Genomic DNA, 72,089 nt, shown 5'->3' on the forward strand with positions numbered 1-72,089 from the left:
CCGGCCCTGGCTCTAAGCTCTCTGAAATGGAGCCATCATTGGCATATATGATGAGAAAATGTCAGAATACTAAAGATAAGTTCTATTCTTTTGGAATGCAGCTGGCGTTTCTAGGTTTTTGTATTATACACCGCATTCCAAATTATTATGCAAATGTTTGATTTTCCTAAATAGTCGATGCAAATGACAGTCAGTATAATCTTCAAGCCATCAGCCGTTGGAGTATAATGCAAATTTTATTGAACAAATCTCCTAATGATAACAGATTTTTTTTAGAAGTAAAAAACTCAAAATGCACTGTTTTATATTATTATGCACAACAGAGATCAAAACATTTTAAAGGTTGTAAAGAGAACTAAAATGGTCATTTGTTGAATTTGCAGCATCAGGAGGTCATATTTACAGAAATCAAAAGCTCTTTCAATCAAAAAAAAAACGTAACAGGCCAAGTACTTGTTAACATTGGACCCCTTCTTTGATATCACCTTCACAATTCTTGCATCCATTGAATTTGTGAGTATTTGGACAGTTTCTGCTTGAATATCTTTGCAGGATGTCAGAATAGCCTCCCAGAGCTTCTGTTTTGATGTGAACTGCCTCCCACCCTCATAGATATTTTGCTTGAGGATGCTCCAATGGTTCTCAATAGGGTTGAGGTCAGGGGACCATGGGGGCCACACCATGAGTTTCTCTCCTTTTATCCCCTTAGCAGCCAATGACACAGAGGTATTCTTTGCAGCATGAGATGGTGCATTGTCATGCAAGAAGATAATTTTACTACGGAAGGCACGGTTCTTCTTTTTGTACCACGGAAGAAAGTGGTCAGTCATAAACTCTACGTACTTTGCAGAGGTCATTTTCACACCGTCAGGGACCCTAAAGGGGCCTACCAGCTCTCTCCCAATGATTCCAGCCCAAAACATGACTCTGCCACCTCCTTGCTGACGTCGCAGCCTTGTTGGGACATGGTGGCCATTCACCAACCATCCACTACTCCATCCATCTAGACCATCCAGGGTTGCACGGCACTCATCAGTAAACAACACGGTTTGAAAATTAGTCCTCATGTATTTCTGAGCCCACTGCAACCGTTTCTGCTTGTGATAATTGTTTAAGGGTGGCCGAATAATAGCTTTATGCACACTTGCAAACCTCTGGAGGATCCTACACCTTGAGGTTCGCGGGACTCCAGAGGCACCAGCGGCTTCAAATACCTGTTTGCTGCTTTTCAATAGCATTTTAGCAGCTGCTCTCCTAATCCTATTAATTTGTCTGGCAGAAACCTTCCTCATTATGCCTTTATCTGAACTAACCCGTCTGTGCTCTGAATCAGCCACAAATCTTTTCACAGTACGATGATCACGCTTAAGTTTTCTTGAAATATCCAATGTTTTCATACCTTGTCCAAGGTATTGCACTATTTCACGCTTTTCGGCAGCAGAGAGATCCTTTTTCTTTCCCATATTGCTTGAAACCTGTGGCCTGCTTAATAATGTGGAACGTCCTTCTTAAAGAGGCTCTGTCGCCAGATTTTGCAACCCTTATCTGCTATTGCAGCAGATCGGCGCTACAATGTAGATTACAGTAACGTTTTTATTTTTAAAAAACGAGAATTTTTTGCCAAGTTATGACCATTTTTGTAGTTATGCAAATGAGGCTTGCAAAAGTCCAAGTGGGTGTGTTTAAAAGTAAAAGTCCAAGTGGGCGTGTATTATGTGCGTACATCGGGGCGTTTTTACTACTTTTACTAGCTGGGCGTTCTGATGAGAAGTATCATCCACTTCTCTTCAGAACGCCCAGCTTCTGGCAGTGCAGATCTGTGACGTCACTCACAGGTCCTGCATCGTGTCAGACGAGCGAGGACACCGGCACCAGAGGCTACTGTTGATTCTGCAGCAGCATCAGCATTTGCAGGTAAGTAGCTACATCGACTTACCTGCTAACGCCGATGCTGCTGCAGAATCAACTGAAGCCTCTGGTGCCGGTGTCCACGCTCGTCTGACACGATGCAGGACCTGTGAGTGACGACACAGCGTGATCTCCCGAGAACACGCTGTGTCTGCACTGCCAGAAGCTGGGCGTTCTGAAGAGAAGTGGATGATACTTCTCATCAGAGCGCCCAGCTAGTAAAAGTATTAAAAACGCCCCGATGTACGCACATAATACACGCCCACTTGGACTTTTACATTTCAACACGCCCACTTGGACTTTTGCACGCCTCATTTGCATAACTACAAAAATGGTCATAACTTGGCCAAAAATGCTCGTTTTTAAAAAATAAAAACGTTACTGTAATCTACATTGCAGCGCCTATCTGCTGCAATAGCAGATAGGGGTTGCAAAATCTGGTGACAGAGCCTCTTTAAGTAGTTTTCCTTTGATGGGGCACACCTGGCAAACTAATTATCACAGGTGTCTGAGATTGATTACAATGATCCAAAGAGCCCTAAGACACAATACCATCCATGAGTTTAATTGAAAAACTAATAATTAAATGTTTATGACACTTAAATCCAATGTGCATAATAATTTGGAACACGGTGTAGAACTGTGATCTGTACATATTATTCCATCCATTGTATTGTAATCCAGGATATTAAATAATCCACCATCAATCTAGCCCCATTAATGCCGAATGAAAGGAGTTTTAGGGCCCTATTGCACGGGCCAATTATCGGGCAAACAAACGTTGACAGAACGCTCGTTCCCGATCACTGCTCTGTGTAAACAGGGCAACGATCAGCCGAAGAATGGCAAATACTCGTTCATCGGCTGATTGTATCGCTTTAAATACTGAAACTATTATTGTTATCGGGAGAACATCTCCCTGTGTAAACAGGTAGACGTGCCGCCGACATGATAGAAATGTATGGGGACGAGCGATCGGAGTAACAAGCGCTCATCCTCATACTAGCTCCTTGTAAAAGGAGCAAGCGAGCGCCGATCAACAAGGTATCTCGATGATCCGCGTTTGTCTACACGGCCCATGCCGGGTCGTGTAAGACCACCTTTACTGTAGCTCTGCCTGAGTTTTATCTAACAGGTAGTCCATTTTCTACATAGGGCCTCTCCTGTCCTGGGTTGCACTGCCTCATGCAAACGAACCAAACCCCTCCATGCTGTTTGTTTGTGTTTGGTCCTCTGCGCTGTCAAATTAATTGCCATCCGTGATTCCTCCTTGAAGTTCACTCCGTAGCTTTGATATTTGGAAGAACATTAAATAATCTTTGTTTAGATCATGCCGACTGTCGCACAAGACCACCCCCCACTGTGAGAACCTCAGGTCAGACAGACAAATCATTGTTCGGTGAATCATTGCCTTAAGATTCAATTAAATCCAGTTTAGTCTGCTTTGCAGTCACACAGTTCCCGTCTCTGGGAGAGCGCGTGTATTTTAACAAGTTAGCAAGGTTGAAACATGCAAGGGGGATGAGAGTGTGACACGCAGCCAGCCTACGACTATCAGGGTCTATCATGGCCCCTTCGACTAATGAAGTCACCGCAGCATGCTCTGCTTGTTAGACTCAGCGACAACTACGAGCTGGTGATCTTCCATTTTAGAGTCCCACAGGAGGAGGAAAGTTAAAGGTCTGGAAGATGCCTGTTCCTGGGGACATGTACCAGTCCCTCTAGGAGTCTTTTCACTAATAACGAAGCTCTGAGACGGATGAGACGCAACGGATCTCATGTAAAACTCTGACTAATTAAAGAACTCAGTTTTAAGTGGGCAAAAAACCTGTCCACCTGTCTCTGGAAAGACTGCTGATGTGCTGACTACTGAGCGTTTGGCACAAGTTGCTACTTGGAAACTTTAAAAGTACTGGTCCTACTTGCGGAGAACCAGCTGGTGCAGGAAGTCTTACAAGCAATGTTTCCTGGGAAAGGTATGCAAATGAGTAAAGCAAATTTGCATACTTGTATGGTGAAAGCGCCCTCTAGGTGGATATTGAAAATTACATTACAAGCAACAAGGCTAGATCGCTACTTGTGTAGAACTATACCTGGGAAAGGGATTTTACACATAACATTCAAGCTGTTCGTTTTTTTTTCCTTAAATTGTTTGAACCATCTGGACAACTGCTTATCTAGAAGGAAACCTGCTGGCACTCTATTGATCACCGCCGATCCAGTAGCTGAAACCCCAGCGATCTGCTGCTATCATCGGTGGATGCTTATGGTGGCTATAGATTTCTCCTGCAGTGGCCGCTGCAGGACAAATGTGGTACTACAAGATGGCTATTTCTTCACAGCAAGAGCTGTCCATTGCACCATCTCTGCTCTGGCGAATACGAGCGGAAGACCCCCTGCTACGACATCCATTTGCCCTAATACAGCATAGGGACAGGGGTTATCCTAATATCCTGTTGGAGTTTTCTGGTCATTGTTGGTGCAGTTCTTGGAAAGTCCTTCGTGCCAAATGACAGATCTGCATCCCATCAATAGAAGCCCAGACCAAGGCCACAAATCAAGGCAGAGATAGATTAGCGATTTGTCTTTTTTAACTTTTGGCGACCTTCACAGACCAATCATGAATGACATGTCAATCAGAAAAATGGCCGTCTGAACTCATTAATGTATGGCCAGCTTTAGAAAATCTTTTGTATTTAGTGTATACATAGGGTTGCCATTGGGCCTGTAAACCCATAGGCACCAGTCGAACTTTAGGAGGCCGGCGCCAGTAATTTCTTTTGTGCCAGGAACTGCCCTAATCCTGGCCAGTATTTTAAGTGGAAAAGGTGGCAACCCTATATAATCTGTCTGTAATCACTATCGGAGCCCTCCTATACTACTGCCATACAGCGCCAGCTTGCCATATCATTGGTATCAAGGGTATAAATTTAGATGTAAACGCCACATTTTTCCATCTTATTCCTAAAAAACTCCTAATGTAACGAACAAGTCTGGCATATTGAGCAGGCACCCCCCCCCCCACCAACACCACCACCGTAAAGTGCACAAAGCATGATTCACTGTAAAACTTATACGAGTCTCATTTCTGGCCCACCACCTCCCTGTTTCCTTTCTTCTTGCTTGAACTAAATTTGGCGGCGCCTCTGGTCAGCTTGTTTTTACTGTGAAAATCCATTTTCCGTATTATGATTTGGTGGTCTCCTTTTAAATTACCGAATTTAGCAGAGGGAAACAAGAAACCAAACAAAGAGCTTTAAGCTTGTGAAAATAAAGCAACACTATATGACTTGTATCCATTGTACTCGGGATTCATGCTCACCACTTCATACTTGGTGAATGTGTAATTGAAAAAAAAAATAAAAATCGAAAAAGTATAAACACCACACAAAATATTTATTTCGAAAATTTGTTACATTTTCCTCATTATCTATTTGAATTTATTTTGCGTTTTTTCTTAACTTCTGGTACACATGGTCTTAGGTGTATGCAGCAGTTGTCACACAGGCCGTATTACCTATTCCTACTGAAGGGGACACCGCTGAAGTCCTGTCACCCGAAGCTTGCGACCACCAAAAATCTTGACCCCTTAATAACCTGGCCAATTTTTGGTTTTTCATTTTAGTTTTTTCTTCTCTGCTTTCCAAAAACCATAACTTTTTTATCTTTCCGCCGACTTAGCCGTATTAGGGCTTGTTTTTTGCGGGACAAGTTGTAGTTTTTCACGGCACCATTTAATGTACCATATAATGTACTGGGAAACTGAAAAAAAAAGTGGCGTGAAATGGTTTGAAATAGGCAAAAAACAGCAATGTTGTTTGGATTTTGTTTTTACGGCGTTCATCGAGAAAAGTACACTTTAGTCTACGGGTTGATACGATTATGGCGATACCAAATGTATATTGTTTTTTTGATTTATCACTTTTAGGCTTTATTCAGACGAACGGGAAAAACGTCCGTGCAACGCGCGTGATTTGCACGCACGTTGCACGGACCTATATGTGTCTATGGGGCCGTGCAGACATGTCCGTGATTTTTCCTCATCGTGAGTCCGCTGAAAAAAAGTCACGACATGTCCGTTCTTTCGGCGTTTTGCATTGAAGTCAATGGGTGCGTGAAAACCACGCGTGCCGCACGGAAGCACTGCGAACTGCGTGATTCGCGCAAGAGCTGTCAAAAGGATGAATGTAAACAGAAAAGCACCAAACAGAAAAATTTCCGGTACGCGACGTCAGGAGATAGTCACTGTCCAGGGTGCTGAAAGAGTTAAACTGTTTCAGCACCCTGGACAGTGACTTCCGATCCCAATATACATGAACGTGTAAAAAAAAACGAAGTTCTGACTTACCGATAACTCCCGGCTTCTTCCTCCAGTCTGACCTCCCGGGATGACAATTCAGTCCAAGTGACAGCTGCAGCCAATCACAGGCCAAGCACAGGCTGCAGCCAATCACAGGCTGCAGCGGTCACATGGACTGCCGCGTCATCCAGGGAGGTGGGGCCAGATGTCAAGAAAGGCGCGTCACCAAGGACGCGTCACCAAGGCAACGGCCGGGAAGTTCTCGGTAAGTACGAACCTCTTTTTTTTTTTTAACAGGTTGCTCGATATGGTGATCGGAATTCACTGTCGAGGGTGCTGAAAGAGTTACTGCCGATCAGTGTGAATCCAGCCTTACAAGGAAAAAACTATTTGTGACAAAAATGTGTCATCATATTCTGAGAGCCATCATTTTTTTATTTTTTCGTCAAGTAAGCGGTATGAGGACTTATTTTTTTGTGGAGCGAGCATTAGTCTTTATTGGTACCATTTTGGGGTACCTTTCTTTTCTTAAATTTTTTTGGGGAGCTAAAGTGTCATTTTAAATTCATTTTTTATAGCGTTCACCACGCGAGTTAAATAACATTATATTGTAATAGCTCAGAATGTTACGGCTGTGGCGATACCAGTTATGTTATTTTATTTTTTTAACAATACTTTAGAGAATTTTTTTTTTAACTTTTAATACTATATTGAATTATTTTTTATATGTCCCCCTAGGAGACTTGAACCAGCTTTCGTGGGAACGCTTGCACTATAAACTGCAATAACGATGTATTGCAGTATATATTTATTCTGCCAATCTCCTATTAATAGGAGCACGAAGATGGCAGACCTGGGGGCCTTTATTAGGCCCCCAGGCTGCCACGACAACCATCGGCACCCCGTGATCGCCCTGTCTTACTAATGCCTTAGATACCGCAGTCGCTATTGACCATCTAAGGGGTTAAATGGGCCCGTTGCATAAACTCTAAAAAGTCGATTGGCCAAAATGGTTGAAATCAGCCATTTGCCCGACTTTCGTCTTATGGGCATGTTACGGTCATCATCCCTGAGGAGAGTTGAGAACTTTGCCTTAGAAAGGGGCAGCATTTTAAGAGATAAATAATCCTACGTCCAATATCTCAAATTAATGGGGTGTTCTTTCACTTTTTCACAGGGGGGCATCATTTGTGGAAATATACAATCCTATCTCAAATATGGGGAATGGAGGGGGTGCCATTTGACTTTTCACCTCAGGAAGCAAAATGACTAGACAAAACCCTAGCGTCACCACAAGGTTCCTACAAAAATGCTGCGCTACAATCATAGAAGATCCCAGAGAAGATGAAGGATCAATAGGATTGGTCATCAAACATTGATTGGTGGTTGACTACTAGAAACCCCTATAACCAAGATTGGGGACATTTTAGTGCAGTTTGTCAGAGGGGAGAGCCGGCCTCGTGTCACTGTTGGGACTGCGTAGTATGGTCAATTACTTAGGCCTCATTCACATCTGTGTTGGAGGTGCTTTTAGAGGCCTCCATCGCAGATCCAGCTGAACATACAGTAAACAATACTGCAGCATGCTGCGCTATTGTTTTCTGGTACAACCACGAACACCCCGAAGGAAACCTGACGGAACCCATTAAAGTCAATGGGTTTGGTCGGCCGCCGGTGGTGCCCGTCATACAATAGAACCTGTGCTTCCGGTATTTCCGTTGTTCTGCTTCTCTGACAAGGCAGAACAAAGGAAACACAGACGCAGGTGTGAACCCAACCTTTAGCGGAAATACACTATAGATTTTGGGCAGCCGGAAAGGGACAATTTTAACAGTTTCTGGTGACTGCCAGACTGAAGGAAAAGTTGATCTGCCGTGTTGGATTTTTACAGTCGTTGTCGGTGCAGTACTTGGAGAATTGCACCCCGTCAATTAGAAAATGACCAGCTTTAGTAAAGTAGACAACACATTTTTACCATTAGGGTAAAGTTCACACGTAGAATAAATACTGCGGATTTTCTGCAACATATTTCATTGCGGAATATCCGCAGCATAATACAGTAGCAGCGGATACAGATCTGGTAGATCAAATCACACAGAGGCCGTCTGTCACCTATCGGAGAGGGAAAAATATAAGGGACAGAGTCATGCACAGCTGTTTTGACCCCATTTCACCTAGGGGCACGTGGCTGGACAGACAAATACCAGGCACCTTTAGGTGTGGTAGTTGTAAAGCCTGTGATTTCATTTTTAAAGGTAACAGCTTCACTAGCGTCACCACACAGAAACAATACACTATTCGGGATTATGTCAATTGCAAGACTGCGGGAGTGGTCTACCTAATCACATGTCCATGCCCCCTTAACTATGTGGGAAAAACAGCACGACAATTTCGTCGCCGTATTAGGGAGCATGTTGGAGATATTGTCCATGATAGGGACACCCCAATATCTAAGCATGTGCATGCCAAACACCAAGGCCAGGCAGCATGTTTAAGGTTTCAAGCTATTGAACTTGTTAGACCCCCCAAAAGAGGAGGTGATTGGGATAACCTGATTTTACGCAAAGAAGCACAATGGATCCACAGACTGGAATGCATACATCCAGCAGGTTTAAATGAGCAGACTAATTATACATGTTTTATTTAACACTCCGTATGGACGACCTATCTCCCTTGGGTTGCCCAGGGGGTGGGTGAGTTCATTTTTGCCTAACACATGTAGGTTTGAGATGGCCCTATTGGTCTGCCGTTTTTTAATGGCGATCGTCTCTCGGTCCCCCATGTCATGAGGGATCGTATTTCCTTCCACCCTACATGTGATTAATTACATTTTTAGTTGCTTTGTGAGGTAGCCTATTTGCGGTGTTTAACTGTCCCGCGAGATTTACTTACAATCCATTATCGTGTAGCGCTTACCTTCTCCTATTTTGGCAGTCTGGGCGAATTGTCCCTGACTTCTACTGCGCCTGCGCGTGCGGCTTGATGCGGCCGATGATGACCCCTGGTTGTCAGCTGACGGCGGGGGGTCACATGGGCAGGTGTCACTAATCGTGAGGGTGTGGGGATTGGTCAGTTCATGTTTGCCGCTAGAATACGAGGGGTGGAGTTTAGCGTTTATAGTAACGTAGCGCCTGCAATGAAGTATGCCGTTGACATCAATACGTGCATCTTTGCCGTGACGCACAGCAGAATATCTGCTGTTAAAGGATTCTATCGCTGGTGTGAAGGCCAGAGTTACCATTATACGGACCCCTGAGGATGAGTACCTGAAACGCGTAGGGTCGTTGTACTGTTTATGGAATGTTTGCATTGGGGATAGTCATATCGTGTTACACCCAGCACTAGGAGATCCGATCTATTCGGACGCCTGTGCTTTTTTTTTGGGATTGTACTACTGATGTGCCCTGGATATATGCTGTTTCCAGACATAATATTGTTATAAACACCGAGTTAGATGTATCACAATGACTCAGTGTTTTCTGTTTAATACGTTTTTTAACAATCACGGTGGGGCTTATGTCACAGTGGTGTGTTATCCCTGTTTTTAACTAGTTACTAATTAAAAGGTATTTTTTACTTTATTGTTACTTCAGTGAACTATACAACCACGAACACCCCGAAGGAAACCTGACGGAACCCATTAAAGTCAATGGGTTTGGTCGGCCGCCGGTGGTGCCCGTCATACAATAGAACCTGTGCTTCCGGTATTTCCGTTGTTCTGCTTCTCTGACAAGGCAGAACAAAGGAAACACAGACGCAGGTGTGAACCCAACCTTTAGCGGAAATACACTATAGATTTTGGGCAGCCGGAAAGGGACAATTTTAACAGTTTCTGGTGACTGCCAGACTGAAGGAAAAGTTGATCTGCCGTGTTGGATTTTTACAGTCGTTGTCGGTGCAGTACTTGGAGAATTGCACCCCGTCAATTAGAAAATGACCAGCTTTAGTAAAGTAGACAACACATTTTTACCATTAGGGTAAAGTTCACACGTAGAATAAATACTGCGGATTTTCTGCAACATATTTCATTGCGGAATATCCGCAGCATAATACAGTAGCAGCAACAAATCTCATCCACACATTGCGTAAATAATAAGCGGAAAAAACGCTCAAAAATTGCCCCGTTGTTTTAATCCGCAGCATGTCCGTTGTATTTGTGTAATCGCTGCTTTTCTGTTGCAGGTTTTCTCCATTGAATTCCATGCGGAGGTAAAACCCGCAACACATAGCAGATGGAAAAGCTGTGAATCTACCACCAAAATCCCAACTCAGAAAAAAAAATCTTATACTTACCCAGAATTCTGTGCTTCTTCGTCCAGGCCGTCCTCCTGGGATGACGTTTCATCCCATGTGTCCACTGCATCCAATCACTGGCTGCAGTGGTCGCATAAGATAAAATGTCATCCCAGGAGAGGGAGTTGCACGGCGTCAGTGGGTAAGTATGCGTGTTTTAGTATACGCTGTGTACCTTATCCGCCCTGTGTCAACTTACCCTTAGAGGTGTGCAGTACTGAAACAAAAAAGTAGCGAATAGAGCAAGTGTAGAAAAAAAATATTCAAAAAATTTCTAAAAAGTATTTATACAAATTTATAGTAAAAAGTACAGTAAATATTTTTTAAACCAAACACATCTGTATTCTGGTTATATCATCTGTATGTGAGAACGGGAAATAAAAACATTTTCCAATGAAATAAATATGTCACACCCTCTGTCGGGCTTGTCATGTGAAGTTTAGTAGGTCCTTATCGGCACTAAGGTCAATAGCGTGCTTTTCTTTATCTCGGTTTATACATTACTGTAGATGATGTCTCTGTATCTGGTGATAAAAGGCTCTGACTGGTATAGAAATGAAGCAAGGGTTAATGCTAAGTCGGAGTTGTTTTCTTTCTTCATTTCCTGTTTTTCGGTGTTTTTCTCAATTTAGACGTGTAAAAGAAGAAAATAACTGACTAAGGCTCAATATACACACTGCAATATTGTGCAAGGTTAGAGGAAGACGAGATCAGCATATGAGCCAAATAATAGCGGGATGCCACAAGAGTAAGATATTACAATATTACGGCTCAGGCCATGAAAGCCGTGCTGGAAATGCTACTCGGCTTAAAGGGTATGTCCATCTTTGAGCACCGTTTTACAGTTTTAATATTGATTCAAACTACATAAAAAGTTGAGCAACTTTGTAAACACATTACATTACTTATCTTGTGCTGAAATGCAGCCTGAATACTCCAGAGCTGCAGTCAAAATTCTGCTAGTCGTCATTGGAAACAGTCAACACGTTTTTTGTGATATACACCCCTAAAAGTTTAGCTGAGCTCTTATAATGCAGTAGGACAGATTATCGATTATTTTTGTAAATACTAAACCATCACAGACCGCAAATAATCAAGGAAAGCTCTGTTGAGGAATACTGGGAGATTTCAGCTCTGAGGCCTGCAGAATTGTGAATTCAGCTCTGGACTGTAATATATGCTGTTAAACAGTATCAGTACAAAATAAGTAATGTAATGTACTTACAAAGTTAATCAGCTTTATTAATTGTATATATAAATTGTAAAATGGTGAACAAAGGAGGTTATATTCTTTAAGCAAGGGAATAACTACCATGGGGTAGCAGCTGCTATGGGACCAAGCAATCAAAGGGTCCCCTCTCCACATAGAGATAGGTGAAGAGGTGAAGTAAGTAAAAATTAGTTAGTGGAAATGGGGCACTATTCCAAGTTTTACTATGGAACCCTAAAGTTACTTGTTGCACCCCTGTCCCTCTTCTGCAGTATGATTTTTAGAATTCCTACATGACTGTGACATCATTGCATTATTCCTGTACTATGCCATGATTGTGTGCATTATAATTGCACACAGTCACATAATTTTTTTCCTGTGCTGTGACATCACATGGTGACATATTTTTGCACATTTTCCCTGTATTGTAAAACCACTGTGTACATTATTCCTGTGCTGTGATATCACTGCATACCTCCCAACCATCCCGGATTCAGCGGGACAGTCCCGGATTCTGGGCGGTGTCCCGCTGTCCCGGGCAGCCGGGGGTATGTCCTGCTGTCAACTGTATCTGTGTCCTCAGGACGCAGATACAGTTGAACCCAATTCTGAAGCAGGGAACTATCATCTCCCTGCTTCAGAAGTAGTTAAGTGCAGAGGAGCAGAGGGAGCTCCTCTGCTTGACGAGGACTCCCCGAGCACAGCGCTACTTTAAGCGCTGTGCTCGGGGAAGCCCTTGACGTCACTGTCCATATATGGACAGTGACGTCAGTGGCTACTCCTTGAGCGGAATCCCCGTTGCTGATGATCTGGCCGGGGATTCTGCTCTTAGAGGAAACACCTGACGTCACTGTCCATATATGGACATTGACGTCAGGGGCTCCTCCTGGAGTGGAATCCCCGGCCAGAGTCGGCAACGGGGATTCCGCTCAAGGAGTAGCAAATGACGTCACTGTCCATATATGGACAGTGACTTCAGGGCTACTCTCTAGGAGTGGAATCCCCGGTCTATGGTCTGGCGGGGGATTTCCGCTTCTTGAGGGAGTCCCAATGGCGCTATCTACAGGGGGTGGCGCTATCTTCAAGGGGGGTGTGGCACTATATAGGGACACTATCTACATGGGCACTGTGTCACTATCTACAAGGGCACTGCTACTAGGGGCAGCTAAGAGGGCATTATCTGTATGGGGGCAGCTATGGGGGCATTATGCTGTATGAGGGAATTTGTTTGGGCATTATACTACATGGGGGCATCTGTATGGGCATTATACTGCGTGGGAGAATCTGTGTGGGCATTATACTGTATGGGGGCATCTGTGTTCATTATACCTGTAGTGTGACATCACTGTGCACTTTAAGCACTTTAAATGAAATGATTGAAAGCAAATTATTATTTTTGTGACTCCAAAATGCGGACCATAATTCAATTTTGCAAAGTGCGGGCAAGCACCATAGATAGATACCAGAAAAAGAGCACCAAGAGTAGTTGTCACTTGCCCTGCAAAGTAATACCCCCTAGGGAGAAGGTAGCTGCCCTATAATATTTACTGTGATCAATCTCACTACATCATGTAGCATGGTTTGCAATTCCAGTACAATTTTTGTGTGTTCAGTGGTGTTTTTCGTTATTCTCTTTTGTGGGCAGTTCGGTGGATAGAAGGGAATATAACGGGAATAGTGATAGTTACAACAGGAACCTCAAAGCAATCCTCTGTGTTCGGCAGCGTTATGAACATTCTGCTTAGTTTAACAGACAATGGTTTACAAATTACAAGGTGCATTACAACCTCGGCCACTTATAACATAAACTGCATATTTGTTGCCTTTGTTTACAGGATAACATGTTCTGGAATTGTAATCTACACAGATAATATAAATTATAAACCACAAGAAAACAATATATTAAAGCCAGTTTCAGATGTGGCGGAATTGACGCAAATTTTCAGTGCAGATTTCATACCGAAAATCGACAGAAATTTACAGTATAATACATGTGGATAGGGTTTTCAAAATCCCATCCACTTGTAGAGGTTAAAAATCTTTGCGGGAATCAGAGTATGCAGCAACGTGCTCATTGTTTTGCGCAAATACCACAAATGTTCACAGTGCATTTCACCCTTTGCAAATCTAGGGGGAGATCTGCAGCAAAATCCACATGTAAGGCTTTGTTGACACAGTGCTTTTCTTACATGCTTAACACGCCAAAATACGGCTTAAGAGATGCCCGTCTAAGCTTCCTATTGGCTTCAATAGTAAAACGCTCCATTAGTGTATTGTATACGTAGCTTCTTTTTTTACATGTGTGGACACAACCTAATGCATAACAAGTCTGTTTAGTAATAATATAAACACGAAAATAAGGTCCGCTAATACAACCTCCCACCAACATAGGCTCCACTGATAAAGACTCCTACCGACATACGTGACAAGCTCCGTCAATATAACCTCTACTGACACAAACTCCCACCAACAGAAGCTCCACTTACAAGTGTATCTTAAAGCTCCTGGGCCCCAATGCAAAATCTGCCACAGGGCCCCCAACTTATGATGAGTCATTTATACTTACTACTGTTTTTATTTGGGGCAAAAAACATTTGGGCCCCCTTAGACTCCAGTGCGCAGCAAGCGCTGCACCCACTATAGTTATGCCCCTGACTCCATTGATATAAGCTCCCACCAACGTAAGCTCTACTGATACAAATTACCAACAATATAAGCTGCAATGATAAAAGCTCCCACCAACATAAGCTCTACTGACACAAGCTCCCACCAACATAAGCTCTACTAATACAAGCTCTGCTCAACATAAGCTCAACTGATACAAGCTCTGCTAAACATAAGCTCTACTGACACAAGCTGCCACCAACATAAGCTCTACTGACACAAGTTCCCACCAACACAAGCTCTACTGATACAAGCTCCCTTCAATATAAGCTCTACTGATAAAAGCTCCCTTCAATATAAACTCTACTGCTACAAGCTCCCTTAAACATAAGCTCTACTCATACAAGCTCCCTTCAACGTAAGCTCTACTGATACAAGCTCCCTTCAGCATAAGCTCTACTGATACAAGCTCCCTTCAACATAAGCTCTACTGATACAAGCTCCCCCCATCATAACATATACTGTTACAAGCTCCGCTCAACATAAACTCTACTGATAAAAGCTTCCACCAACATAAACTCTATTGATTCAAGTTTCCACTAACATAAGCTCCACTGATACAAGCGCCCACCATTATATGCTCTATTACTACAAGCTCCCACCAACATAAGCTCTACTGATACAAGCTCCCACCATTATAAGCTCTACTGATAAAAGCTCCGCTCAACATAAGCTCTACTGATACAAGCTCCCACCAACATAAGCTCTACTGATATAAGCTCCGCTTAACATAATCTCTACTGATACAAGCTCTCACCAACATTAGCTCTACTGATACAAGCACGCACCAATATAACCTCTATTACTACAAGCTCCCATCAACATAAACTCTAATGATACAAGCTCCGCTCAACATAAGCTCTACTGATACAAGCTCTCACCAACATAAGCACTACTGATACAAGCTCTCACCAACATAAGCTCTACTGATACAAGCTCTGCTCAACATAAGCTCTACTGATACAAGCTCCACTCAACATAAGCTCTACTGATACAAGCTCCGCTCAACATAAGCTCTACTGATACAAGTTCTCACCAACATAAGCTCTAATGATACGAGATCTCACCAACATAAGCTCTAATGATACGAGCTCTCACCAACATAAGCTCTACTGATACAAGCTCTCACCAACATAAGCTCTACTTATACAATTTTTAACCATAATAAGCTCTACTGATACAAGTTCCCACGAACATAGGCTGCAGTTATGCAAGTAGACTATAGGCTCCACTGTTGCAAGCCTTGCTATTATAGGCTCTACTAATACAAACTACAAACAACATATGTCAAGCTTCACTTATATAACCCTTAACAAGAATAGATTCAACTGAAAAAGGTTCCACTGATAGAAAAGCGAACCAACAAAGAGTCCACTTTTATAAGCTCCAAGGAAGAAAGGTTTCACTTATACAAGATTTAACCAATATGAGCGCCACTGATACAAACTTCAGGCACCATAGGGTCCATTCATACAAATGCCAACCAATATAAACTCCACTGATGCAAGCACAAACCAACATAGGCTCCACTGACACAAGCTGCAACCTGTATGGGCTATGGCATTACAGACTTTAAATAGTACAGACCCCAGTATTACAGCCTTTACCAGTATTTCTGAGAAGCAAGGTCCGGAGATAACAAGTTCCATCTAAAACAGACACCATGTCCAACAGCCACCACCAAGAAACCCTAAGCTTCCAATAAGCCTATAAAGTCAAAAGACATTGGAGCCTTCAGCCAACAAAGGCTCAGCATTAATAAAGTTGCATTGTATCCTACTATAGTGTCTATGGGTGGAAGAGGTGGGCAAAAAATATTGTACTTTCCCAATAAACCAAATTTTTTACATTAAATCTGAAGGGGAATTCCCTATTCTTACCCAACAAGTACATTCAGCTGCAAACAAAAGTCTCCTCACCTCTGTACAATGGTTTATCTCATGTTTTTAATGACCTCCTGATGTAGTGAAGAGAACATAGCCGTATACCAGTCTCTGATTCACAGACCCCCAAAAACACCAGACGGACAGTAATAAACAAAGGTTCTGATTCGTTCTGAGTAAAGAACCGCAGCTTGTTTGATGCCCTGGGAGAACTTTTAGTCCATGACTCAATTAGTGACTCAGAAAACTTATATTTTCTCCCCTTCAAAAAAGTTTTTGATCTTCAGGCAAAGACAGTTCTAGTTGATTTTTGTTTTATTTAAATTCATGTAGTATGAGAAAATCAGCATATGACATTGAAGCAATAAATAATTTTCTGGCTTTTAATAAAGTATCTAAGATCTTACTCGATGCGACAACATCCAAAAATAATAGTCCACCATCCTGTGAACATAAAAAGACCCTTTATTAAGAACCGTGAGCTCATGAATGATGGAGGAAATAATGCAGCTGTCACTCATACTGGCTGCAGTTCGGATTGTCAAATAGTGGCCCAGGAATCCATAAAAAAATATTCCAAGATATACAACTGATCAACATTGATGATGTAACCCTAAAACATATTTTTGGGATTTATTATTATTTTTTTCATCATGACAACCCCTTTCTTTTAGATCAGCTGTTTTTCCCAGGGAAAATGTAGTCAAGTAATACATTTCCCTGCAGTGACCGCTATAGGTGAAATGAGGTATTAAATGCCGGTGATTCCAAAAATTGGCCAACTATGTGATATATGGATAAGTTGGGTCTGCCAAAGGGGGAGATGCTTAGCAACTTCTGTTCCTGCCCCCAAGATGAATGTAAAAACCTGTCCTGATAATCTGCCACTGGACAATACCAGCCATAATATCCTATTGTCATGAAATTGACTGATGGTCCTGTAAAGCACCAATTGCCAAGCTTCACAGGATATAGTAAATTAAGTCCCATTCAGTAGGCCTTGCAGGAAAGATGGCATCTTTTCTAAGCCATTCATTCTAAGGGACTTATCATGCCACATCTCCCAGAGCTTTGTAGGAGATACTTCGTCAGGAGAACTCAAATGTAGGTCCTGAAGAAAGAGGAGAAGGAACCTGGGTAAGTACTATTCTCAATTTCCCTTGCTTAAAAAATACTTTATTGCCCTATACTATATTGCCCTATACTAGATTTCCAACATGTATATATAGTGAAACCTCTCCAAATGACCAACTCTTTAAAAAGACCACACTTGATCGAGACCACGTGTTTTTGGGACGGATTTTCCATTTCCTAATATTCTAGGTATATTGTTCCACTTCTTTGGGAGGTACCACGCCTCTAGAAGACCATTTTTTAACTCGAATGCTGTGAAAACCTCTTTAAGACAGCTTTCCAAATTTGCTGTGAAAAATGATCTTCTGATGGGTTGGTCCTCTCAAAGAAGAAGCTAATATATCTAGGTAAAGCCGTAAGTTCAAGCCAGCCTCAATGCAAAACCTGTATTAGCAAGAGCTGCATGGAGTTTGCTTGTTGTCCCTTAACTTGTGTTGGTTTTCGTCCCATACTCCAAAAACATACTGATAGGTTAATTGGCTTCCTATGAAATTGGTCCTAGCGTGTGTGAAATAGGGAAATTAGATTGTGAGTGCTGACAATGTTTGTACAGCGCTGTGGAATATGTTGGCACTATATAAACAACGGGAAATAAATATAGTAGTGGTCTCTTTTATGGGTCAGGGGAACCTTTTGAGCTTCCTCACGTACCAGGGCTTGGCTGCAGCCAAATATGGTCTAGATCAGGGGTAATCTTCTCAAAGAGGTGGTCTTCTGAAGAGGTTTGACTGTTTATATATTTTAGTAATTGCGCAGTCAGTTTGAATTGTCTTGACAGCAATTAGAAGACCTGTCACCTCTCCGGACATGTCTGTTTTAGTAAATAATTCTATTCCCCATGAAATAAAAATTCTGGAGAATCTTTTCTTAGAATTCTGCATTGTGCCCGTTCCTCTCTTATTCCTACTAGAAATGTATGAATAAATTGACAACTGGGTGTTACCAGTTGGGGGTGTGTCCCTACACAGACGGACACTGTCCAATCAGTTCTGGCAGAGTGAGACTGTGTAGGGACACGCCCCTTTGAATGGTAACACCCAGTTGTCAATTTTTCTTCACAAAGTTCTATGAGGAATAACAGAGGAACGGCACAACGAATATGTTGCAGAATCGTTATTTTATGAGCGATGCAAGTTTTTATTAATACAGACGTGTCAGGAGAGTTGACTGGGCTTCCCAAACAATAATAATCATCATAATAACTATTATAATTTTTTTTGGCCAACCAAACATATTCTTAGATAGACAGATGGTTCTAACACCTCAGTATGATCATTTGAGTCTATTTTGGATGTTCTGCATGAGCCTTTATAGCGTATACCTTTAACTGACATTCAGCTTAATAAATCATTCGCTCAATTAGGCAAAGAGTTAAATAACGAATAGTCCAGGAGAAAAGAATAAGGCACAATGATGAATAGGCTAGAAGTAGGGCAGGGCTCCCGAGGCAAGATGGAGTTACACTAATATTAGTATGTCAAGAAGAAAGGTTCACTAAAAGAGCTACAGGGGGACAGAAAGGCCCATGTAATGGAGAGGCAGATGTACCGATACCATTGAATAACAGCCAATTACCAGTGGTTTTACTGTTTGGCTCCTAGACTGGAGAACAGCAATGCCGGAGAAACCTGATCCTGGACAAGGAAAGTATTACGACTCTGTACCAGTGCTTCGGGGAGCCTTGGCTTCTTTTTTTTCCACGACGACTTAAATAGTCAAGGAAATTCTGACTTATTGGAGCTTCGGTAATATTAGATGGTGGACAGGAATGATGTTTCCGACAGCCCGCATATGTTTTCTTAATATGCATCCTTAATACACTGCCCTGACTTCAGCCTGAGATTGGTCCGTGTGATAAAGGAAATTGGGTGGAAAAAGAAATTCAATGAACATATGACATCATGAACCTTCGCACCATTTAATGTGTTTTTAGGAAGTGGAACTGAAAATTGCTTAAATCCAGTTATACATGATAGATTTACAAGACGTTTAAAGAGCAGTTTTTCTTTCTTTTTAGATCCATATTCTTGTCCATAGGGGGCAGTATTATAGTACATAGTGCTGGAAGAGTAAAGATATTCAGATTAGGTTGCCAGGCCAGTTGCTGAATGGGCTTGAAAAGTGATAACCATTTTATAGAGTGAAAACCCCACTCAGAGCGGTTGTCTTTTCCCCCACTCCCTGTGGCAACTCATGCAAAGTACTCAGTAGGGGGCGACAATGAGCACAATAAAAAAGCTCCACCCATTTTAAAGAGAATCTGGAATCTGTGCTTCATCCTGATGCATGATGGAATGAAATTTCTAAAAAATGTTCTATTAAAACATTTAAAAAAATATATCTTTATATAACTTAGAAATGCTGACTGAGTCAATGAAGAATGATAAATTTGGATTTCCTTACAGGGGAAATTTAATACAGAGACCAGATTAATTGTGGGCAGATAAGCGTTTTGCAAATGAATGGGTGTTCACTGTACTAGAGATGGGTTAAAGTGTTATCTGGTTTAGAAATATTTTCAAATACCCTGTTAGGGCATTCAGAGTTAAAAAAAGGGGTATTTTTTTTCCATTTGGGGCCTGCATTAATTATCCAGAGCAAAAGAGTTGCTACAAAATGCATTTAAACCTGTATGGAGGAATGCCATGCAATACACAAACTACCAATTGCTTTCAATGAACATCATGTAATACTTCATTTCGCCTGTGGTGGCGATGTAGGGAATTTAAACACTTGCTGCTGGATTCCCAAAAAAACTACATGTGATCACTGTGGGTTCCAGCAACGAGTCATCCTGTGATCAGCTTAAGGCCCTTTTACACGGGCCAATAATCGGGCAAACAAGTGTTCATATGAACGCTCGTGCCCGATCATTGCCCTGTGTAAACAGGGTTATGACCAGCTGATATATGAGCAAATGCTCGTTCATCGGCTGATCATATCGCTTAGGCAGCACAAAATATTATCATTGTCGGCAGCACACCTCCCTGTGTAAACAGAGAGATGTGCTGCCGACATGATCGAAATACATGGGGACGAGCAATCATAGTAACGAGCGCTCGTACCCATACATTACTGATCATAGCTCCTTGGGAAGGAGCAAACGAGCGCTGATCAACGAGCTGTCTCGATTTTATGGCCAAAATTGGCCGGTGTCAAAGGACCCTTATTTTCAAGTGAACTTCCTAACAAAAAGGGATTGTCCCGAGTGGAGAACTCCTTTAAGTGCTACCCCTGGGAGTACACCTATCACCTGTGCCAATAGCTTACAACAGAGTTATATGTAAATGCTTAGAGCAAAGACACTAAGGATGCAAGGACTACATTTTAATATCATCGCTGCAAGAAATATTGGGCAGCATTCACCATGGTCCAGTTCCTAGCCACAAACAATACACTTTAACCCCTTCAGTTTGATTTGATAGGGTTGAAAACTTCTAACTAGAGGTTTAAATTCCTTATAGTGAAACATCACTCTCTCCTCCTGAGTACATGAGTTTATGGTGCTGACATGGTTAAGCTCAGAACTGTATTTAGTATATATTTGCCAAGTTCATATAAGTCCGACATTTGAATCTGATTATATCCGTATCTACAGCAGAGGATTCTGGGTACACCGACTTGCAAATGAGCTCATTATCCCCCCATAAAACACAGCTGTCAAAGCAACCCACACATTAATATTTACTGTACACTAATACTGACTGTACGGTAAGGGTAGTGTCAGGCACAGCTGAAGCCACGTCTATGAAGTCCAATTAACAACATGAGGCCCGGCTAATATGTCCTGAAATATTCATTGGGGCACATGTACCAATGTGACATAGTTCATAACTATCCTAAATACAGTATGTGAATAAGTAATGTGCATAATTCCCTTTGAATAAATATAAAAAAACTGCCCCAAAATGAAACAAAAAAAAACCAAAACAGACCTTGTGGCGGCACACTGAGAACGCTATGTGATACTTCTGTAAGGCACTGTATTATTCCCCTAAAAGCAATGGAAGAAAATGCCTCCATAAAATTGGTAAGGCACCCAGGAGAAAACCCCAAGCACACAGACGTACGGTATGGGCACTGTACACCACACAGATCTATAATATTGTGCATGAGGCCTTAGGTTGTGTTCACACAGGGTAGTTTTACATGTTTTTTTTTATAGGATCCAGGAGGGAATGAGCAGTATAAGATCTCATGCACAAAGCCGCATTAGGGCACCCATACTGTATCTCCATATGCCTCTGACGTCATATGGCGACATGAGTTATTCCCCCTTAGAATCATTGGTTGTGGGGGAGAATAATCCTATAATACAGCGTCACACGGTCACAGTCATAGTTAAGGGGGGTTATGAGATTAGAAAATCAGGGCTGTTTTCTACCAGAACAGCACCCCCCTTGCTCATGGGCTGTGTCGGTACTGCAATTCAGCTCCAAGGGCTAAGCTGCAATACCAGACACAGCCATGGACAAACGTGGCGCTGTTTCTGAACGACAGCAGATGTATTTATGTGATCTCTTACCCTCCCCTTTAGAAAAAAAATTCAACGCAGCTAAGGAACCCCAGGCCCCAATATCTGTCACGTTTACGGCTGCAGACCACATATGATCACATCTTTGTGTGCCCAAGATACCACAACACAGAGTCTATGATGCCTATTGATTTATACAGATCATTTAAAACCTACAATTTCCATTAGATTCTGCCCTCCCATTGCCTACAAATAAGTTATTATTGCTTAACCTTTTTCTGGGACACAAGTTTATTTCCATTGAAGTCTATGGAGGAACACAAAGAAAATCTGGGCTTTGGACATGAAAAGCCTAACGGATCCTGCTGTGCAGCTGTCCTGTAATCTGAGCGTCTAAAGTGCCGCATTCTGCTATTGTTCCCTCTCTGGCAATGGGCTCTTGGCTGCTCGGGGCAGGTGCTATAGGATTAAGCCAGCGGCTATGTAGACACAAACACTGAATTAGTGGTTTCTGGTAAGCACAGGTGAACTTCAACTGTTTGCAAATAGAACTTTTTAAATATTTTCTTATTATTTGTATTTTTTATTTTACCACTATTTCATCCAGTAATTTTTGTTTTTTAAGACGCAACATTTTTCAGGTTTTTTTTCTGTTTTTAATCTTGGCATTCCAGAACGTGCAACTTTTTAAATTTTGCATTGACGCGGCTATATGAGATTTTGTATTGTTCTTCCATTTTGAGCCATACATACAGTAGCATTTAATGTTTTTGAATTAAATTTTGAGGAGACAAGCAAAAAAAAGAAATAAATTCTGTCATATGTGATTTTTGTTTTATATGGTGTCTATTAAATAAAATATGAAAAAAATATTTGTGTCTTTTTTACATTTTTTTTTTTATGATATAACTTTTTTTTATTCTTCCTATACAGCAGGAACAAATGGCTGTCTTAAAGAGGCTCTGTCACCAGATTTTGCAACCCCTATCTCCTATTGCAGCAGATCGGCGCTGCAATGGAGATCAGAGTAAAGTTTTTTGTTTTTTTTTAAACGAGCATTTTTGGCCAAGTTATGACCATTTTTATATTTATGCAAATGAGCCTTTCTTAAGTACAACTGGGCGTGTTTAAAGTTATGTACAACTGGGCGTGTATTATGTGTGTACATCGGGGCGTTTTTACTTGTTTTACTAGCTGGGCGTTGTGAATAAAAGTGTATGATGCTGACGAATCAGCATCATCCACTTCTCTTCGTTAACACCCAGCTTCTGGCAGTGCACAGACACAGCGTGTTCTCAAGAGATCACGCTGTGACGTCACTTCCTGCCCCAGGTCCTGCATCGTGTCGGACGAGCGAGGACACATCGGCACCAGAGGCTACAGTTGATTCTGCAGCAGCATCAGCGTTTGCAGGTAAGTAGCTACATCGATTTACCTGCAAACGCTGATGCTGCTGCAGAATCATCTGTAGCCTCTGGTGCCGATGTGTCCTCGCTCGTCTGACACGATGCAGGACCTGGGGAAGTGACGTCACAGCGTGATCTGCCAGAAGCTGGGCGTTCTGAAGAGAAGTGGATGATACTTCTATACACAACGCCCAGCTAGTAAAAGAAGTAAAAACGCCCCGATGTACGCACATAATACACGCCCACTTGGACTTTTACTTTAAACACGCCCAGTTGGACTTTAGAAAGCCTCATTTGCATAAATATAAAAATGGTCATAACTTGGCCAAAAATGCTCGTTTTAAAAAAAAACAAAAAACTTTACTCTTATCTACATTGCAGCGCCGATCTGCTGCAATACGAGATAGGGGTTGCAAAATCTGGTGACAGAGCCTCTTTAAAGAAGAGCCTGTGTCTGCTGACAGGGAATCTGTCGCGGTGTTGTTTGCCTTGTTGTACTGCCTGCTCACTGTCTATATCCTGCCTTGTGGGATTATTTGCTGCTAGTTTTTTTCTCAGCATCAGAGATATATGTAGATGTCAGTAAATACAACCACATGTAACATGAATCCTAGGTTCATTTCCTATAGCTCAATAGATGTAAATGCAGATATCTGGTTATGTATAGTTAGACCATATATACATTTACTGTGTATGTAAGATGCCAATATTATGTCCTACCTACAGGACAAATGTAGTATCAATAAGTCAGTATATTTTATCTCTAGACCCTACGTCCCAGTATATGAAATGTCAATATGAGAGAGCCCCGTCAGGGTCATACTCGAGAAGCTGGTCGCAGCAAAAATGGGAGGGGCTTTTTAAAAAGGCATGAATTATTTAAATGGGCGTGGCTAATAATAATAAGACACCCTATATTAATATTAGACCCCACACCATACCCTTATATTAATATCTGATGCCAGACTAGACCCCTAAATTAATTTTAGACCCCATTCCAGACTATCTAAATATATTCAGACACCTATATTAATATTAGAGCACAAAATTTATTTCGGACCCTAGACCCATAGGTCCCATATGTAGGTAAATTATTGTTGCATGACCTCACATGACATTGTGCTGTTGTAGTCTCAGACCCCAAATATCATTATCCCTAGACCCTAGATGCCAGTAGACTACTGCTCCTAAGCCCAGAGTGTTAATATGGATTTATTCCACGGGCCTACTTGTCAACCATACAATATCCAAAAACGGCGACAGCACTCTGCGTACACTAATGCCACCTAAACACTATAAAAAAATAAATATGCATTGCTGCTAAATCTACTTACAATAGTGAGGTTCTTAACGCACATTTTGATCAAATTGTGTGAGCCCACCTGCCACGACAAGGCGACCTCTAAAAGGTGGGTCCCTACGCTGCTCATATACCCAGAACTGGGACTAAGCCTACATATATATCTGGGGATGGTAGGAACCAGCATTAAACTAATCAAAATCACCCAGGGCAGAATGGGAAGAGTGCAATATCAGCAATGGAGGCAGTCACTAACCCCACATATATGCAATACATAAGAGACAACAAAACTTGATCAGCACATTCCAACAAAATGAAACAAAATGTGTATACAGGTGCAAGAACGCCTAATGATCTTAACTGATTTTAATTAGTTTAATGCTGGTTCCTACCATGCCCAGGTACATGTAGGCTTAGTCCCAGTTCTGGGTGTATGAGCAGCATAGAGGCCCACCTTATAGAGGTCACCTTGTCGTGGAAGGTGGGCTCACACAATTTGATCAAATCTACTATCCTAACATTCCCTAATAGAGTATTTGAAAATGCTTATTGTAAACGTGAAAACCTTGTCAAGGTGGAGAAAGTCAGCATGTAATATCTATCTATCTATCTATCTATCTATCTATCTATCTATCTATCTATCTATCTATCTATCTATCTATCTATCTATCTATCTATCTATCTATCTATCTATCTATCTATCTATCTATCTATCTATCTATCTATCTCATATCTATCTCATATCTATCTATCTCATATCTATCTATCTATCTATCTATCTATCTATCTATCTATCTATCTATCTATCTATCTATCTATCTATCTATCTATCTATCTATCTATCTATCTATCTATCTATCTATCTATCTATCTATCTATCTATCTATCTATCTATCTATCTATCTATCTATCTATCTATCTATCGCCATTCAGTTCTGCTCCATATGGATATCAGGGCTATCTAGGCACATTTGTCATTTTTTATATCAGTCTTCAGCAAGAATATAGAGGCGGACAATACTGTATTTATTTAGCTGTAAGTCACTACTGATGTGTGTATCCATGAAAAATTAGTTTACAACTGAAATATTGTGGCTGGAAGCTGTGAATGATGAGAACAGGAAAGAAGTCCTGATACTTTGTGTATTTATATAAACACATATTTGTTCCATCTCCTTTTTTATAATGAGGACGGAACTTCTGCAAAAGCTGCACGGGGCGGTTATCAGGGTGCTGCAGGCCTGTGGTTTTTGCATTCTTTCAGAAAAACAAAAAAAAAGTTTTAACTGCTGCTTCTTCTTCTTAAAAACAGGACACACAATCCGAGAATTCACCTCCAGCACAAGTCGCCTAAACTGGGTTACCGAGCTCCGCACCCACAAGCCCAAAACGCAGCCAGTTACAGGAAATGACGAATAAAAAGTACAAATAAAAAACAAGCGACACATGTAGTTTTATCAGTATTACAGACGTAAGGAACAAAGGAAGATTTTTAGTGAATTTCAGTATTTTGTATCTTCTGAATCATTTTGTAAAAATTATGAAAAAAATGCAAAGTTTTTATAAAAAATTTTCAACATTTTTAATTTATATTTGTTAGTTTAGGATATTTTTCCTTTGCTTTTTATTGTTTGTTAAAGACATTTCCCAACATTTGAATTTGATATCATCATTTTATGCCCGCCCCTATTTTAGTGCAAATTAGTGTAAATCCAGCCCATTTTTAGGCCACTTTACAGGACAATCCTGCAAAAATTGGAGCGGTTGACAACTATGGTTGTAAATAATTTACCATTCTTCTCCTACCTACATGCTCTCTCTTAAAAGGGTACTCCGACCATAGACATTTATAGTACATCCAAAGGATACATCAAACACTTCTGAGGACAGTCACCTATTGGGAAAACGGGCAGTCCTATGACCCCAATTTTGCAGTCAAAGTTGACTGGTGAGTGAAGACAAGGACAGATGGCCTAGCAAATTTGGGGGGCTCTCCATCAAGTCTATGGTCTTACGGAAACAGCTTTTCATATAGTTATAGTCTAGGCCACAGCTACTTTGATTTTTATTGAAACCCAAAATGATTAATAGGAGGGGTTCTCTTATTGAGACTTTATACCAAGGGGAGCTACAGAAGGGGGAGGAGAACACTAAATGAATTTTCCTGATTTTCAAAATTGGGGTCTATGGGGTTAAAATGTCAAAATAAACAAGTTTTAACATACTCATACTCAAATTGGTAGATTTTGCAGTTTTTCCGTTCTGCACGGCCCCAACTGATCTCTGTTGGAAATGTATGATGAAATCATAGTGATGTCATCGTGACAGGCAGAGATTGAGTACCGAGGTCAGGTGACATGATGTCACTATGGACTAGGTAACTGTAAGGCACCATGGAATATAAAACTACTACTAACACTACCATTTTTTTTAGCTGGAAGTTCTCCTTTAACTAGTAAATATAAGTCTCTGAGTTGCCCTCTTAATTATACACAAATTGGTAGATTTTGCAGTTTTCCCGCATCGCCGCTCTGATCTCTGTTGACAATATGTGATGACATCATGGTGATGTCATCGTGAAAGACAGAGATTGAGTATCACGGTCAGGTGACTTGCTTTCACTATGGACTAGGTACACTCTTACTGTACAGCACCATGGAATATAAAACTACGACTACCACTACTACTACCAATATGTTTTTTTAGATGGAAGTTCTCCTTTAAGTAGTACATATAAGTCACTGAGTGGTCCTCTTCTTAGTTATATCTGTTTCTGGGAAAACTGGGTGACAACTAGCATAACTTTAGGAAAGTCGGGTGGAAAACCCCTATTACAGCTGTAACGATGCCCATATTACTGCACCAAGTTTTACCAGAAATACGCCACAGATAATAAAGTGTGGCATGTAACAATCTCGGCCCCTCTACATCTATAAATAATCGGGAAAGAAACGTGTCTTCATTTTCAACAGGACTTCAGTGGAGATTCAGGGTAAGACTCAATTGATAATTTTGCTATCATACTTCATGACTGGAAGTGTCAACATTTTGGATTTAGTTTTCCTTTTAGGGTAAAACTTGACATCTAGAGCTGAAATCTTCAGGATCTTGACTACTCCACTAAGCATTACTTCTGACTGAAGACACTGGGTGAAGTCATAGAATAATCACTGTGTACTCCAGGATGGTTTTTCCCTTAAGTTTGAGTAATGGAAAATGAGTCAACTCAACTCAGCAGAAAAACCTGGGACATGTAACGGGTTCACACTAACAGATGTGTCACCTTTCCATCCGCTCTGCAGTTCTCAGTGTGTGAAATGTACACGACCCCCTATGGCCTGACAGGGGGTGATTCAGCCCATTACAGTCACCCTAAAATATGACCTTCTTGTACTATAAACTATACAATGTATACACCTAAAACTGACAGGATAATGTGGCTCATATTCAATTCCGGCGCCACTTATTTCAGAATCATACACAAAAAAGAACAATGGGTCTGAGTTACTATCTATCTATCTATCTATCTATCTATCTATCTATCTATCTATCTATCTATCTATCTATCTATCTATCTATCTATCTATCTATCTATCTATCTATCTATCTATCTATCTATCCATCCATCCATCCATCCATCCATCCATCCATCCATCCATCCATCCATCCATCCATCCATCCATCCATCCATCCATCCATCTATCTATCTATCTATCTATCTATCTATCTATCTATCTATCTATCTATCTATCTATCTATCTATCTATCTATCTATCTATCTATCTATCTATCTATCTATCTATCTAATGTCCTACTATCTATATCTATCTATCTATCTATCTATCTATCTATCTATCTATCTATCTATCTATCTATCTATCTATCTATCTATCTATCTATCTATCTATCTATCTATCTATCTATCTATCTATCTATCTATCTATCTATCTATCTATCGCCATTCAGTTCTGCTCCATATGTATATCAGGGCTATCTAGGCACATTTGTCATTTTTGTCTATCTATCATATCTCTCTAATATGTCTCTCTCATCTATCTATCTATCTATCTATCTATCTATCTATCTATCTATCTATCTATCTATCTATCTATCTATCTATCTATCTATCTATCTATCTATCTATCTATCTATCTATCTATCTATCTATCATATCTCTCTAATATGTCTCTCTCATCTATCTATCTATCTATCTATCTATCTATCTATCTATCTATCTATCTATCTATCTATCTATCTATCTATCTATCTATCTATCTATCTATCTATCTATCATATCTCTCTAATATGTCTCTCTCATCTATCTATCTATCTATCTATCTATCTATCTATCTATCTATCTATCTATCTATCTATCTATCTATCTATCTATCTATCTATCTATCTATCTATCTATCTATCCCATATATATTAGACTTACGACATGCTTCAGCAACATCTTATATCAGGGGAAACATTGGGACAAGGCAAGTAGAAAATACCCCAAATTTACATTCTTTGCGCCACATTTATTAACTGTTTTTAGACACCTTTAACACTATTCTCGACAAGGAAGCGTGGCTTAGCGCCATATGGGACGTTGCCTATCAAATTGGGGTGTGGCTTCAAATTCAATACCGTGAGCCATAAATGAGCCAACATTTTGCCGCAAAAAACTATCGTAAAATAAGCAAATAAATAGGTGGTATAAGGAAAAGAAAAGTGTCAAACATATAAAGCAAGGTGTGCCAAATTTATCATACAGAATGCACCACTTTGATAAATTTGGTGCACTTTCTAATTGCCTTGTGTAAATGTTTCCTCTGATAGATATGAAATATATAGATAATAGACCGACAGACAGATAGATAGATAGATAGATAGATAGATAGATAGATAGATAGATAGATAGATGATAGATAGATAGATAGATAGATAGATAGATAGATAGATAGATAGGAGATGATAGATAGATAGATATGAGAGATAGATAGATAGATAGATAGATAGATAGATAGATAGATAGATAGATAGATAGATAGATAGATAGATAGATAGATAGATAGATAGATAGATAGATAGATATGAGAGATGGATAGATATGAGATAGATAGATAGATGGATAGATATGAGACAGAAAGATAGATAGATAGATAGATAGATAGATAGATAGATAGATAGATAGATAGATAGATAGATAGATAGATAGGAAATGCAAAGAAGAACCGCACCACAGATTTTGGAAAATCACCTCTATCAAGGGTTTCGTGTGTGCAAGCCTCCAGACCACGACCAGTAGTCCAAATTTAGGAATTCAAAAAATAGGCAGCACTCCACAACATAGTAGTCAAACAAGTGAAAAACGTTTGTTCACCCATATGTAAGATTGCTACGTTTCAGTCCTAGTCCTAGGCTTGAGAAAAGTCCGGACTAGGACTGAAACGTAGCAATCTTACATATGGGTGAATAAACATTTTTCACTTTTTTGACTGCTATGTTGTGGAGTGCTGCCTATTTTTTGAATTCCTGGATAGATAGATAGATAGATAGATAGATAGATAGATAGATAGATAGATAGATAGATAGATAGATAGATAGATAGATAGATAGATAGATATGAGATAGATAGATAGATATGAGATAGATAGATATGAGATAGATAGATAGATAGATAGATAGATAGATAGATAGATAGATAGATAGATAGATAGATAGATAGATAGATAGATAGATAGATAGATAGATAGATAGATAGATAGATAGATATGAGATAGATAGATAGATATGAGATAGATAGATAGATAGATAGATAGATAGATAGATAGATAGATAGATAGATAGATAGATAGATAGATAGATAGATAGATAGATAGGAAGTAGATAGATAGATAGATAGATAGATAGATAGATAGATAGATAGATAGATAGATAGATTAATAATTTGGTTTCCTATATCATCCCCATAAATATGAAGGAGAGGCATTATCTCTGTCATTATTAGATTCTGACTAATCCAAACTCATCGTCATTATCAATGTCATTATTCAGCTTCACTAAGACTGTCCTTAATTCCCTTCCTTAGTCATCTGGCTGTGTTAATTCCGCAGCTCTTCCAGCAACCATTTAATAATAGTATAAAGGAAAGTGGTGACTGGAAACCTTTGTCTTTACGCCGGTTGATGTGGTCCCACAGGTGGCTAAATGACACCAACAAAATGGTCTGCCAACAAAACATGAAGTTTAAAAGGGAAAAAAAAGAATTGAGAAAAAAGTTAATGAGTGTGTAAAACAAGACTCTTCCAGTAAGCAGACAGCCGGAAATATGATCCCCAAATTATGCCACACAATGGAATTTTTATGGAACGGCTGGGGTCTAATTGCGGAGGGAGAGAGCTTGTTTTTGGTGGGTCAGTCCATTGACTTAATACAAGAAGATGTCAGCAAGTTATTGACTTTAGCATCTATTTTATGGACAAAAATAGTCCCAAAAATAAACTGACTTCTATTTTATTTAATATTTGTGTATAATTTATAGGAGATTTTGGGAGGTAGGTATACGCAGCATGCTAATTTCTACATACTACATGCTCAAACACAGGGATCATTGATAAAAATGGTTTACAGACAAATATTTTTGGCCGCAAATAAGGGCAACACTCAATGTCCTATACCTCTGGAGGATGAACATACAGTACTTGTTCCACATGGTTAGACTGACCCAATAGAAGAGCAGAGCAGGGACGTAGCTATAGGGGGTGCATAGGTAGCTGTTGGTCCCGGGTCCTAGTGCCTGTGGGGGCCCAAAGGTCCCTCTTCCACATAAGTAGACACCAGTGTTAAAAAATGTCACATGGTTGACGGGGCCCTGTTACAGATTTCGCATTAAGGATCAGGATCTTCAAGTTACGCCTCTGAACCAGAGGATCATCTGGTGGGCTCAGAATCTAAAAAGATAATGGGCCCAGCCTCAACATCTATGGAAAACATCTAAATATGACTATTCTCTACCAACATTTTAGATAATGTCACATTAGTCCTTATTGATGATATGATAACCACAGAGGTTACAAAGGGGTTGTAATTAGACATGGACTTGTTTTATATAGCTCCAGAATAAATTCTTCTGGTGAGTCCCATGATGTTCACATTCACCTCATTGGCCAATTATTATATATATTTTTTAAATTTACACCCAAAATATATCCAAACAAATGCCTATGAGCTGATGTTGGGAAATAAGGCTGGTGGGAGTTTTTGTTTTGTTTATTACATGTCTCGTCCAAACAAGAGGAGTATGTCAGTAGACAGCTCCGCACTGCAGTCGCCTTCCGCAAAATCAGTCCTGATATTATTGCACATGTTGATAAATGCCAAATCAGGAATTGCCCCTGTGACAGGGCTAGAGTGACCAGAGTAACCTTCAGTTGGACCCAAGCTCTCACACAGTAATAGACCCCAAATTTCCAGCCGAAGACAACCCCATTCGAAGTTGACCTTAGAGCCAATCACTTGGCACTAGAGTCTATTTCTTATGGGATGATCACACATATCCTATTAAACCTTATGGATGATAAGTTCTGTGTGTACAATGATAACAACAAAAATTATGATTAAAAGTGGACGTTCACATGTTCTGTATAATGGAGGGTGGTTACTCAGAATCATCTTCTCTGGTGGGTCCAAGAAACCCCGACACAGCCTTTGCCTCTCCTGCAAGAGCAGACTCCTTATTGTCCAGTATCAAAGTCAGTTCCCCTAACTTTTTTGTTACCATTTGGGCATGTCCAGAGGAGTGGAGCCTTGATCCCAGAAGCATAAAGCGAGAAGACAAAAAGATCAGCTCACCATTTTTAGAAAGCTCCACGAGTAGGACAAGAGTTGCTTGATAATAGACACTGAGCTGGTTTCCAGGAATACAAATTCTAGTAGGGAAAGTCCCATACATTATTGGAATTTAAGTAATTTAACAAAGACTATTGGATCTTATCATGGAGAGTGTTGGTGTCACGATCCGTGGGTATGTGGACCCACTAGGCCGCACCACCGTAGTGGAGTAGCATCTGGCCAAACAACAGTCATAGTACAAGAGTACCTTTGATAGTCCAGACAGTAACTGAGGCTTGGCACAGAGGAACTTGCAGACACCAGACGTGTTGTATATCAGCAGGCGTGACCGGTGGCACAACACAACTTCAACACTCTAAGGCACAGGAACAACTATAACACGAGATACAGGATACCGGTAGCAGGGCACGGGAACAATGGGAACAGGATAACACTAAGGAACCACTTACTAAGACTAACATGGGTAAACACAACAACGCTCAGGCAATGAGTGAAAGGGCAGAGCCCTTTTTATGGTCCATAATCCAGGGTAATCATAGGCTAATTACAGATTTTACTCATGTGTGTGCACTGGCCCTTTAAGGCCGGACACGAGCGCGCGTACCCTACGGGAACCAGTGCAGCAATGCGGAAGTGAGTACCAGCGTCTCTCAGGAGGGAGATGTCGCCCGGCACTCACTCGACCATGGCCGCGGCAGTTGACAGTCCGCGGCTGTGGACGTTACAGTTGGGACTTTTCCACTATCAAACCTTGATCCCCAACACAAAAGGGAATAGGGCCAACTTCAGCTAGAACCACTGATATCACGAATCATTGGCTTAGATACATTGGTACAACAGTGTGGAAACCATTGGATTATTTAGTAACTCCCAAAATAATTTTTCAAGCAGGAAGTGATAGAGCCTTTGGAAGACCCCAGTATCTGTACTTTGCTAGTGATGAATCATTCACCACCTGGTATACCAGGGGATGCCATCTTGCTGGGCGGGTACAAGTTATTCATGAAGAGTAAGAAATTCACTCAAAAACTTACATCTGCCATCACGGCACTTATGCCATTAAAGTTGCATTACATTTTATGGCTCATGTTCCGCCTAACATGTGCCCTTAATATAATTGATTGATCTGTTTAACCTACATGAATAAGTCACTAGTGAGTGTGTAATTCACCCGATCTTGCTTTAGGCCGACAGTAAGAAGTGTGCCCATTGTAAACACATTACTATGCACCGGTACATAAAGTGAGTCGGTCAGGGGAAAATAGATCCTCTTGTAATGATAGACTGATCAGTCGTAATGATATGTATGTATTTTTACATAGGCCTCTGGTGGTGGGTGGGCCAGGGTTCAGGCCAGCAGGTGGACTTTTTGTCCCCCTGCTGGAGTATTCTGAATTCAGGGGAAAAAAAGCCTACTTATTATACAAAGAAACGTTCTGCAATTTTGTAATACACTTTGTATTACAATTCGTCACAGTTTTCAAGATCTCTACTGGTAGTCATTGAATGGGAACCTTCCTAGTTTACTTCCAACATCTGTCCTGCGCTAACAACAAGCCGTGCACCTTTGTGAACATGACATAATCCGGTTTTCATGGAGGTTTCCATTCAATGACTACAGGCAGAAGTCTGGAAAACCATGAGTAATTGATACATAAAATATTAAAATTATAAGTTGCGGTACTTTTCATAATGCAATAAATAGGAGTTATCTGCTGCAACCTGAATACCCATTTAAAGAGTATGTCACACTGAATTTCCAAAAATACATTTAAAGGGGATGTTTCATGTTTATACCTTATTAGGACCCATGGACGTCATATAGGGCATTCACTGCTTGGGATTCCACTGTATTATCCAGAGGGGAGAGCAGCTGACTAAACATGTCTCTGGCACCGGACCCGGCCCATCAGTGTATTACATGCTTAGATATTCAATTGAATGGCCGGCATTTAATACCATATTTCCCCTGTAGTGGCCGCTCTAGGGAAATGTATGGACAGCTAACAACTGATTGCTGGGGTTTTCTGATCACCTGATTTAATTTACAAAGGGGTAAATAATTACCTATCAGTCATTGGGTTGTCCTTATGTATAAAGTTTGTAACGGTCTATTCAGTTGTTTCTGATTTATGAGTCATTTTGGTCTTACAGATGTTGGATTTCCAACAGTGGAAACCAGTGAGCATTAGGGAATATTACCCAAATTTCTCATTATTGTGGACACCCACCACCCCCTATTCTCCACCCTTTGCCTGTGTGTCACAGTAGTATTAGCAGTATTGTACATGAAACAATATCGATCACCTAAGTCTTTTACAGAAAAGATGGTCGGCATGCTCTTTAGCACAACCGTTAAGGGGATATGTATAGGACTTCTTAAACGTACATCTGGTTGGTACGTCTTCTCCATCCAACCTCTTTCTCTTAAATATGTAAGATGTGGATAGGTAATGCACTCCTTCCTTACCTGTTCTCCTAGCACAACATATCCTGAGATGAGTAGCACGAGATGACCAGTATTGAAAAAAACATGATATTGCGAAACTGTGTCACGAGATGTCTGTGCTATATCTGTTTATGTGTGGCCACCCGGTGGTTGAGATGTGCATTTCAGCCTGTCAAAGGTTTTGCAAGCGTGTCGCGATATTGTATTGAACTGGTTTAATGAGAAATTGGATTCCTTACCAATGTTTTTTAGTTTTGTCTCCTGTATTAGGGAGGAAAAATGTATTGTGTTCTTGTAGTATTGTAGTCTGCTCGTGTTGAAGACATTTGCGTACCTCTAATAAAAGCTATTAAAATGAACAGTACTGTGGTTTTTGCCAGTGTCGAACTGTTATCATTGTTCACAAAAGACATATCATTAACCGCTTCCCGCCAGTAACGTCTATGGCCACGGCCCGTCGTTCTGACTTAACCCTCGACGGCCGTGGCCATGGACATCCGAGTTCCTTGCAGCGTCGTCCTCCTGTGAGGTGCCAGCACTCGCTTCCGAATATCGAGACCGTCTCCCGAGGGAGCGTGCACTGTCTTAAAGGCCCAGTGCGCGCATAATTGCAGGAAGTCTGCAATCTAGCCCAGAATGTTCTGGGCTATAAAAGGGGTTCTGCCCTTTTGTTCTTTGCCTGAGTGTTGTTCGTTACCCAAAGTTTGTTTTGCTAATGGTCCCCTAGTGTCTTCCAGTATCCTAGTGTTCCCTGTTCCTGTATCCTGTTCCCGTGCTATCCTGATCTAGTGCCGTGCTGAGCTGTTGCCGTGTGGTGCTGCATTCCACGCCTGTTCTGCTATGCCACGCCTGATGTCTACCTGCCGCCTGGTCCCTGCTGTGCCTGCCTTGCTATGGTCTACATTGCCTCAGGTATCCTCTCTGGACTACAGACTCTTTACTTTACCTGTTTGGCCAGCTGCCATCCCGCTATGCGGTACGGCCCAGTGGGTCCACACCCCGCATCGCGACAGTACGCTCTGGCCATGGACTCCGCTGGTAAATTCAAGGGCATGTCACCCTCCCAAGCCATGCAGGCGGACCTGCAGGATCTCCGAGCTTAGACAGGATCAACCTCTTGTGGCAGTGGACTCCATGGCACAGCAGCTAGGGACGCTAGCTGCTTCTCTTCCTGCCTCCACTCCCCGCATCGTGACACCACCACTGGCATTTTCGGATTTTCATTTTAATTTTTTCCTCCCCACCTTCCAAAAACCATAACTTTTATTTATTTTTAAGGCTATAAAGCCGTATAAGGGCTTGATATTTGTGGTACAAGTTTTCATTTTTCATGGTACCATTTATTGTACCATAATATGTACTAGTAAACTGGAAGAAAATTCTTTGTGGAATGGAATTGAAAAAAAACAGCGATTCCTCCATAGCTTTTGGGTTTAGGTTTTACGGCGTTTACCGTGCAATAAAAACAACATATTAACTTTATTCTGCAGGTGAATACGATTATGGCGACACCAAATTTATGTCGGTTTTTTCTTATTTTACTACTTTTACAAGGAAAAATCAATTGTTAAAAATACAATTTATTTTGTGTTGCCATATTCTGAGAGCCATAACGTTTTTATTTTTCCAATTGAGCGGTGTGAGGGCTTATTTTTCGAACTTTAGTTTTTAATGGTACTTTTTTTTGGGGTACACAGGAGTTTTTGATCACTTTTTATTCCATTTTTTGTGGGAGATAAGGTGACCAAAATGCAGCATTCTGGCCTTTAAATTTTATTTTTCTTTGTTCACCGTGAAGGTTAAATAATGTTAAATTGTAATAGTTCAGACTTTTATGAACGCAGCCATACCAATTATGTTTATTATGGGAAAAGTTGTTTTTTGTATCTTTTAAAATTGTTTTTCTGTACAAAAAATTATTTTTTAAAAAATATTTTTTATTAGACCCCTTAGGGGACTTAAATCATCGATCGTTGGATCGCTTGCACAATATACTGCAATACTAATGTATTGCAGTATATTGTGATTCTGACAGCCTCACATCAAGCCTTGCCGAAGGCATGGCTTAATTGGAGTACAAAGATGGCAGACCTGGGAGCCTTCATTAGGCAATCATCGGCACCCCGCGATTACGTCGTGGGGGGTAGGGGCTATGAGCAGCCAGAGTGGGCCGGCCCCTCTTTCTAACGGCTTAGATGCCGTGGTCACTTTTGACCACGTCATCTAAGGGGTAAAACGAACAGGATCCCACTCGTTACAGTGAAGTGTCAGCAGTATCATACAGCCAACACGAGCTCTCTCCATACTTTCCATACCTGGCTATGACGTAAGCATACGTCGGGAAGGGGTCAATAAGGTCTAATAGGTTATTTGTGAATCATCCCATAAGAAATAAACCTGGTGGTCAGTGATTGGCTCCAAAGTCACCTCCAAATGGGGTAGGTTTCTGCTGGACATTTGGGGCCCATTATTGTGTCAGAGACAGGGCCACTGGAGGATCCTCTGGTACTTCTGGGACAATCTGAGCCTGGTTCTGGTATTATGTTCATTGACCAGGTGGCTCAGGATGAGCAATGCTTTAGATCACTCCCAGAAAGTGGAGTTTTGTGGTGTTTGGGATTGTAGGAGGGCACACAAATATTAATATACATAAATATTAACATTTGGTGGTTATTGGTAAGTGCCACTGCCTGTGTAACTGCATGGAGACCTCCTTCAACAGATCTTTAACTCCCAAAGCCCCTATTTTACCATGTGTTATTATAACAAAAAGCACACAAAAATCCTAGAACTACCTCCTGTTCTCCTGTTCTATAATCACCATCTTGTATAATGACACATCTTATCCTCTGCATGGAGGAAATTGAATTACATTAAATTGAAACCGTAAAACAAACATTCGTACTCGACTCTGGAGTCTGGGGGAAAAAATCCATGAATTGAGCAATTTAGGTTTTCCGTTGAGGTCTACAATCTATACCGATTGTGCCATATCCATTTTCTATTTCTCAGTGGCAGGAGAAATGTAGGGCTTGTGAGGTCCACACTTAGATGCTTTTTCCACCGGGCCTGAAATAATAAATAGAGGCTTCTGAATAAGTAGATATTCTATGGAAGGAATGTTCTAAAGTTCTAACTTGGGCTTTCCTTCACACACAAGAAAAGATTTATTTTCTTTCCATTTTTTTTTCTCGAGAATACGTCTACAAGGAGAATTATTGTTGTATTTTCCGCAATGCTTGATGCATTCTGAGCTCCTGGTCAGCGTGAGGAGTGTGTGGTTGGAGGTGAAGACCAACATCTTAGAGCTCTTCAACACAGACTGTGTTTCTCCATTAGAGACTCATTGTTCCTGTTGACATTAGCACGTTCATGTTTTACATGGACTTGCTCTGATGTAGATTTACTAACCCTGACTAACCAATACAAGGTGGCAATTATATTATACATATAACCCCATAAGAGAAATTTATTATTTTCCAGTAGATCGTATAATTTAAGTACGGTTAGGTTCTTCTTGCGTCAACAGAGGGGGTTGTAGTGGTCAAGTGACGCCATGTGGTTGCCTTAGAGACATAAATAGTCTTCTGAAGCTGGACATATGGGATTTAGACCCAGTGTCTAGTAAAGTTTATTGACCTTCTAAGCTCAGTCATATAACAGAGAAGGTTTGTCTAACTTAGTATAGATTTTGGGGTTAAGGCACTAAAGTATTGGATGTATAGTCCATGGAGTATTGGAGTAAAAGTTGGATGTGATCAGGATTCTTGATAATGACAATGTAACTTCGACAGTTGACAGAAGCCACAAAATGTGTATATTTTATAGATTGGGTCATAGGTTCAAGTCTTGTCTAACCAATACAGGATGGTAATCATAATGTGTATATGACCACGTAAGGGCAATGGGTTATTTTCCAGTTGATTGAATGAGTTAAGGTAAAGTAGTTTTATGATGATGTGAAGTTATAGTATATTGATATAATATGCCATAACTTCATGATCAATGGAGGTCTAACCACTAGGGCCTTTACCAATCAGTTGAGCGAAGTGGCCAAAAGTAAAGTACAGTGGCCACGTCAGGTTATTTCTCTGGATAGCTTCACTGCTAACTTAGCACTGAGAAATTGCACCTCCCCCTTCCTTCTTAGGAAAAGCGGGGGTCCTGGTGGTCAAACCCCTACTCATCCTGAAGGTATGTTATTTCCTAGTATCAATGGAAAACTTCTTTAAAAACTGTTAGATTATTTTTGCATCACCAGAAGGGGCTGTAATGTTTGGATGACATCATCGGATGACATCATCTAGAAAAAATCAGAAGGTGGACTTACTTGTTTGTCTCCCCTGGTTGGTTTAGTTAGTAGAGCATTATAAAGCATCCAATCACAATTAATATTAAGAGTACAGTAAATAAAGATAAATATTAATAATTTAAAAATAGATTTTGCGACTTAATTTATTCTAGATGTCACTCTCAGTATGTATCAGGGTAAAACACAGATTTTGTATTGTCACAGCCCTGTAAGGAGCTTTCTCATGTGCTCACTGTCGCCCCCTGCTGAGTAATGCCTCTTTGCATGCTTCAGCAGCCTAGAGTGGGGGTCAGCAACCTTCGAAACTCCAGCTGTTGTGAAACTACAATAATAAAGTGCATGCTGGGAGCTGTAGTTTCTTAACAGCTGGAGTGCCTAAAGCTGCTGTCCCTGGGCATAGAGGATTACAGTGTTTCTCAGTGTTACTGAGCCAAGTACCCCCTAATGGAAATAAACAACATCAAAGTACCCACAAGATTATGATCATACATTTTGCTGCACATTAAACGCAGATTAGGGCAGTGCTAGTACCCCCTAGAGACATAACATGTAGATGGCATATGAACCTAGGGAATAAAGCACTAGAGGGATGGAAGTAACAACTGCTGTAAGCCAAAGTGGAGTACATCTATGGACCACGAATTGCATAGTCACCCATTCATTCATGTGCCCTCCCCTAAAAAATGCCTAATAGAGCACCCGAACCTGCTACAAACAGCCAATTCCTTGATGGCCTTAAGCCGAGATGGAATAGTTTAGTTGGGATAACCCCTTTAATTTTGGTTCTCAGAGGGCAATGTATAAACTTACATACTTTTATAGATGTCCTCCAGAGTAGTCTAAGACTTATTTCCAGAGTTTGTCTTTGCTAGTTCTTTTATGCTATCGACCTTCATTTAGAATGCTCTGTCCATGGAGATAAGTGATAATGATGCCATGCTCACCACAGTCATGTCAACCATTGCGCTCTTTAATAGCCATGCTCCTTAGTAATGGCATTCCCCTAATGGTGGTCATACACATAAGATAGCTATTTCTCCTTATTCCCACATAGACATGTATACTCGACTTGCTCCAGTCTGCAAGAAGGGCCGAACCCAAGCCACAGGCCATAGGAGAAGGCCACATGACCAGGGTGATAGGAGGGGAAAGGTTAGGGGGCAAACCCAGAGCGGGTTCAGGCGCCAGTTGAAGAAGTAACGCGCAGGGGAAGTGTCCCGCCCACCCGCCCTAATTCTGTGTTCCCTAATGTTAGCAGCAGTGGGATTAGTCATTATAGATTTGTCACGGCAGTGGTTGGCAGGTTGGAGGTCCTTAGAGTTGGTGTTAAAATTGGTGGGGGAGGGATTCATCGTGGGTATGGTCCCTTCCAAATTGTGCGATATGGAGGGTCTGACTATTTTGGGCTACTACTGGGTGGTGTCCCGGGGAGCAGGGTTGAATAATTGGCCATCTGTGGTTAGTCACGCTGCCCCTGAGCCTGTGTGGAATCGTCTGGGGGTAAAATTGTACATATGTGAAGTTTGGCACGGCAGACCCTCTTCTTAGCTCCAAGGACCTCTTTCCTTCGAGTGATTGGTTAAATGTGTGAAAATGTTTTTGATATATTTATGTATTTGGTTGTTATTGTTCGTCAATAAACTGTCTACTGTGGCCAATTTTATCCTATCATGAAACTTGTCTTTTATTTAAAAGGTATACAAAGACAAAGACGGGACTGGGTGCTTGGCCTTCTTATGGTAGGTTGGAAAATCACTAGGAGCTAACTCTATCATCCCTCAGTCACGTTTATTTCAGTGGGGGGTAAGAGATAAGACTGCTAGATAATTCTGACAGAGGCTTATCTCCAACAGGAACAAAGGATCAAGCATGTTGAAATCCAATATGGCCAATCCTCGTATTCCTCGACCATTGAGGCGCAGTCGGGTGGCCCCCATACACATTAGATTATCAGATCCTATCAAAATCAGTGGGTTCGGTTGATTTTGATCTAAAGTGTATGGCCAACTTTAGGTCAAGCCCCAGGTATTGTATTGTGAGATGACTCTAGCAGCACTGGTGGGAACTATGGCTTCAGCCAAATAAAATGTTATAGTCCTTTTTCTTCTTATTTTATTTGCCATTAAATCTCTTGGCGCCTGATATTTCTATCTTACTTTCATTCATCCGGTATAAATCAGTCTGGCTGTATCTTGTAAGACTGATTTACACATGAAACCACTCCAGAAAAAATAATGAACATAGTAATATGAATGATAGTGGATTATATCACTCGCACAAAAAATCTCCATGCTAAATGACCAAATTACCAAGGAATTTTCATTTATCTTCTTCATAAGGAATACATTGGTGATTTTTCTTACAGACAGTCAGTCTGAACCACACAAATCACAATTATCTGGGAAAACTGGCAGATGATGCTAAAAACCTTACGCTTTTGTAAAATGATATCTCCAAATCAAACCTGCAGTAAGGAAACATATCAGGCTGTCTATTATTTTTTTCTGGATCAACAAGGGTAAGCTACTTTACTCTGGTTTCGAACCAATATCACGTAGCTCGTCATGTGGTTGCCATGATTGACGAAGAGTTTTTCAATACAAACACCTCTCTGTCTACATGATGAAGGCTCTATACTGCTTGAAAGTAGAGGGAGTGGGCAACCTGGCCAGTGGAGCACTACATCTGTCCCTTTGATGAGTGCATGATGGCAAATACAAGGAGCTCTGGTCCACAAGGTCAGTGTACGGTACCACATTGTAATAGTAAATTGTAGCTGAATGCGGATCATAGAGTAAAAAATGTGGTGGCCTCTTCTATGTTGAAACATGAGGTCAAGACAAGGACTAATGTAAGCTGGCAATTTGACGACATTATGACACCTATTGCGTCCAAAATTGGGTGGCCAACGCAGTCCACAAAACGATGCCGGTTCATACCAGTTCTTAATTTTAGCATATCAGGGACATAGTTAAAAAATAGTGTAATGCAACAGAATGCGCTTGCGCAAAGTGGCGAATGGTCGGCCGTAATGCTGTGCCCATGACCAATCATGCCATACACGCATAAGGGGGTTTTACACTGGGCAATTATCGGGCAAATAATCGTTCATCTGCTGATCGTATCGTTCTAAAAAAGTCAAATATTATCGTTGTCGGCAGCACAGCTCCCTGTGTAGACAGGGAGACGCGCTGCCTTTCATGATAATAACGTGTGGGGACGAGCGATCGGAGTAACGATCACTCGTCCTCATGCATAGCTCCTTGTGACAGGGCAAACAGCAGTGTGCCGTCGGCAATTGCGAACTATCCTAATAGAATTTTAACATGATGGTTGGCCGAAATGTTCAAAATCAGTGCATGGCCATATACACTTTGTAAGGATACAGAAACCCTCAAAGTTAAGCACATATCCCATTTATGAAGAGCCAGCTAGGTTAGCTGTATGCCACCCTCATAGAAGCCCCCAATGACCCACGGTCATGCTATACATTAAACAGTGTGACCAAATTATATCTCAGTGCATTGTGCTTGGTGTGAAAAATATAAACAATAACACATTGAGGAGACAATCATGCACTAGTTTTGACGTGTAAAGAGAAGAGAAGATTTTACCCAGGAGGGAAATGCCCATCCAAACCCCTGAGCTCAGTAGGCATCGACATCTGCCCAGCTTTGTGGGGCCAGCCTTGGATTTGTGGCTGTATATGTTGAAGACCTTTAGCCAAACAAGCAGCGGTTGAGAAGAAAAAAAGAAATGTAAGTTTTAGAAAAAAAAAAACCCGAAAACATTTCAAAAATATTATTTTTCAAATAATGTAGAATTAGACCAAACAAGTAAACTCTGCACTCGTGGAGCTGTAGAAAGGAGTTTGGTGGAGAAGCGTGTGGTCCTGTCCGATATGCCATCAGATCCTTTGTGGTAGACCACATACAAATAATATGTCAGGCTGTTTGACATCAGTGCCGTGTGTTGTAAGGTTTGTTTGCGTCCCAGCCCTTTCTCCCTTGTACACTATCATGCCAGTGAATGAAGAATGGGTTTCCTTTAAGTGACAACTGCACAGACTGATAAAAATAAATGCAAAGAAAAAAACAAACTTGTTATGGTCTCCTAATTCTTATTTTGTAACCCGTGAATGCCCCATAAATTTTATTTGGTGAAATGTTTCTTCTTCTAGACCAAACACGTTGGAAATTATGGCTGAGAACAATTTGGCCTGGAAATGACTATTTTTCACTTTTGTTATAGATATTTTTTTTGGAAGATAAGGTGTCTAGCCTAACAATGAGGATGCAGCCCACTGACAAGGCATTGAACTTTTCACCTTCTGGGAACTTTTAGATGCCATCTTGTTTAGTACTGTTCTTAGGTGCTCTAAGGGTATCTAAGGCATCATATAGTTTGTGTTATGTAGAGTTCATGTTATGTAGAGCTCATGTTATGTAGAGCTCATGTTATGTAGAGCTCATTTTATTTAGAGCTCATGTTATGTAAAGCTCATGTTAAGCAGAGCTCATGTTAAGTAGAGCTCATGTTAAGTAGAGCTCATGTTATGTTATGTAAAGCTCATATTAAGTAGAGCTCCTGTTATGTAGAGCCCATGTTCAGTAGAGCCCATGTTTTGCAGAGCTCATTTTATGTTATGCAGAGCTCGTGTTAGGTAGAGCTCATGTTACGTAGAGCTCATGTTAGGTAGAGCTCATGTTTTGCAGAGCTCATTTTAGGTTATTCCTTCATATAGTTTGTGTTATGTAGAGTTCATGTTATGTAGAGCTCGTGTTAGGTAGAGCTCATGTTATGTAGAGCTCATGTTAAGCAGAGCTCATGTTATGTAAAGCTCATGTTAAGTAGAGCTCATGTTAAGTAGAGCTCATGTTATGTTATGTTATGTAAAGCTCCTATTAAGTAGAGCTCCTGTTATGTAGAGCCCATGTGATGTAGAGCCCATGTTATGTTAAGTAGAGCTCCTGTTACGTAGAGCCCATGTGATGTAGAGCTCATGTTCAGTAGAGCTCATGTTTTGCAGAGCTCATTTTATGTTATGCAGAGCTCGTGTTAGGTAGAGCTCATGTTAGGTAGAGCTCATGTTTTGCAAAGCTCATTTTATGTTATGCAGAGCTCGTGTTAGGTAGACCTCATGTTATGTAGAGCTCATGTTAGGTAGAGCTCATGTTTTGCAAAGCTCATTTTATGTTATGCAGAGCTCATGTTAGGTAGACCTCATGTTATGTAGAGCTCATGTTAAGTAGAGCTCATGTTTTGCAGAGCTCATTTTAAGTTATGTAGAGCTCGTGTTACAAAGAGCTCAAGTTTTGTAATGTTCATGTTATGTTATTTTATGTTATGTTATGTAGAGTTTATGTCATGTAGAGCTCATGTTATCTTATGTAGAGTTCATGTTATGTAGAGCTCATGTTATGTAGAGCTCAAGTTTTGTAAAGCTCATGTTATGTTAAGCTCATGTTATGTTAAGATCATGTTATGTTAAGATCATGTTAAGTAGAGATCATGTTAAGTAGAGCTCATGTCATGTAGAGCTCATGTTATCAGAGTTCATGTCAAGTAGAACTCATGTCACTTAGAGCTGACGTTATGTAGAGCTCATGTTTGTTTTGTAGAGCTCATGTTAAGTAGAGCTGATGTCATGTAGAGCTCATGTTTGTTTTGTAGAGCTCATATTAAGTAGAGCTGATGTCATGTAGAGCTCATGTTATCTTATGTAGAGTTCATGTTAAGTAGAGCTCATGTTTTGTAGAGCTCAAGTTTTGTAAAGCTCATGTTATGTTAAGCTCATGTTAAGTAGATCTCATGTCATGTAGAGCTCATGGTAAGTAGAGCTCATGTTAAATTAGAGCTTATGTCATGTAGAACTCATGTTATCTTAAGTAGAGTTCATGTCACTAGGGCCCCATGCACACTTACGAGTGCCGTTGACCGTCCTCTAATGACGGTTCCGTGAATCACGGACCGCACACGGATGGCTTCCGTGTGCAGCCCGTTGTTTCACAGACCAAATCAATGCAAAGGACGAGACTGTTCCATTAAAAACGGGCAGGAGTAGGACCTGCCCTACTTTTGACGTAATGGCCGCACGGTTCCGTTAAAACAACGGAAGTGTGCATGGCCCCATTGCAATGAATATGTCAGGGTGCTATCAGTTAAAAAAATGGATAGCACCCTGACAAAATAACCTGAAGTGGGCATGAGGCCTTAGAGCTCACGTTATGTAGAGCTCATGTTTGTTTTGTAGAGCTCGCTCATGTCATCTTATGTAGCGTTCATGTTAAGTAGAGCTTGTGTCACTTAGAGCCCATTTAATGTAGAGCCTATGTTTGTTTTATAGAGTTCATGTTATGTTAAATAGAGCTCATGCCATGTAAAGCTCATGTCATGTAAAGCTCATGTCATGTAAAGCTCATGTCATGTAAAGCTCATGTCATGTAAAGCTCATGTCATGAAAAGCTCATGTCATGTAAAGCTCATGTCATGTAAAGCTCATGTCATGTAAAGCTCATGTCATGTAAAGCTCATGTCATGTAAAGCTCATGTCATGTAAAGCTCATGTCATGTAAAGCTCATGTCATGTAAAGCTCATGTCATGTAAAGCTCATGTCATGTAAAGCTCATGTCATGAAAAGCTCATGTCATGTAAAGCTCATGTCATGTAAAGCTCATGTCATGAAAAGCTCATGTCATGTAAAGCTCATGTCATGTAAAGCTTATGTTATGAACTTCTGTTGTGGGTATATTTAAGTGCTGCTCTTCTGTACGTGTAGACTAAAACGGAGAAGAAAAAGAAACACGGCGCCACATCGTGCAAAGTAAAAGTGGGATTAAGTGAAGGAGCAAAACTGGTTAGATATAAGCTCACCTTGGAGAGTGGACACTGATGAGGTGTCACACAAGCATAAGAGCTGCTGCCAGGTCCAAAAACACAAACAAAACAGAGTTTGTTGTCCAAATAGGAAGTAAAAATCAGAAAAACGGACCAACGGCGCTGCAATTGAGGTCGGGAAATAAGGACCTTTAGATGGACATCACGGCAAATATTTTAATGACAAGGCTACGCGTTTCGACACCGGACTGGTGTCTTCATCAGTCCGGTGTCGAAACGCGTAGCCTTGTCATTAAAATATTTGCCGTGATGTCCGTCTAAAGGTCCTTATTTCCCGACCTCAATTGCAGCGCCGTTGGTCCGTTTTTCTGCTTTTTACTTCCTTCTGTACGTGTGGCTACAGCCATATATCTCTGCTTAGCTCTTTATGGAGGTATCCACGTGTCTCTTCCATGGAGATGACCTAAAGATGAGTAGCAGGTAAATAGCCCTTGGGTCCCAAATTTGAAGGATACAGGAGTAGATCTTGATGCCTTCTGTGAAGCCTGGTGTAGGTTTGGTATGGAGCTGCTTTTGTACTGGGAATGAGGACGATTTATGTAGAACGAAATGAATAAGAATTCAACTAAAGCGGACCATAGACATAAAGACCCCGCTACCCCCCAATAGGATGAGCATTAATACTTTTTTGCAATTGGAATGACCATCTCAGAAGAGGCATAACAAAAATAAATCACTTTTATTAATTCTTACAATCTCACCTAAAATAAAATGATAATATATGTACCTGAAAATGATGCAGAAAAAAAAAAAAGTACAACTCAACTCTCCGCAGCCTTAAAAATACAAAAGTTATGGCTGACGGAAAACGTAGAGGCGGAAACAAAAATATTTGCTTGGTCCTTAAGGCCAAAACGGTCTCAGTCCTTAAAGGGATTGTCCAACACTTTAAGAAATGAAATACTGTTGTATATGTTATAAACTAGAAAAAAGAAACAATACTCACCTGATATATCCCTCGTTGCGACAATGCTCCAGCAGCCCCCCCGTCTTTGTTTACTTTACCTGCAGCGCTGGCGTGCCGTACATCCACATGACTGCTGCAGCCAATCACTGGATGTACGGCACATCATCACTGCAGGACAAGTAAACAAAGATCGGCAGGGTATTCAACAGGTGAGTATTGTTTTTTTTTTTTAGTTATTTCTTTCTTAAAGTCAACCCCTTTAAGGGGTTAAGGAAAATGCCCTACAGGCCGGTAACACCAGTGCGAAAGTTATTTAGATGAACGAGGGTAAACTCGGATATTAAAAACTGCAGTCTTTCACGTCCGAGTCGCACCCGTGCGGGATCTGTTTTCACGGATCCCTCATAGACTTGAGTTTACTGACAAAAAATATGTCCTATTTTTTCACGGGCCCTTCACATGGTCCGTTAAAACTACGGCCGTATGAACAGCCCCATTGAATACATGCAGCCGCGTGACGGCCATTAAAAAAAACATCCGTCACACAGACGATATTTAGGTTCGCCTGAATAAGCCCTAAGATATATCTTTTAGAGGGGCTGGCTAAACCTATAGAATGAAGGATATAGCTATAGGGGATGCAGTCCCACCTTGGCCCAGAGGCCCCTCTGCCACATAAGAAGACACCAGTAATATAAATGCCACATGGCACGTGGGGGGCCCGGTTACAAGTTTTGCGTTGGGGCCCAAGAGCTTCGGTCGAAGGTGTTTGTCCTGGAAGTTGTTAACAAACTGTGGACAGGACTTCACCTCTTCCTGCCAGCTGACAGCCGTCCCGGGAATGTGCGAGTCATTCACATTGACGTGACTCAGTTTGACTAAATCTGCTGCTAATGCTTCTAAAAGCTGCTTTATTTACCTCTAAGACACTGTTCACATAGTGCACCGCTGCGCCCCCTCCCATATAACAGTTCTCCTATTCAACATGACACTAGCTCCGGGTCCATGATTCAGCTCAAGATGACTTGGCAGCTGACTGACTGATTTTCCACATTTCTCTGCCTGCCTGGTAATAATATTTATTGACTAATACATATATCATCCAAATGTTAAGCGACATCTGTTTTAAGGGACGGGTCTGAGCAATCACTACTACTTAGGCCCCCTGTATGATGACAGGAGTCCAATTCACATGGATAACTAAATGTTTAAAACAGATGTAGTAGAGCTGAGTATGTCATTTGGCACAAGTCATGTTAACATCACCGAATTCAGGATCACAGTCTAATACCAGATAGTATGGGCACAACTCTTCTACCTCGGCTAAGAGAGATCGTTTCCTCTCGACTTTGTAGTTGGAGAACGGAAGTGACATCTGCTGTTGTAGTGCGCTATGAATACATACAGTGAGTTACTAAATATCTATACATGGAATTCCCTAGTATATTTAACTATCCAAATCACTCCTGGATCCAACTCTAGAGCCAGAATAATGGGAAGTTATATTCCCTGCAGGTTTCCGCAGTCTATCAACATGCGATAGAGCTCAGTCTTTCTAATATACTTTGTATTTTAATTCCTCATCAAAATCTTTTAATGTGGATCATGGATAAAATAAGGTTGCATTACGTTAATACTGCCATATAGTGCCAAAATAATAACAGTATGGGCTTGTAGCCCAGTTAAAAGGGGTTCTCTGCTTTGAACAATCCCTACTTATTAGAAGGATACAATAAGATGAACACAAAGTGAACCCCTGCTGGGAGCCCCAGCGATCAGCTGTAATCTGTGGGAAAACCTGGCAGTAAGTGTTCAATTTCCCTGCAGTGCCACCACAGGTGATTTTAAGCATTACACAGGGTCAATTAATATCAACGTGTTGTTTGTGTAATGGAGGTCAGGTCCTCCAGAGAGACAGACGTTCTATGCAACCGCTCTCCATACTGGCCAAGAGATGAACAGAGGACCCCCCTCTATTAACTAAGGCCCTGTTCACACAGAGTTTTTTTGACTCAGAAACCGCGGGAAAAAAACGTCCGAAAACGCCTCCCATTGATTTCAATGGGAGGCGGAGGCATTTTTTCTCCACCAGTGGAAAAAAACGCTCACATGGAAAAGAAGCGTCATGCCCTTTCTTCAGGCGTTTCTGTCTCTGACCTCCCATTGACATCAAAGGGAGGCAGAGAAAGTGGTTTTCGCAGCGTTTTTTGCCCGCAGCACTGAATGGCCAATGAGTTTTCAAAATTGAACAATCCCTTTAATTTTATAAAATAACGTAAACAAGAAAGAACTTTCCCAGTAAACCACAATCACATATCACAATTCCCAATAACACAAGGTTTATAGACTAAATGCATTCCTTTGCCGTCTGCAAACACCCCCCCCCCCCAAAAGGTTGAATCTCCGGGGTTTTATTGTCTCCGAAGATGCCACTGCAGGCAGCAGGACAGCAATATGTGTTTACATCCAGCATATACATTGGTGAACTATACAAACATAGGGACCAAATCAATGCAGGAGATATATTACAAAATATAAGCCTGTTATGTACAGATGTAGCCAAGTTTATCTTGACTCTGATAACAGGCTGCAGGGTGATATCCCACAACAAAAGCCATTGAAAAAGCCAAGTTAAAGTTTCTTGCCAACGTGTATTCAATGCGTTGAAAATCAAGATAGAGTTGGCTACATCTGTACTTGTCATAAATATCTTTATTTATAAAAGTCTGGAAGACCCTTTTAAATGTTGCTGTATGTGAACATTGCTGTAAGAAATCTCCAGTACTACCAGAACTACTACTACCAGTCCAGCAATCCCTCCTTAACATCCATAGAGTCCCAATTTAGTTACTTACTATAATACAAGCAGATTATGTGGTTTATTACATGATGTAGCACAGCTGAAGTTGTCCGATGTAACAGAACCCCTGGCACAATTAACCATGATATTTGAGTGGGTTATCTGCGATTGTTGTACTATGCATAAATTATACACACAAAGGTAAATAACAAATTCGGCTCTGCTACATCTGCTCATTTTAATGTATATTATGTTGCAATACACGACACAGTAAATAATACATGCAGATCCCTGGCAGATATATATATATATACCATTGTAGTTCTATTGGAATGACTCTGCCTTCACTTACCCTATGAGTATATATGCAATATAATAAGATGTGATAACAGAAACACTTACCCTTGATGAAACTTGGCGGGTATAAAGGAAATGTTTCAAAGATGCTATTAGAAGCCATAGAGGTTCCACTTCCTGCGTTTTGCAAACTTTCTGAAATAACAAAGAATTTTTGTTCTTTTACCGTAGAAATCGGAGAGCCCCCATTCCAAGCACCCATTCCATCTGATCGCCCCTCTGTAATATTTTGTGCATTGCAAAATATTTGTGTCTGTAAAAAATTCTAAATAATGCAAAATTCGCCTTGGTTGGATGTGGTTTGGGTGATGCTTACCAATCTGTGACACTGTGGTTTCCAGTCAGAATTGAAAAAAAAATGTGTTGCGTCCTCTATTGCTGACCAATATCCCGGATCTAGTCGTGTGTGACTCTTGATTTTGCACACAACTTGCGGTTCTGTGGTTGTTTATGAGGCCCAAAGAAGTGTTTGACTAAACCAAAAATACAAATATATCTGTTCCCTTTTTTTTTTGTAATCTGCATTCATTGGCTCATCGCGGCCATGTGACTGTAGACTGTTCTGTTCAATGCACGACTAGTAACGTCTTCCTCTACCCACCTGCCCTCCCTTTGGTTTAAGCTTCAAAATACCGCAGCACAGAAGGGCTTGTAAAATAAAGGGGAAAAAAATGACTCAGGCTCTTATTATGCAAATAGTCCCGACTGGTGGAATACAACTTGGATTCTCTTACTTGTGGTTAATGAAATGACAGCTTATTCTGATAAGCCTCATTGATGAAACGGAAAGCCACAACTGGGTGTTGGGCCTTAGGGTTGTGTGCAGTTAGCCATAATCCCAGTGTGGCATTCATATTTGAATGCAAAAGTGTAAAAAAAATAAAATATACAAAAATATACAGTACTGTGTAAAAGAAAATAAAAATTACTTTTAAAGTCATTGACATGAATAGTTTCCAAATAACGATCACATTCAGTGTTAGGTGAAACCATATTTTTCCTTCACAACTCAATAATTTTAAAGGGACTGTCTAGTCATAAGTTTAAAAATGATATATATAAGTAAGTACCAATAATGGCTCCTTACTTGCCTGTTATTTAATTCGGTATTTGATGCTTGGCTGTGTTATAGCTCAGCTTCCTTTTGACCGCTGTGATTTGTGACTACAGCTTGGCTACAGTGCCTACAGGGAGTCTGAGGTAGTCTGAGACACACCTCCTGTCTCATCATTGGTTCAGGCGCCATGTAATGACGGGGTATGGAGACAGACAAGTGAGCCCTAATCTACCCACCACTCAGTCCCTGCCTACTTGCACGACCCGTCCTAGGCGACGGCGTACTACTGGGCGACGGTCCCTACGCTCAATATGTGCACGAGAGACAAACAGACAAGGGTACACAGAAGCTAAGGGAAATGGGGCAGTTGCCCACGGCAACACCATGAGCAACAAAAATAGTGAACGAGCCGAGCCAAACCAGGAGTGTACGAGGTACCAAACGCAGAGCAGGAGCGTAGACAGTAAAGCCAGTGTAATGACGGGGTAGGGAGACAGACAGGTGAGCCCTAATCTACCTGCCACTCTGTCCCTGCCTACTTGCAACGACCCGTCCTAGGCGACGGGGTACAACTGGGCGACGATCCCTACGCTCAGTAAGTGCAAGACAGACAAACAGACAAGGGTACACAGCAGCTAGGGAAACGGGGCAGCTGCCCACGGGGAGACCGTGAGCAACAAGAGTAGTGAACGAGCCGAGTCAAACCTGGAGTGAACGAGGTACAAAACGCTGAGCAGGAGAGTGGTCAGAAAGCCAAGGTCTATAACAAGCAGAGGATGAGTAGTACAAGCAGTAGCAGCAAGGCCAGGAAACAAGCAGAGAAGAATCACAGGCAAAGGAGGAACAGGAAAGGCAGGTATAAATAGACAGTGGGCGGGAGCTAGCTCCGTCTGGCCAGGCTGTGATAGGCTCTCCCACTCCTAAGCCTGCCATCCTGAGTGGTGGAAGATGGAGTCAGTCTCACAGACATAGAAGCAGGTGCAGACTGATTGCCCACGGGCATCGACACAGAAGCTGTGTCTGGCAAATCCTTTACAGTACCACCCCTTTTACGAGGGGCCACCGGACCCTTTCTAGGTGGACCTGGTTTATTGGGGAAACGAAGGTGGAACCTCCTGAGCAATACCCCAGCGTGAACATCCCGGGCGGGTACCCAAGTCCTCTCCTCAGGCCCGTATCCTCTCCAATGGACCAGGTACTGGAGGGAGCCTTGGACCATCCTGCTGTCCACAATCTTGGCCACCTCGTATTCTACCCCCTCAGGGGTGAGAACAGGGACCGGAGGTTTCCTCGAAGGAGCCAAGGATGGGGAGCAGCGTTTAAGGAGGGAGGCATGAAAGACGTTGTGCACTCGAAAAGACGGGGACTTCAATGACCTTGTACGGCCCTATAAACCTGGGAGCAAACTTCTTGGATGGGACTTTAAGGCGCAAATTTTTAGAAGATAGCCACACCAGATCCCCGACCACAAACAAGGGGTTAGCAGAACGTCTTCTATCTGCCTGAGTCTTTTGTATGCCCTGGGACGCCTCTAAGTTCTTCTGAACCTGGGCCCAGACTGTTCACAGTTCCTGATGAATGAAATCTACCTCGGGATTGTTGGAACTACCAGGTGAAACGGAGGAGAACCGTGGATTAAACCCAAAATTACAGAAAAAGGCGGAGACCCCTGACGAGTTACTGACCCGGTTATTAAGGGAAAATTCGGCGAGAGGAATGAATGAGACCCAATCATGTTGACAGTCAGAGATAAAACACCTTAAATATTGTTCTAGAGACTGATTAGTCCTCTCAGTTTGGCCATTAGTTTCAGGATGGAAAGCCGAGGAGAAGGACAGATCAATCTCCAACTTTTTACAGAAGGCTCTCCAAAACAATGAAACAAATTGTACCCCTCTGTCAGAAACAATATTGACAGGAACCCCATGGAGACGCAGGATGTGTTTGACAAACAAGGTAGCTAACGTCTTAGCATTGGATAGTTTCTTGAGGGGCACAAAGTGGCACATCTTACTGAAGCGGTCTACTACAACCCACACCACCGACTTGCCTTGAGATGGAGGCAAATCGGTGATAAAATCCATGGAGCTATGGGTCCAAGGTCTCTGGGGAATGGGCAAAGAACATAGTAAGCCCGCTGGTCGGGACCTGGGAGTCTTGGACCTAGCACAAACCTCACAAGCGGCGACGTAGGCCTTAACGTCTTTAACCCCTTAAGGACGCAGCCTAGTTTGGGCCTTAAGGCTCAGAGCCCATTTTTCAAATCTGACATATTTCACTTTATGTGGTAATAACGTCGGAATGCTTAAACCTATCCAAGCGATTCTGAGACTGTTTTCTCGTGACACTTTGGGCTTCATGTTCGTGGTAAAATTTGGTCGATATATTCAGTCTTTATTTGTGAAAAATTGCAAAATTTAGAGAAAATTTACAAAAAATAGCATTTTTCAGAATTTAAATGCATCTGCTTGAAAAACAGACGGTTATACCACCCAAAATAGTTACTAGTTCACATTTCCCATATGTCTACTTTAGATTGGCATCGTTTTTTGAACATTATTTTATTTTTCTTGGACGTTGCAAGGCTTAGAACATAAACAGCAATTTCTCATATTCTTAAGAAAATTTCAAAAGCCTTTTTTTGAAGGTACCAGTTCAGTTCTGAAGTGGATTTGAGGGGCCTATGTATTAGAAACCCCCATAAAACACCCCATTTTAAAAACTAGACCCCTCAAAGTATTCAAAACAGCATATAGAAAGTTTTTTAACCCTTCAGGCATTTCACAGGAATTAAAGCAAAGTGGAAATGAAATTTGCAAATTTCATTTTTTCTGCTGAATTTCAAATTTATTCAATTTTTTTCTGTAACAGAGAAGGTTTTACCAGAGAAATACTACTAAATATGTATTGTCCAGATTCTTCAGTTTTTAGAAATGTCCCACATGTGGCTCTAGTGCGCTCCTGGAATAAAACACAAGCCCTAGAAGCAAAGAAGCACCTAGTGCATTTTGAGTCCTCTTTTTTATTAGAATATATTTTAGGCAGCATTCCAGGTTTGAAGAGGTGTTGAGGTGCCAAAACAGTAGGAATCCCCCAATAGTGACCCCATTTTGGAAACTACACCCCTCAAGGAATTCATTTATGTTTTTTGTTATCATTTTGACCGCACAGTTTTTTCACAGCACCTATTTAAATTGGGCTGTGAAATGAAAAAAATGATATTTTTTCAAATAAGATGTCATTTTTGATCAAAATTTCTTATTTTCACAGGGAACAACATACCCCATTTTTTTGCCCAATTTGTCCTTAGTGCGGCAATACCCCATTTGTGGTGATAAACTGCCGTTTGGGCCCATGGGAGGGCTCAGAAGGAAAGGACCACCATTTGGCCTACTGGAGCTTTTCTGGTGCTAAGTCATATATGCAGAAGCCCCTGAGGTACCAGTAGAGTTGAAACCCCCGAGAAGTGACCCCATTTTAAAAACTACACCTCTTAAGGCATTCATCTAGAGGTGTAGTGAGCATTTTGACCCCACATGTACTGTGTAAAAGATAATGCGCAGCAGATGGTGCAGTGTGAGATTTGCAATTTTATATATATATATGGCATGTCAGTGTCCGATATAGTGTGCCCAGCATGCGCCACCGGAGATATACACCCCTTAAATTGTAATGTGGGTTCTCCCGGGTACGGCAATACCCTACATGTGGCTGTTATCAGCTGCCTGGGCACACAGCAGGGCTCAGAGGGGAAAGATGAGGGGGGTAAGCTGTGCGGAGTGCATCGGGGTAAATTAAAAATCAAGGGATGTATGATACATTTTAAAACAATCTTTTATACAGAGCCCTGGTTTTTCTGGACACGTGTCACATTGGTATATTGTGTTCTTCCTTATCCCACTCTTATAGCAGACTCTGCACCTCTTTTGACTCTTTCCCTTTCCACCGGTTTGGGGAACTTCTCTTGGAAAGTGTTGCCCTGGTACGATGCGTGTGGCCTCGCTTCCAGAAGTACTGGGTGCCCCCCCTTCCTGGTCCCTAAAGATTAGATCTTGAAATTCCAGGAAAGTTCCCCTCTGTCCTGCACATCGACGTATTGTACAAAGCCATCTGTATGATGTGCCCGGCCAGCTTCTTATACCACACCGCATAGCGCTGTAGGGCTTCAGGACTTGATTTGACAAGTCCTTCCCTCCCATGTACCTATTGTAGTCCAGGATGCAGTCTGGTTTGGGGGTGGCCTTTCCTTCATATATCCTAAACCTGTAGGTATACCCTGATGCACTCTCGCACAGCTTATACATCTTCACGCCATACCTTGCCCTCTTACCCGGCAGGTACTGGCGGAATTGAACCCTCCCTTTAAAGTGTACCAGGGACTCATCAATAGAAATACACTTCTCGGGGGTGTATGCTTGGGAAAACCGGGCACTGAAATGGTCTAATAGGGGTCTCCGTTTATACAAACGGTCAAAACTGGGGTCATCTCGGGGTGGGCACGGCTCATTATCAGTATAATGTAAGAAGCGAAGTATTGCCTCATTTATTTATTTTTTTAGGTTCCAGTTCAGTTCTGAAGTTGCTTTGAGGGGCCCATATATTAGAAACCCCTATCAAACACCCCATTTTAGAAACTAGACCCCTCAAAGTATTCACAACTGCATTTAGAAAGTTTATGAACCCTTTAGGTGTTTCACAGAAATTTAGAGCAAAGTAGAGGTGACATTTACATTTTTTTTTTTGTCAGAAAATCCTCTTTATACCATTTTTTTTATAACACAAAAGGATTTATCAGAGAAACGCAACTTAATACGTATTGCCCAGATTCTGCAGTTTTGAGAAATATCCCACATGTGGCCCTAGTGCTGTAATGGACTGAAGCACCGGCCTCCGAAGCAAAGGAGCACCTAGTGGATTTTGAGCCCTCTTTTTTATTAGGCACCATGTCCGGTTTGAAGAGGTCTTGTGGTGCCAAAACAGTGGAAAACCCCCAAAAGTGACCCCAATTTGGAAACTAGACCCCTTGAGGAATCCATTGCAGTTTTCATGTCATGCATGCGGCTTTTTGATCAGTTTTTATTCTATTTTTAGGTGGCGCGGTGACTAAAAAACAGCAATTCTACTATTGTTTTTTTGTTCTATTTTTTTCACAGCGTTCACCGTGCGCTATAAATGACACATTCACTTCATTCTGCGGGGCGATATGATTACGGCGATACCAGATGTTTATACTTTTTTTTTATGTCTTATGGCGTTTGCACAATAAAATACGTTTTGTAAACAATCATTCACTTTTTGTGTTACCTTATTCTAAGAGCCATAACGTTTTTATTTTTCCTTCAAAAAAGCCGTGCGAGGACTTATTTTTTGCGTAACGAACCGTAGTTTCGATCAGTACCATTTTTAGGTAGATGCGACTTTTTGATCTCTTTTTATTCCATTTTTTAGGCGGTCAAGTGACCAAACAATTGTGATTGTGGTGCGGTTTATTTTTTTTTTTTTTTACGGCGTTCACCGCGCGGGATAAATAACTAAATAATTTTGTAGTTCAGGCCGTTACGGACGCGGCGATACCAATTATGTATAGTTTATTTGTTTATTTATTTATTTATTTTAATAATAAAGACTGACAAGGGAAAAAGGGGGATTTTTACTTTTATTACTTTTAAAACTTTTATTTTCTTATTTTTACACATCTTTTTTTTACTTTTTTTTAACTTTTTTACTTTGTCCCATTAGGGGACTTGAGGGCAGGAGGCCCTGATCGCTATTCGAATACACTGCACTACATGCGTAGTGCAGTGTATTAGAACTGTCAGCTACTCACTGACAGCAAGCATAGTGGGTCCTGACTCTGTCAGGACCCACTAGGCTTCCGTCTATGGCATAGCCGGACGCCATTTTTTGGTGTCCGGTTGCCATAGTCACCATCGCCGGCCGCTATCGTGTAGCAGGCCGGCGATGGCGGATTAACCCCTAAGAAGCCGCGATCGCTATTGAACGCGGCTTCTGAGGGGTTAAATCTGCGGGGACCACCGCGATCGGTCCCGGCACATTGAGCAGTGATAGTCTGCTGTCGGAAACAGCAGCTATCACAGCTCATGCACGCGCCCCGCGCGAACGGCGCCGTGTTTACTCCATGACATACTATTATGTCATGGAGCGCGAACGATGCACTTACCATGACATAATAGTATGTCCTGGAGCGTTAAGGGGTTAAGCAACCCAGGCCACCAGTAGTTTCTGGCAATTAGGTGCTTGGTACCCAGGATGCCTGGATGGCCAGATAGTGCAGAGTCATGATTTTCCCTAAGTACCCTTAGCCGGAATTGCAGGGGAACAAACAGCTTGTTCTCAGGAAGGTTCCCGGGAGCTGAACCTTGATCAGCCGCAATTTCGGAGACTAAATCAGAATCAATAGAGGAAATGATTATACCTGGAGGCAAAATACAAGCAGGATCTTCCTTCGAAGGAGGGCTGGCCATGAAGCTGCGCGACAGTGCGTCAGCCTTAATATTTTTAGACCCAGCCCTATAGGTGACCAAAAAATTGAATCTGGTAAAAAATAACGCCCATCGAGCTTGTCTCGGGTTTAGCCTCCGGGCAGATTCTAAGAAAACCAGATTCTTGTAGTCGGTAAGGACCGTTACCTGGTGCCTAGCCCCCTCCAGGAAGTGGCGCCACTCTTCAAATGCCCATTTAATGGCTAAGAGTTTGCGGTTGCCAATATCATAGCTACTCTCAGTGGGTGAAAACTTCCTGGAGAAGTAGGCACAGGGACGGAGATGGGTGAGGGACCTGGTACCCTGTGACAAGACAGCACCCACTCCCACCTCGGAGGCGTCAACCTCCACGATGAATGGCTCCATTTGGTTGGGCTGAACCAGCACTGGGGCCGAGATAAAGCACTTCTTAAGGACCTCAAAAGCCTGGAGAGCCTCAGGAGGCCAGTGGAGGAGATCAGCACCTTTGCGAGTGAGATCCGTAAGAGGCTTAGCGATGACCGAGAAGTTAGCAATAAATCTCCTGTAATAATTAGCGAATCCCAGGAAGCACTGTAACGCCTTCAGGGAGGCAGGTTGGACCCATTCCGCCACAGCCTGGACCTTGGCGGAGTCCATGCGGAATTCATGAGGAGTGAGGATTTGACCCAAAAATGGTATCTCTTGCACCCCAAACACACATTTTTCGGTCTTAGCAAACAGTTTGTTTTCCCGAAGGGCCTGGAGCACCTTCCTGACATGCTCAATGTGGGAGGACCAGTCCTTGGAAAACACAAGTATGTCATCAAGGTACACTACAAGAAATACCCCCAGGTAGTCTCTTAAAATCTAATTTATGAAATTCTGGAAGACCGCGGGAGCATTACACAACCCAAAGGGCATGACGAGGTATTCGAAATGACCTTCGGGCGTGTTAAACGCAGTCTTCCACTCATCCCCCTCTTTGAGAATCATTGGGCCCCCTGAACCTTATTGAAGAGATCAGGAATCAAAGGAAGGGGGTACTGGTTCCTTACAGTGACCTTATTCAAGTTCCGGTAGTCGATGCACGGCCTAAGAGCACCATCCTTCTTCCCTACGAAGAAGAAGCCAGCACCTACCGGAGAAGTAGAGGGGTGAATGTAACCCTTGGCCAGGCATTCCTGGATATACTCTCTCATGGCTTCACGTTCGGGACAAGAGAGATTAAAAATCCTACCCTTAGGGAGCTTAGCTCCTGGTACCAAATCGATTGCGCAATCGTATTCTCTATGAGGAACACTTCAGAGGCCTCTTTAGAGAAAACATCAGCGAAGTCCTGAACAAACTCAGGTAGAGTGTTCACCTCCTCAGGGAGAGAAATAGAATTAACAGAAAAACATGAGGTCATGCATTCATTACCCCATTTGGTAAGATCCCCAGTATTCCAGTTAAACGTGTGATTATGCAACTGCAACCAGGGAAGGCCTAAAACCAAATCGGACGATAATCCCTGCATCACCAGTACAGAGCACTGCTCCAAATGCATGGAGCCAACAAGGAGTTAAAAAACAGGGGTATGCTGTGTAAAATAACCATTAGCAAGAGGAGTGGAGTCGATACCCACTACCGGGACAGGTTTAGGCAAATCAATAAATGGCATAGCTAGAGACATAGCAAATTCCACAGACATAATATTAGCAGAAGACCCTGAATCCACGAAGGCACTGCCGGTAGCAGACCTACCACCAAAGGAGACCTGAAAGGGAAGCAAGATTTTATTAGGTTTCATCTTTACGTGAAATACCTGTGCGCCCAAGTGACCTCCCCGATGATCACTTAGGCGCGGAAGTTTTCCGGCTGCTTATTCTTACGCCTAGGACAGTTGTTCACTTGATGCTTGTCATCCCCACAGTAAAAGCAGAGACCATTCTTCCTGCGGAACTCTCTACGTTGTTGGGGGGACACGGAGGCCCCGAGTTGCATAGGTACATCCGAGTCTTCCGTGGAAGAACGAAGCAACGGAACCTCGGGAGGCATCATGGGGGAGTCAGAGGAGAAGACACAAAAACGTTCAAGTCATCGTTCCCTGAGACGTTGGTCAAGTCGTACCGCTAAAGCCATAACCTGATCTAGGGAGTCAGAAGAGGGATAGCTAACTAGCAGGTCTTTCAGGGCGTTCGAGAGACCAATCTAAACTGGCACCTCAAGGCAGGGTCATTCCTCTGAGAAGCTACACACCACTTCCTAAAGTCAGAACAATACTCCTCTACAGGTCTCTTACCCTGACGTAAGGTCACCAGCTGACTCTCGGCAAAGGCAGTCTTGTCAGTCTCGCCATAAATGAGCCCGAGAGCAGAAAAGAAAAGATCAACGGAGGAAAGTTCAGGGGCGTCAGGAGCCAAGGAGAAGGCCCATTCTTGGGGCCCGTCCTGGAGCCGGGACATAATTATACCCACCCGCTGTCTCTCAGAACCTGAGGAGTAGGGCTTTAAGCGAAAATAGAGCCTACAACTTTCCTGAAAGGAGAAAAAAGTCTTCCGGTCCCCTGAGAACCGGTCAGGCAACTTGAGGTGGGGTTCAAGAGGTGAGGTGGGGGGCACTACCAGGGAAGCATCATGCAGGTGTTCCCTCTGAGCCAGGGCCTGGACCTGTAGGGAGCGGCCCGGCATCTGCTGAGCCAGGGTCTCAAGGGGGTCCATAGATGTGTCAGGGACCAGGGTAGACTAGGTATATGTGCCTGTGATTATGTAATGACGGGGTAGGGAGACAGACAGGTGAGCCCTAATCTACCCGGCACTCAGTCCCTGCCTACTTGCAACGACCCGTGCTAGGCGACGGGGTACAACTGGGCGACGGTCCCTACGCTCTGTAAGTGCAAGACAGACAAACAGACAAGGGTACACAGAAGTTAGGGAAACGGGGCAGCTTCCCACGGGGAGACCGTGAGCAACAAGAGTAGTGAACGAGCCGAGTGAAACCTGGAGTGAACGAGGTACAAAACGCTGAGCAGGAGAGTGGTCAGAAAGCCAAGGTCTATAACAAGCAGAGGATGAGCAGTACAAGCAGTAGCAGCAAGGCCAGGAAACAAGCAGAGAAGAATCACAGGCAAAGGAGGAACAGGAAAGGCAGGTATAAATAGACAGTGGGCGGGAGCTAGCTCCATCTGGCCAGGCTGTGATAGGCTCTCCCACTCCTAAGCCTGCCATCCTGAGTGGTGGAAGATGGAGTCAGTCTCACAGACATAGAAGCAGGTGCAGACTGATTGCCCACGGGCATCGACACAGAAGCTGTGTCTGGCAAATCCTTTACAGCCAGGGTCAAAATGAAGCTGAGGTCAATAGTAATAGCTGGAACAGCAGAGCCAGGAAACAAGGGAGAATAACAGGCAAAGACAAGAAGCAAATGAAGGTATACATAGACCGAGGGCGGGAGCTAGAACCGTCTGGCCGGGCTGTGATAGGTTCTCCCACTCCTGAGCCTACCAGCCTGAGTGGTAGCAGATCGAGTCACTCTATCAGACCTAGGAGCAGATGCAGACTGATTAACCACGGGCGTCGACACAGAAGCTGTGTCTGGCAGATCCTTTACACTAACACCGAAAAAGGCCATACTTACAAATGGACACAGCCAGGCCAGAAATGCTGATGAAAGGGCGAGCAGGTGCTTTAAATAATAATAGCCACTCCCACTAGTCTTGAGGGGAGTGGTGTGTGGTGCATGGGATGTGTAGTAAGAAATAATAAATGAATAGTCTGTGTGCAAGTGTAATACTATAAGTGAAATATAGGGGGCAGTAATAAATGAAGTGCCTCAATAGAAATAAATAGATAATGGGGTGCAAGTGAGTGAAACATGGAGGGATAGTGTGTACGTCATGAGGCACAACGTGTATAGCCAGGTAGAAGCCTATTTGTGACGCCTTGATAATTCATAGAGCGGGCTACCCTGCTTGCTATGCCAAACAACAACACACCATGCTCTCCCAGCATCAAAGACCCGGCTGTGTCCAAGAGAAGCGAATATACATAATAATGAAAAATACCTGGGGTATTGGTAATCATTTTGGCCAAAAGGACGCAAGCTCGCAATCCACGACAAGGATCCCCAGACTTGCGAGTCCCTAAATCCTAAGCTGGAACAGAACGTTCCTGATGCACAAACAGAACCGATAAAAACACAGGGACATATACAAAAACACCGAAAAAGGCCATACTTACAAATGGACACAGCCAGGCCAGAAATGCTGATGAAAGGGCGAGCAGGTGCTTTAAATAATAATAGCCACTCCCACTAGTCTTGAGGGGAGTGGTATGTGGTGCATGGGATGTGTAGTAAGAAATAATAAATGAATAGTGTGTGTGCAAGTGTAATACTATAAGTGAAATATAGGGGGCAGTAATAAATGAAGTGCCTCAATAGAAATAAATAGATAATGGGGTGCAAGTGAGTGAAACATGGAGGGATAGTGTGTACGTCATGAGGCACAACGTGTATAGCCAGGTAGAAGCCTATTTGTGACGCCTTGATAATTCATAGAGCGGGCTACCCTGCTTGCTATGCCAAACAACAACACACCGTGCTCTCCCAGCATCAAAGACCCGGCTGTGTCCAAGAGAAGCGAATATACATAATAATGAAAAATACCTGGGGTATTGGTAATCATTTTGGCCAAAAGGACGCAAGCTCGCAATCCACGACAAGGATCCCCAGACTTGCGAGTCCCTAAATCCTAAGCTGGAACAGAACGTTCCTGATGCACAACACTGCAGCTTTCTCCCTACCCACTGTAGCTCTGTCTTTTCAGATTGGCTGCTGTATATAAACACAAGCCCAGCACAGGCTCACCAGGAAGTATGAAATAAGCATGCCCAGGTAATGCTATAACTTTATTAACCACATAATGCCGGTGAACAATTGTCCCTGATAATGAACAACAGTATACTGGAAAGAAGGGTGGCAATGGGGATCAGTCCTTTCCTTGAAGCATGCTTTCTCTTCTCATAATGTGGCCCCCGTAATCCACAAGATTGGGTGTTGGACCAACCAATTGTAATCCACATAGCACAGTTCCCTGCACAATTGTAATCCATGGAATAGGGCGTTGGCCCAATAGGTTATTATCCACACGTTCTAGGATATTAATGTAATCCCACACAGGAGAAATATGGCCACGGTCGAAAGGGCTGGACTTGGCTTGGGTTGGGCTGAAATAGGAGGTCTCTCGGGGAAACATGTGGCATTGTCCTTAGCAGGCCTGTTGGCTGGTCTGGGGATCAGGACACACTAGCTCAATGTGAGTACCCCGCGACTCCCCTACTGCTGCTATGCCCCACCGTGACCATCATTGTCGGCAGCTACAAGTGCATTATAAACTAATCTCTTTTACAGCAAGGACATAATATTGTAAGTGCAGACTACTAAACTACCAGTGTGAGTAATAATATTATCAGGTAATTATCACATATGCTGAGGTAAAGGAGCCTCTCTCTAAGGGGGATCCTGGAGGGGATCCGGTGCATAGGAGCAGCTTGACAGTGACACATACTTTACTGTGTCAGGAGATAAGCCGCTGCAATCAGTGTTTGGCCAAGGCTTCTCCCCATTAAAATAAATGTGTGCTCGGCCGAGCAAATATGTTTGTGTGTATGGCTGTCACGTAGTGTTCGTGGACCCAGTGGGCTGTAACGCCTGGGCGGTATGGCAGCTGGCCAACAAGGCGCAGGTCACAGTCCATAGTTTGTATAGGGTACCTGTGGCAGCTCGGACAGTAGCAAGGCAGGCTCGGCTGGGACTAGGCAGAGGGTAGACGTCAGGCGTCGTGGAGTAGCAGGACAGGCGTGGAATACAGCACAGCATGACTACAGCACAGCACGGCACATGACCAGAATAGTACGGTATACAGGAACAGGAATAGGGAACACTGGGAACTGGAAAACACTAGGAGACCATTTGCTTAGACAAACTAGGATACGACAAACAACACTCAGGCATCGAAGCAAGGGGCTGGGCCCTTCTTATAGTCCAGGGCACTCAGGGGCTGATTACACATTAAAGTCTGGTTCGCGTGCTGCCCCGTTAAGAAGAGGGCATGAGCGTGCGCGCGCACCCTACGGGACCCGGCCGAGGTGAGTGGAAGTGATCGCTGGTGTCACCTGAGGAGGAGACTGGGGCCAGCGCTCGCAGACACATGGCTGCAGCCGTCAGGAGGTGAGTGAACCTGATGGCCCGCAGCCACGGACATGACAGTATCACCCCTCTTACGCCCCCTCTTCTTGGGGCCAGAGCGAGAGAGAAACTTCTTCAGAAGGGTAGGAGCATTGAGGTTTTCCTCTGGCTCCCAGGACCTCTCTTCAGGACCAAACCCCTCCAATCCACCAAATAAAATGTCTTTCCTCTCACTCTATTGGTGTCCAAGATCTCCTTAATCTCGAAGGTGTCTGAAGGGCCGCTGGAAGCAACCGCAGGGCTAGGAGTCTTGGTAAAGCGGTTCAGAACCACTGGTTTCAGGAGAGAGACATGGAAGGAGCTGGGGATCCTGAGAGTAGGAGGCAGCCGAAGCTTGTAGGTGACAGGGTTGATCTGCTGCAGGATCTCGAAGGGTCCGAGGAACCTGGGAGCAAATTTGTACGATGGCACACTCAGTCGAATATTCCTGGAGGACAGCCAGACCTCCGTGCCAGGAAGAAACTGAGAAGGTTCTCTTCTCCTTGTGTCCGCCTTCCGTTTCATGCAGTCGGCTGCCAGCAGGATGGAGGATCGAGTCTGCTGCCAGATCTGCAGAAAATCCCCAAAGGCCGTGTCAGCAGCTGGTACCTCGGACGTATCCGGCACCAGGAGAGGAATTCGTGGGTGTTGGCCATAGACAATAAAGAATGGTGTCTTCTGTGTGGACTCGCTGGTGTGATTATTGTAAGAGCATTCAGCCCAAAGTAGCAACTGCACCCAGTCATCATGCTGCTTGGAGATGAAGTGGTGTAAGTAGTTTTCCAAGATCTGATTGATCCTCTCGACCTGACCATTGGACTGAGGATGGTAGGCTGAGGAAAAGTCCAACTTTACACATAGGAGTCCACAGAGGTTCTCTCCAGAACTTCGAGGTGAACTGAACCCCCGATCAGACACAATATGCTGCGGCAAGCCGTGCAGGGGGAAGATGTGTTGGATGAAGAGCTTGGCCAGTTGAGGAGCAGAAGGAAGACCGGTCAGAGTAATGAAGTGAGCAATCTTAGAAAATCGATCCACCACCACCCAGACAGTACTGCATCCAGCAGAGAGAGGCAGGTCAGTGATAAAGTCCATAGCTATATGCTGCCAGGGAGCATCGGGCACAGGCAATGGCTGGAGCAGGCCAGCAGGTCTGGAGTGAGCGACCTTGTTAGCTGCACACACTGAGCAGGAGGAAACAAAGTCCTTAATGTCCTTGGGCAGAGTGGGCCACCAAAAAAGATGTGCAATCGGATCCCGGGTCTTACGGGTCCCCACGTGACCTGCCAGTCTAGAGGAGTTTCCCCAGCAGAGGATTCTCCCTCTGTCAGCTAGGTGCACAAAACTCCTCCCTGGAGGAATGTCCCCAACTTGCAGGGGATTGACAGAGAGAATGCAAGATGGATCTATGATATTCTGTGGAACCTCCATGGTGTCCTCTGTCTCGAATGACCTGACAAGGCATCGGCCCTCACATTCTTGTTGGCCGGGCGATAATGGAGCTAAAACTGGAACCTTGTAAAGAACAGCGACCACCTGGCCTGACGAGGGATCAGCCATTGGGCCGTCTGAAGATAGGTGAGGTTCTTGTGGTTTGTAAAAATCAGGATGGGATGAGCTGCGCCCTCTAGTAGATGTCTCCACTCCTCCAGGGCCAATTTGATGGCCAGTAACTCCCGATCCCCAATCGAGTAGTTGCGTTCTGCGGAAGAGAAGAGCTTAGAGAAATATCCACATACCCTTGACTTGCCCTTGGAACCTCTCTGGAACAGGAGTGCTCCAGCACCGACAGAGGATGCGTCCACCTCCAACGAGAACTGTAAAGAAACATCTGGATGATGGAGGGTAGAGGCTGACGTGAAGGCACTCTTCAGGCTATTGAATGCGGACTCTGCCTCGGGAGTCCACACCTGGGCGTTCAAGCCCTTCTTAGTGAGGTTAGAGATAGGAGATGTCAGTGAGGAGAAGTTGGAATAAGCTGTCTGTAAAAATTAGCGAATCCCAGAAAGCGCTGTATGGCCCTCAAGCCTTGAGGCCGTGGCCATTCCAGTACGGACTTTACCTTTTCAGGATCCATCTTGAGACCTCTATTCGAGACAATGTAGCCCAGGAAGGGTAGAGCATCTTTTTCAAACACGCACTTCTCCAACTTGGCATACAGATGATTTTACCTTAACTGCAGCAAAACTTGATGGACATGTCTCTGATGAGTCATAGGATCTGGAGAAAAAATCAAGATGTCATCAAGATAGACCAGAACACAAACATAGAGGAGGTCACGGAAAATGACATTAACGAACTCCTGGGAGCATTACACAGTCCGAAGGGCATTACTAGATACTCATAGTGTCCATCACGCAGTCTTCCATTTGTCACACCGGCGAATCCGGATTAGGTTGTAAGCCCCACGGAGGTCTAGTTTGGAAAAAATCTTGGCACCACGTATACGATCGAACAATTCTGAGATCAGTGGCAACGGATACTTATTTTTCACTGTGATTTGGATGAGACCCCGGTAGTCAATACAAGGACGAAGGGAGCCATCCTTCTTTTTGACGAAGAAGAACCCGGCTTCTGCCGGGGAGGAAGACTTCCGTATGAAGCCCCTCTCCAAGTTCTCTTTAACATAGGTGGACATGGACGAAGTCTCTGGCAAGGAGAGAGTATATACCCTACCACGGGGAAGAGATGCACCAGGAATCAGCTCGATAGGACAGTCATACGCCCAGTGTAGGGGTAGTGTCTCCGCCTCCCTTTTGCTGAAGACGTCTGAAAAGACAGCATAATGAAAAGGCAATCCTGCCAATGACCAAGGAAGAGGAGGCTGAGCCGAACGAATCTGCACCAGGCATCGGCTGTGACACTCGGGACTGGACTTTACCCTACGGGACCCAGCCGAGGTGAGTGGAAGTGAGCGCTGGCGTCTCCTGAGGAGGAGACTGGGGCCAGCACTCGCAGACCCATGGCTGCGGCTGTCAGCAGGTGAGTGAACCTGACGGCCCGCAGCCACGGACATGACAATGGCTACAATTAGTTATGGCAATATTATCTTAAGCAGATAACTTGCTGCAGTCTGCAGGAGAAATTCAGTTTATATTCCAGGAAAACAATAGTCCCAAACACAAAGTGGAAGCTTCACAGTTAGGCCCTGTTAACACGGAAACCGCTCCGCAAAACTTGTCAAAAACCGTCCGAAAATGCCTCCCATTGATTTCAATAGGAGGCGGGTGCGGACATGCCCTATCTTCACGCGTTTACGCCTCTGACCTCCCATTGACATCAATGGGAGGCAGAGAGAGTGTATTTCGCTGAGTTTTTTGCCCGTAGCACTCAATGGGCGCTAGCGAAAAATGCAGCGAAAAACGCTGCGAAAATCGCGGCAAACGACATGCAGGAAGGACAAAATCTGCCTCAAAATCCCAAACTGAATTTTGAGGCAGAATTTTCCTCCTGCAAAAAACTCCTGTAGTGGAGTCTGATCTCAGTCATTTTGTGCATTTATGGCTGGACTTGATTGGACGATTCCCATGCGGCTTGACAAAGTGTGAGCACTTGAATATTTGTGCAAAGAAGAGTACAGTGCTCTGACTTATAATATTTTACGAGTGAATGATGGCACACATTCTGCTTATGCTTATACCTATCACATTGTTGATTTTTTATATTCTAAATAAGTCCAAAATTCTTTGCTGATTAGTTTCATTAGTTGCAAATCACCTATTTCACGGTAACAGAAAAATAAAGCTTCAATCCATTTGAAGAAAAATTCTAAAATTAATCAGCACAGAATTTTAGACCTATCTAATAAAAAAATAAAAAAACACTGCGTAAAATCTTATGTTTGAGCAAAGAACTCCAATACCATTAAACAATGTTGCTATAAAAACTTACCTATTAGAGGCCCTGTAATAGAACAAGCTATTGGTAGAGGTTTCCGATAGAAAAACGTTTAAAAAAAAAGTTACAAAATTCAAGAATGTGTCAGGATGAAAATATATTGTTTATATGCATTGCCCATTGCTAAAGAGAAAAACATCATCAATGTACCTGAGCCATTTAGTTACATAATCCTGTAACAATTACATTAGGTACACATGCTCCTGCTCACATCCACCAAAAAACAAGTTGGGATAGTAGAGGTCTTAATGCCCTTCACTGTTCCTGATACCTATTTGTAAAAATTCTCTCCTAGCCCTACCTCCATAAAGCTATAGTTTACATTTCTGGCACTGATGAAGGCTAATAAGCCCAAAACAGCTGTGTGGAAGTTGAAATAAATGGCTCTGTACTTATTGGGCTTATCAGAGTGGAAGTTTTCTTTTGTTGGCCCAGTTTTTACGGGAGTTATTTTGCCCATATAATTATAAGATATGTCATAAATGTTTGATTCATGGGGGTCTAATGGCTGAGTGTGCTCGGACAATTCCTTATTTATCATAGACTATAATGTAATGTGCCTGCTCATATGTGGCCAACTCTATGGTCCTCCGCTCTCCTCTTGGCTGTGATATATACAATGGATGATACAGGATCAGGATCGGTGATCCAGTGGTGGGCCCGCAATAATCATACCTTTATGGCATATCCAGTTAATATGCCATAAATGTCTATGGTTGGAATATCCCTTTGATTATTGCGTATAATCAAGCATCTATGCCAAACATCACCTTCCTCGGGAGGAACATTTTGTTGTGGTTGCCCCTTCAGCAAGGTGCCAAATTTGGTGATTCTGCTCATGTTGTGGGCTGTGGAAGTGGGAGAAAGGACTATTTGTGGACTATGGAGGAGGATGAGATAGGGATCGTGATTCAGGCAAGTTGCTTTCATTGTGACCAGAGGGGATTGAAGGTCAATCAAGGCTGCTTAGGGTGTGTACCAAGGAGGGCACATCTTTATTTTACTATGGGGCTCTCCTTCTACAGTGTAACCCCACTACTGATTTCAAATAATTTCAGGTTTGTTTTACATTCAAGAGGTAGTATAATAAATCCCCCAAAATAAGCATGACAGGGCCCATTACTTGACACATCTCTGATTACATGCACTTGGTACCTATTAAATGACAGCAAACAGAAATCTTGAAAACGACGAGGAATTTATGCAGAAATTATATTGGAAAAATGTAAAACGTTTCATTAAGCAATGAATAAACTTTATTTCTAAAACTGTAATACCTATTAAAGCAGCGTAGTTTAGGGGGCAGCAGACCCTGTATTTGGCTGCGACGGGTTAATGACTAAGAACCAGGTGAATACAATTTTTAATAATGTTAAGAATACAATGCAAGGAGTTCTTTATTACTGGTGAATATTTTTGTATTTTAGAGGTGAGATGTTTTTGAATGTAGTATTATAAAATATTATTACTGACATGGACGGCATCTTAGTAGAAGTATGTAAAGTAGTGACAAATGATCTCCAGGACAGGAGCATTGTGTGTATCTGCTGAGGAATGGCGCAGACGGGCATGCAGGTGAGTGGCATTATCCGGCAGCTAAAGCACATAAGTGTGTTATTATCTAAAGATGTCACTCCCCTTCCAGTGTAGGAGACAATAGGGGCCTAAGAGTAAGCAGATTATTTCCCCTCATGGAGAACCGGCCTTCCTTTGTTGCGGCAATTGTCTCCATTCTAGGCCTCTTCCTCCCACTGAATAGACTCGGCTATTAATTGCTGGTTTGAGTGTGAATCCAAGTGGTGAGCAGCTGTGGACAGGGGGGCGTTGTGCAGGGAAGGTTGACATTTTGTTTTGTCATGTACCACGTTCTCCTGTACCGTCCATCTGCTGCTCATACTACATTTGTATTGTTTTTCTCACATTTTGATGTCAACAAAACATTTGGGTGTGGGAAGACAGTATATATGTCGTAGTATAGGCCAATGGCCCCATGCCCAAACTCATCACAGTGACCCCATAAACAGTGTCAGCAGAGTGACCTCCTTTTCCAATAGTGCCTGCAAAATGCCCTCATAAAGTGCCGTCAAGAAATTACATGTCAACCCTTTTTTTTGCAATGAAGTTTTCATTCCGTGAGCGAAATATTCGGACGCATGTGAGGCGGTTTCCCATTTAAGTCAATAAGATGCTTTTTCCAAGCGTGTTTGCACACATATTTCGCTGCTGAATATGCTCGGTTTCCGTATTTAAATAGGTGTAAAGATTTGCAGTGTCAACATGGTCTAATATTTTTATATTTTGGCTACTTGCAGCTGCCACAAGGGGGAGCTTACTTCATATATATTTATACAGCTACCATTAAAGTCAATAGAAGTAAAAAAAAATGTTAGCAAATTTTTAGTGGGAACCCCTTTGAAAATACCACAAGTTGGACATACATGCGCTGTAAATCATCTCGGTGCGAGTATGCGCCACATGCCATGCTGCATCATCAGCTGGAGAGAGCAGGATGAGGAGACTTCCTTGGCACATCAGGGGCAGAGAGAACAGGAGGAGGTGCATTTCCACCACCACCACCACCAACACCAACACGGAGCATTAAAGGAAAGAAGCGAGGAGAAGGGAGGGGGTAAAGGAGGAAGGAGGCTGTTAGAGAAGAGGAGGGTGCGGCACACCTCATGCTGCACTGAACAGTCCGCAGGATTGCTGAGCAAGGGAACCTGCAGACTGTGACAGGGGTGTCAAGTTTAGCAGTGAGGGGGGATATGGAGTATGGTGTGTGGACTGGGGTCTAAGAATGAGTTCAACCATACTGGTGTACTGTCCTCTATAATAATGAAAGGTGGAGCAATGCTGGAGACTAGGGATGAGGGGGAGCCATGTTTGGGACTAAAACTGATAAGTGGAGCCATGCTAGGGACTGAAAATGAGAGGCAGAGCCATGTTGGAGACTAAAAATGAGAGGGGAAGCCATGTTGGGAACTAGGTATGAGAGGGGAGCCATGCTGAGGCCTAAGAATGAGAGGGGAAGCCATGCTGGGCACTAGAAATGAGAGGGGAGCCATGCTCAGTCCTAAGAAGTATTAAACATTTACTTCTGGCATTTTTAAGTGCACAGGCCCAACACAGGCCATACGCAGCCACCAGTTTTGGGCTGGAGTACATGGGACCACCTTTCAGCTATACAAGACATGGGGAGATTTATTAAACCAGGTGTAAATGAAAAGAGGAATAGTTCCTGATAGCTCCAACTCCAATGAATCCACTGTTTTTCCACGAGAATAATGAACATGCTCATTATTCTAGAGGATTTTTTTTTGCAGAGTGGAAAAAAATTCAACAGACTTATTTCCGCTGCATGTGAATGGGGTATAAAATAGCCCATTCACTTGTAATGGATGCAGAAAGTTAGTGGATTTGAAAGGGATTTAGCTGTGGAATCAGGGACTTAGTCCTTATCAAATCCTGATTGCGTGATCATGGCCTAATACTGACGTATAAAGATTGCAAATTATACCATTATACAATGCTAAAATATCACCATACTGTAACTAAATAGTATGATTTATATTTTATTTTCAGCCATATACACACACACACTCACATGCTGGACACATGACACACAGATGCAACCCACAAGCTGGACACATGCTTCATTCGTGCCACTCACAGCTAGGATACATGCGCACACACACCACTCACACTTAGGACACATGCGCAGGCACACCACTGACACCTAGGACACATGCGCACTCAAACCTAGGACACATGCACACGCACACCACTCACACCTAGGACACATGAACAGGCACACCACTAGAACGCATCCCCCACTCACACCTAGGACACATGCACACGCACACCACTCACACCTAGGACACATGAACAGGCACACCACTAGAACGCATCCCCCACGCACACCTAGGACACATGCACACGCACACCACTCACACCTAGGACACATGCACACGCACACCACTAGAACGCATCCCCCACTCACACCTAGGATATATGCCGCACATGCACCACTCACACCTAGGACACATACGCACGCACACCACTCACACCTAGGATATATCCTCCACTCTCGCCACTCACACCTAAGACATATGGTAGTTTGGCTAGTTTGACTTCATTTATTATGTTGTTCTGAGGCTAGTTTTATTTTGTATGCTTTTACCTTGGTGCTGCACTCGCCTGATTTATCCTGATCCATCTAGTTGACTACAAGACCTAAGCAGCCACTCGCTTAACTATGTTTTTCTTCCATCGTAGCATTAGGAGAACCTCCACACCTCCAAAAGTCCCAGGGCCACCACAATACCAAGAC

Source organism: Rhinoderma darwinii, chromosome 2, assembly GCF_050947455.1.
Source record: "Rhinoderma darwinii isolate aRhiDar2 chromosome 2, aRhiDar2.hap1, whole genome shotgun sequence".
NCBI lineage: Eukaryota > Metazoa > Chordata > Amphibia > Anura > Rhinodermatidae > Rhinoderma > Rhinoderma darwinii.